The 72089-nt window shown below is 36.2% G+C and overlaps 3 protein-coding genes, 1 long non-coding RNA gene, 1 other non-coding gene and 1 pseudogene across 20 annotated transcripts; all 6 read left to right on the top strand.

The window, feature by feature from the left end:
* The first annotated feature begins 30447 nt into the window (after nt 1-30447).
* Nucleotides 30448-33130, top strand: LOC113347749. The gene is made up of 7 exons (XM_026591420.1): nt 30448-30938; nt 31056-31133; nt 31233-31375; nt 31845-31912; nt 32041-32136; nt 32584-32676; nt 32820-33130. The coding sequence occupies exons 1-7, from the start codon at nt 30492-30494 to the stop codon at nt 32903-32905; spliced, it is 1011 nt and encodes a 336-aa protein (XP_026447205.1). The 5' UTR covers nt 30448-30491; the 3' UTR covers nt 32906-33130.
* Nucleotides 33131-33836: 706 nt separating this feature from the next.
* LOC113347748 lies at nt 33837-35580 on the top strand. The gene is made up of 5 exons (XM_026591419.1): nt 33837-33996; nt 34291-34462; nt 34580-34663; nt 34750-34953; nt 35227-35580. The coding sequence occupies exons 1-5, from the start codon at nt 33928-33930 to the stop codon at nt 35319-35321; spliced, it is 624 nt and encodes a 207-aa protein (XP_026447204.1). The 5' UTR covers nt 33837-33927; the 3' UTR covers nt 35322-35580.
* A 2933-nt stretch (nt 35581-38513) lies between these two features.
* Nucleotides 38514-42499, top strand: LOC113347747. 10 transcript variants are annotated; one of them, XR_003359222.1, is made up of 10 exons: nt 38515-39008; nt 39101-39200; nt 39344-39476; nt 39718-40301; nt 40401-40572; nt 40682-40723; nt 41033-41110; nt 41363-41432; nt 41520-41737; nt 42228-42499. It is a non-coding gene; the product is annotated as an uncharacterized LOC113347747 (long non-coding RNA). The 10 variants fall into 10 exon arrangements; XR_003359219.1 differs by having other exon boundaries at nt 39344-39991; nt 40099-40301; XR_003359223.1 differs by having other exon boundaries at nt 38516-39008; nt 39104-39200; nt 39344-39365.
* Nucleotides 42500-45460: 2961 nt separating this feature from the next.
* LOC113347746 (alkylated DNA repair protein ALKBH8 homolog) lies at nt 45461-60225 on the top strand. 7 transcript variants are annotated; one of them, XR_003359216.1, is made up of 7 exons: nt 45461-45962; nt 46992-47326; nt 47552-47634; nt 51908-52025; nt 53233-53331; nt 56110-56220; nt 58285-60225. XR_003359216.1 is itself a non-coding variant. In XM_026591418.1 (3 exons), the coding sequence occupies exons 1-3, from the start codon at nt 45498-45500 to the stop codon at nt 47553-47555; spliced, it is 804 nt and encodes a 267-aa protein (XP_026447203.1). In that variant the 5' UTR covers nt 45461-45497; the 3' UTR covers nt 47556-47907. The 7 variants fall into 7 exon arrangements, 3 of the variants coding, with proteins under 3 accessions (XP_026447203.1, XP_026447202.1, XP_026447201.1); XR_003359214.1 differs by having other exon boundaries at nt 46992-47336; XR_003359215.1 differs by lacking the exon at nt 53233-53331 and having other exon boundaries at nt 46992-47336.
* Nucleotides 48599-48754, top strand: LOC113354903. Its single transcript, XR_003362099.1, has one exon. It is a non-coding gene; the product is annotated as a small nucleolar RNA snoR143 (small nucleolar RNA).
* LOC113354901 lies at nt 49473-49664 on the top strand (annotated as a pseudogene).
* Nucleotides 60226-72089: the final 11864 nt, after the last annotated feature.

Below are 72089 nucleotides of genomic sequence, written 5' to 3'. Positions count from 1 at the left end.
TTTTAATTTTTTTGAATTTTGATTTGTCAATTTTTTTGGAATTTTTCAATTTTTTCAAAAAGAAGAAGGAGTTTTGTTTTCAATTATGGCATATTATCGAAGTATCTACTTTTCACCCCCAAACCTAAACTAAACATTGTCCTCAATGTTTCAAAATATGGAAAGAATTATAAAACAATATATGAAGAGGATCATGTTGAGTAGAAAAAGGAAAGAAAATACCCGATTTCGGCGAAAGCAATATTAGAACTCCGTTATTCAAGGAAAAAAAATCCAACATATTTCAGCCGAGATCATATTGGATTAGCAAAATATATACAAAAGGAACAAAAAGGTTTTTAAGAAATTTTATCTACTGGATTATATACAAAAATTCACCATACACTAACAATCTAAAGAGTTGAGGATCAACCCAAAAGACAAAGTGTAGAGGTTTCAACAGCTTCACACAATAATAATATGGTAGGCATGCAAGTGAAGCTGTGAAACAAAATGAGCTACCCCCAAACCTGGATTTTACAGAAGATATAATTTTGAAAACAAAATCGCGCAGTTTCGGGGGTTCATCATGCAAAAGGTCTAGCTCAAAGTGAACTGTGCTAGGGACGGGCAAACATGCAATTTCCAACTGTGGTTCCTCAAATGTATTATACTTAGAAGCAAAATAGTCCAAGAGGACTTGGGAAGCACACAGTTCCAAACCTAGATTAGGCATTCTCAGAAAAATTGGTTTTACAATATTGGTACAAACCAAATCTAGGTTGGGTGGAAGGCCATCAGATTGTGACTCATGTAGGAGAATAGGCACGTCATTATCAATCAAATCAAAATCTCCTAAATCATCTACACATGTCACATCATGCTCACAATCATCAATCAAATTAGCAAGTCCACAATCAGAATCATCAACATCATCAACAGATTTGTCCTCATGCATCGGCAATTCAATGGAAACATCATATGGAATACTAGAAGAGATATCATTCATTAAGGTCTGGGCAGAGAAGCCTAATGTATTTGAACCCAAAGGTTCCATAACATCATCAGTATAGACATGTTCTTCTAATATAATATCATAATTATCATCCTCAACAAAACAAGAGTGTCCTTCCCTAAAAACTATAGTGTTTCTATTCCACTCATTTACCTCTAGATTAGGTTCATGTTCAATATGACTATCATGAGTAGGGTTAAAAACACTATTTTGATAATTAATTTCATTAGGGATAAAAATGCTGCTATGATCATTCAATGTATGCATTTCTAAACTAGCAGTGTTTTGTTTGAGGAGATTGATGTTTTCCATTATAGATTGCATACAAGGGCTCATGTGAAATTGTTCGTCCTCCCCTTGTGGTGATTGATACATGGGTGCATGGTCGTTAGGGTCTATAAATGGTTGATCGCAACCTTGAAAAGGTTGATTATGGTCCCAATAACCACCATCATAATAATCTGTAGGTTCTACAAACCTTGGAATTTCTCCAGTCCGCCTAAATTCATGGAAAATATAGCAATTCGCAATAGTGTGGTCTAAGCCATCACATGCGGGACATGCATAGATTTCAGGTTGCCTAAGAAAATTAGATGTGACAGATTCCTCATGTGATTGCATTTCTAAAGCTGCGATTCGAGCTTCTAATTGATCGATCAGAGATGATTGTGTGGGTGAGGCACTAGCAAAATGTTCATTTTCACGTTGTGGCGAATGATGCATGTGTGAATAGTCATTAGGGTTCAAGTATTGAGGCTCGGGACTTTGAAAATGTCCATAATAATTCCTATGACTATTGACATCATGGTCTATGGGAGGTTCATAACGTGAAGTATGTCCACACGCAAGTTCTCTAAGGGATTTGTTGTATTCCCCAACTGTAGACCAAGATCTAGACATGATTGGGCTCAAAAGCTAAGTAACTATATTACAAAGCCCAAAATTTGGTTTTTAATGGGTTTGGATTTTTGGGAAAAATTTGGTTTTTATGGGAATGAAAAACATTTGGTTTTTGATGGGAAACATTTGGTTTTTATGGGGATAAGCCCACTGTTTTGGTTGTGCTTTGGTGAGGCAATGGGTTTGGAGAACTGTTGTGAAACAGAGCCCAACTTTCGGCCTAGAGTTTGGGTACACGGCCCACTAACGACTTTAGTAAGCCCAGAAAATGAAGCCCAGCTGAGTTGGTAGGTTCAGTTAACCTTGTTTAGGTTGTTTGTTGGGTTTTTGAAACCCAAAATTTTGATAGGGACAATCCCACAGTTAAGCTCAAATACAAACCCAAAAGTTAACTTAAATTACAAGCCCAACAAAAAAATGGAAAAAATTATTACAAGCCCACAAATTAAAAATGGAAGCCCACAGGTTGGGTTCTCTTAATGGGTTTAGGCTTACCTTTGAAGCACAGCCCAGCTGCTCAGTTTGGTTGCAAAAGCCCAGTTGGGCTTTAGATCATCCTAAGCTTTGGCTTTTCTGAGGCCCAGTTGGGTATTTCAGTTGCAAAGCCCAGTTGGGCTTTGTTCTTTTTCAGCTGCTTGGAATCAGCCCAGTTGGGCTTTGGATCATAGCAACAGCAGGACCAGCAGGGGGTAGCAGCAGCTTGCCTTTGCACAGCAGCAACAGCTGAGGCACAGCAGCAGGATCAGGAGCAGCAGCAGGAGAAGCAGCTCAGCTCTATTTGGGCTTCACAGCAGCACATCAGCACCAGAGGTTTGTTCTCAGCCTCACAGCAAGGTCACAGCAACAACAGCAGGGGCAACAGCTTCAGCAACAGGAGCAATTCAGCAGCAACAGGCTGCAACAGCAGCACCACAAGCACCTGGCAACTCAGAGAAGAGGTTCAGTTCCCAGAATGATGCAGTTGAAGCAAAGGAGAAGAGATTATGCAAATGATGCAGATGCACTAGAGGTGGTACTAAGTTACAGCTACAGATGCAATATGCAAGATGAGTACACTAAGATGCTTATCAGAACTACACAGCAGGTATGAGCATGCAAAGAACAGCAAGAAAAACTTCAAAAACACGGCAGCCAAGTCCCCGGCAGCGGCGCCAAAAACTTGGTGTGGTTGGAAAACACAAAAACTCTTGCAAGTATACAAGGCCAAGTTTTAGTATAGAAAGTAAGCAAGGGATCATTCCACAGGACTTGGGGTGTATTGAAGTTTCCTAGACTAAAGTCTAGTAGTACAGGCAGTGAGTTAAGAGACAGACAGAATGGCAATGAGCCAAAGGCAGTGGAAAGAATAAGAAACTAAGAACAACTTAACCAAAACAGAACATGGAAAAGAAATTGTGGATGGGAAGTGTAAGGAGATGGATGAGAATTCCCTTCACCTAGCTAGTTCATCTAGGTTAAGTTTTTGTCATATGTCTAGTTAACTAACCTTACAGCCTTAGCTAACCCCTAGTATTGGCTGTCTGTTTAAGGCACAACCAATCACAGACTAACTAGGCAGTGGCTTACTAACTAATGTAGCTGATTAACTCCTTAGAGCCACCACTGACCCCTAGCATTAGTGGTTCTTACAGCACCACTAATCACAAATCAGTTGGGCTTTTAGGAATCTAACTAGCCTAAGCTATTTTGAGTTCAAAAAACCATCCTAATAGCTAACCATCATGGTTCAGGTCTTCTCTGAGGTTTAAACAGGAAATACATGATCATGTGAAGAGACATTACAAACATGCTAATTAACACAAACATAACATGACAGATGGATACAAAACATCACAGGAACAAACATCACACACAGAACACAACAGGATATTACACTAAACATGAACACAACATTAACACACAAAAATGATCATTAACAGAACTTGGTTCTGGACACACTGGCTAATCCAGGCATAACTTTTACAACAACACCACAGTCTATTTATACCCAAATCCCTAAATTATACAATTAGGGTTTATAGAAAAATACCCAAATTCAAACAGTGAAATTAACTCACCTAATCTTCAAATTGACGTCGACCCATCCTTCTTTGCCTTCTCTCAGTCCTTCTCCTGCTCCAATTCAGTCTTATAGCCTCACCTATTTTACTAATTTCCCACCTAGGGTTTCAGGGGAAAATTAGAGGGGAAATGGGTAAAATAGGTGGCTAGAGATGTATGTAGGGTATGGGGGTGTGGGTAGATACGGTTTGGTGGAGAGAGTTGTTGGCGGCGTTTGGTGGAGATGACAGGGGAGAAGGTGGTGGTGATGGTGGTTGCAGAGTATGGTGGTTGCAGAGGGTGAGGGAGAAAGAAGTCGATGGAAAGAAGGAGGGGAGTGTTTGGCGATGGGTATAGGGTTAGGTTGCTCGGGTGTGAGGCGGGCTCATCAGATTTCGATGTTAGGCGAGTGATAGGCGTTTGATCGATACATCTGAAATGCATCCAACGATAAGATGGAACATAGCCTTCAGCGACCGTCGGATGAAGAGATACAACGAAACTAACGGCGTGAGATGGAGTTAGGTGTTGTAGTGTTGGTCAGGAAATTCAGACTTTGATGCACGAAGAGGAGGCGACCGTTGGATGATGATATGGATCCAATCTGACGGCTACATGAGAAGTGGGTTATGGATTTGGGTTTTGGTTTGGGAGATAAGTTGGGCTTGGGATAATTCTGAGCCCATTTCTTCTTTAAGAACAATTTCTTCCTCTTCAAGCCCACTTCTAGCCTTTTGGTCTTGTGCACAACATTCTTCGCGGCTTCCTTGTGTAATTCCTCCCGGCTTTTCACCACTCTTCAGCTCTTTTCCGCTCCGCAAGTTATCCAGACTTTATTTATTACCTAAAAATGCAAAATTAAGTAAGAAAAATATTTATTCTTGAAAACAATGAAAATACAGAATATGGGATAAAATGTAGAATTAATGCACAAAAGATGAGTTAAATGCCAAGAAAAATATATAGAAATATGCACTTTTTAGGACTCATCAAGACCCACCACTCCACAATAAGGGTTCAACATTCCCCTTTTAGCGATACCTTTGGAATAACCCGGTTTTGGGATGGTTTTTTTGACAGTTCATTTAGAACCACTATTTTTGATTAGGGCGTATAGGTCATGATTGAAAAGAACAAAAAACAAAAGAAAATAAAAAGAAAAATTTCATTGTAAAACCATGCCCACAACGACAAATGATGAAACTACACTAAAAGAGTAATTGGATCATGCACAAAATTGCAATTTCTCTAGAGCCATCTGAAACAGTCTTATTTCAAAAATGCAGCAGTCTTGTACGCATAAACTACATCAAAGGATCAATTAGAAGCTTGGCCTGTCCGTAAAAAGAAATATCTGACAAGAAAAGCATGTCGCTTCGTACCTTTTATTTTGGCTGGGGAGAAATATAAAAGTGGGAAGAAATCAGAATAAAATAGAACGCGAACCTTTATTGAAAGGAAGACTATGTGAAAGTATAAGAGACTCTATCAGAAACTTTCTTTTAAATTTAGAAATCAAATAAAGTTTGGTAACATGATTAATATTAGAGTTTGATATAGAGAGTCAAAAATCCTAGAATAGTCGTTGATCAGATCTGCTCTCTCCGGAATGAGTAGCCCAAATCCTCATAGATCTCTTCTTTTGTTCAATCTTTTCAAGTTCCCTTGAATTTCTAGATCTAAATATTTATTCAGTAGTAATATTTAGGTTTTATTTTCTTTTTTCATTTTCTTTTTTTTGCTTGTTTCATCTTCAATCAAATGAAGAGGTTGGATGGGGAAGGAGGATGATTCTCCATGGAGGTTTTTCAACTACAATCATCACAACAACAATATCAAGATCTTCATCAACAACATCATCAACATCAGCAACACATGTTCTCAAGACTCCGATTCCAATCCAGACATATTTTAACAGTTTCAGTAGCTAGACTTTCGTTGTCATTGCTACGAAATAACAAATAAGAAAACGAGTAGGGTATAATGGTTACTTTTAAAATTGAAGACTTGAAGACTTTTTTTCTTCAGTTTTTAATCTTTTTGATTTTTCTTACACACTTGATTCTCTAAGATCCCGACAAGCAGTTTATCTTGATAGACATAAGACTTGTGTAATGATCAAACAAACTGCCTTGCTTCCTTTTTAAAAATTTATTGAATAGAGCTTGTCACCGAGATTTTTTATTTTGATGATATTTTATTGGTTTGATCTTTGACCAAAGATGTGGACAGGAAATCATTCCCCCGACGCGCAAGCCACGTAGGATGAAACTTCCTTATGTACCACTCGTGACGAAGTGACCGAGCCTTAATGCTTCAAAATTCACCAAGAAAATGCACGTCAATTTTCCTTTCCAATCATATGTTGCAAGAATGATGAATTAAATGTATTTCCTCGTCATTCCAACCTTGTTCTGCGGAAGCTGAAATGCCATAAATGTAAAAGCATTGTTCGGTGGAACTTGCAAGTTTTCCTATCTCAAGCTTGTTTTCAGTGTTAGTTGCACAAAACTATATCTTGATTTCTAGTCTACTAAAGTCAAGTCTCGGACTAGGATTAAAGTATGGTAGTTAAGTATCAGACATCACTGAATAACCCTCGAAAAAATGAATATTGAAGAAAAAACGAAGACATTTGAGAGAACTTCATCAACAAAAAGGCATGTGAAGATTGAACCATCATATATTACTCACGGTATTTTCCATTTTATCTTATGAGAGTATGTCGTATGATTTTAGTAGATTTAATATTACAAAGAAGGAATTTCAAGTCAAGCTTGTCTTAATAAATCTCTCGAAATATATTAAGTATTTTTTAAAACTGTAATGCAGCCGGTTAGAATAGAACAATTCTTGATGAAACTTCTATACCAACACCGTCAACCCGAATAACCGTAACACAGCCAGGTTATTTTATCGATATCAAACTATAAGAAAACAAGTGGACCAATTTATAGCATAAGTTTAGGTTGTCGATCAATATCGACTTAGAGGTGAAACTAATGCTGAAGTTATATTGCAATCTCAAGAGGAATGACAAAGATTAAAAAGGACAAATTTTTTATGAAACTTATTACGCAACCCTTAAGGAGTTTTTGATAACCCACATGGAAAAAATACAAATATTATTCAAGCAAGATGTTAATTGAGTTGGTTTAAATTTTCATTTTAATTTTAATTTTAATTTCATTAGTACTAATTTAATTTAAGAGTTTAGATAAATAGATTAGTTCCAACATTAATTAAATGTCATTAAGTTTACATAAACATAATTACTAAGTCCCATCACAATTCCTTTTGTATCGCTCCCTACATCATACTTCCAAGCCCTTTATATGCTCATACAGCTTGGTATCTAGCACTTTGAGATCCTTTACCTTGTTTTCCAAACCATTAATTTAATTCTTGATCTGTAGTGCCTTTGAAGTTAAATAGTCTTCTATACTATTAATAACCCTAAGGATTTTATTGTGGGACTTGACGATATGGAAGTGGTTGCATTGGAAGATAACCTTCTCTTAGCATAATGTTGACTAGTGAGTCTGTCACTTTATCCTAGGATATTGGAGTTTCCTAATTTTTTTAAAAAATTATGACTAAAGCTCATGCTCTCTTCTATTCTGTGTAACTCTTGTGCATACATACGCCTTGTTATGATATCTCTTAACTTCATTTGGTTCACTTATGCAACTAATTGTTCACGACTGGATGATGTTCATGTATACGAATTAAGACGCGATAAAAACCTTGTGAGATAATTGGAAGTATCTGAATCTCTCAAGTGAGAGTTAGAGACTCTAGTTTTCACCTAAATTATGGAAAATCATACCCAGACGACGAATATTCTTCTCTTGAAAGCGCCAATGAAGATGAAGCTCCTTATGAAGAATAAGTGATGAAATGTGGTATTATTGACGGTGGATTGTGGGACACGGTATTTTTGGTAATGCTTTACCCATTATGGAAAAATCCAACCTATAGATGTCCATAACATCTTGACTAATTATCGGCTCTACAACTGATTTGAACCACTCGTTGTATTGGTCTTCATCACAAGAGATGAATAATATCTTATACCTTTTCCAGACTCTTTCCTTGAATTCAGTGTATTCTGTTTCGAAGAGGGTGGAAAAAAATCAAGATTTTTTTGGCAGTCCAACATCACCAACTAACTGTCCAACACATCGTTTTTCATAATAATAAACACCAAGACCCCTGACTAGACTGTAAAACATAATGCGCTGGAATGAAATATCTTTGATCGTTTAAGAAACATGAGAGGTTATCCTCATATGACATCCAATAACAGTATGGTTGTTCATAAGCATGTATTGGTATCTCCACGCATGCATATTATTTACTTTTTTTATGCCAGTTATTGGCATCATATGTTACTATATTTGGAAAATATTTTTTTACGTAGTCTAAAAGTCTTGCTACACCAATGTCAAAAAAATTATACCACCAAAGTTGAAAGTAAATATCCACAATTAGTTACTTGCTAAATTTATTTTTAACTAATATATTTTTTTGTCATATTTACCTCAAGGAGGCCCCATAGACCCTTGATCCTTGACGAACCCAAGAATGTTCTATCGAGATAAATGCTTTACTCGGCTGTGATAGCGGACCCTCAATCAAAAGTAGAAGCAACCTCCATATCTCGCAACTTCTCTAGCCATCTTACTTGAGTAATAGTGTGTGAGTTGAGAAAAAAAAATGAACCAAGTAACCATAAAATAAAAACCTTGGCAATTTTCCACTTCAGGGTCATCTGTATCTGATATAAAATTGCCTTTGCCATGTAATTTTTGGACTAGAAAAGCCTTTAAATCAGAGTTAGGAATTCCACCACTTCTTAAGTTGTAATGCTTCTTTTGGGTTGTTATGGTAAAGTATAACGAAAAATTCATCTTTATATATGTCTTCTACCGACCAACTTTCTTGTTCAAGTGGAATATTATCTCCCACATCTCAAGGTATCCCAAGTAGAAAATACAAATATAATGGTATTATTCCTGTAAAAATATTAAAAAATTTAATTACATACACATCTTCGTATTGATTGCATTAAAACTATAAATCAAAATATTTTACATACCTATTTCAAAGTATGTAATGTGAAACGTGTGTGTTGTTACCACCAATGCTCCATCCATACAAACACGAATTTGGGATGATGTATCTTTGCATCAATATGGTATAAAGTAATCCAAAAAAATTTATCGACAATAGGGTTAATTAATACTAGGAGGTATCTTTTCATAAATTTTGCTAATTTTGTACCAATTATCTCTTGGTATATACTATCTCTTGGTTTTAAAATGATTAAACTTGAAGAATATTTAGTCTTGAATTCGCAGAGTCACCATAACTATGATAGCTATAATATGATTTATAATCACTCATATAATGTTCCCGAACTTAAGTTGACTTTATCATTCAATGTATGAGATTTACCTTTTGTATGAAAAAATATAATATGAACGTCGTACATTTATCGAATGGCCTTTCAGATTTAAATTCAAACTCAAACCCAGTAGATAACTTGTTGTATATTAAAGACTATTTTATTACTGTAACATAATGTAGTGGGAAACAAGGATTTGAAATCCAAACAATGTGTTGGAAAATATAAGGTGTATTAAATCTTGTAATAAATTAATAATAACAGTGAGTTAGTTGACCACATTGCTCATTTTTGGTAGAAATGTGGAATTTTATAAGAAAAACATATCATCAAAATATTAGCTTTAAACTAATAGTCGTTTAAGTTTATAGAAAAATTAACATAAATCCAATGAGATAATGTATGAATAAGATTGTACAAGGATCTTACCCCTTTAACAAAAATGTTGAAATTTAACGAAGTACAACCACTCCGGCTTGGAAAGCACAACTACAATCAATTAGATCAAAATTATTCAATGATATTAAGTGAAATATGTCCTTAATTTGAGGAGCATAATACTACATCAAGATAAAAGATGCTAACATTCAAACCTAATATCCTAGATATGATTCATATGAAAAGAAGATAAAAGATCCTAACACTCATTGAAAAGGAAAATTTTCTTATTTGTTCATCAACTACGGATATTTTATTACTTATTCACTTGTATAGGAAGTATGTATGATGATGACCAATTTTTATCTTCGTCCATACCCAAACAACCGTCCTCCTCTTCCTCTTGCTTAAAAAAAGAAACATCAACCCTCCTCCGAACAAATAAAAGAGAAATAATAATGATTCATTTTCTATTAAAAAAACGTAATCAATTAGTGTTTTCCCTTTTTATTCCTGTCATGTACTTGAGTACAATTACAAGGTTAGGTAGATAATGAGGATAAACCCTTCTTGATTCGTGAGAATCAAGCCTCTCTGGGTTCAAATGAACACATCCTGAAGAACAAAGTTCTGTTGATTAATAATCTGCTTATTTTCCATTACAGACTCATTTTGCTTAGAAAGCTAGAGAGTAGTAGAGACAGTCTAACCTAGCATCTAGTGGTTGCTATTATCATAGATGGCTAACTCTAATCCATCCTTACAATTGATAAAGGCCACCCCTCACAAGCTAAATATTATTAACAACTAACTACCCTCTATAATATCATATGGGCACTTCAATATAATACCGGGTACATGACATTTCATCCCCTTGAAAACATCCTTGTCCTCAAGGATGAGAGCAAAAAGAACCAGCATAAGGAGAGCTGTCGCTTGAAACAGTTTTAGGAGCATTATAAAACCGAAGTAAGGGTTATGCTCATTAGAAAAAGGACCAGTAGTGTTGTAGTTTGCTCCAACTCCAACATCGACCAATGTGAAGCCCTTCAAAACTTTTAACATGAAGCCTGACAATCAAATGTCCATTTCCCTTATAATCTTAACTTTTGGCTTGAGAAGCACTAATACAAACACCACTTGGAGAGCCAGTCATGGTTGCCGAGGCAGGAGCATGAATCTCTATGTCTGCATCTAGAAAATTGATCCTACAATTCCAGTTTGAGCCAAAATACAACACTGAAGTAGACCCCATTGGAGTGCCCTTGACATTTCTCTCATTCCGTAACTAGTTGGAAGTAATATGAACTTTCACCTCAAGTAATCTATCCACATCCACACATAAAGAATTTGAATTACCTTGAGCATGAGTGGAGTTTTCGGAATCCACCTGAGAATTGAAATGGTCCAACTCACATTATCAGCACTCCTAAGATCTGTAGAGTATAATTTATATTTCCATCTCGAAAGGGCCACCCATAGCTGCATATATGAAGCTTGGTATGCAGTCAAAACAGTACTCCTTGAAGCAGTATTACTAGCCATGCATCCAGTGTAGTCGGGGATAAATAGAAACACAGATTTGGTATGCCATTCACATATCCACTCACTTTTCTCATCAAATTTAGAGAAAGTGTCTTGTAGTATACAAAATGTGTAGTAAAGATCCACATAGGAATGCACGCCAGTACATGAGCAAGCTGAGCATTAGCATTTGCTGTCGAGTCCCACCTCATGAAAATTCAGGTGCGTTTCCACATTACAAATGCCATAACTAAGTCAAGTGTAAAGTGTATTCCAACAACGAACTCCAATTATGGATATCCCTTCATTGGTTGATACCCCATATACCACAGTTGAGAGAAGCAAAAACACTCATGTTGAACATGACTCAAAGTCAGAAAAATAAAAAACAATAGAATTAGGATATACCATTTCAGCTTTTTTTAGGTTAGTGAGAGCTCCATGGATGACAGGTATAATATTGGGTACATGACATTTCCCCCTTCTCCGGATCTTAAATAGGGATATACGTAGGGGTGTCAACGGGTCCGGGTCCTTCCGGGTATCACTAGACCCGGACCCGGACCCTACTTATAAAGGTCGGATCCGGGTCCTAACGGCTCCGGGTCCGGTTACTACACTTGTGGATCCAGAATCGGACCCTTTTAAATACCCGGGTACCCGCCGGTCCCGGGTACCCATTGGGTCTTAAGAAAACTATTAAAAAACCCTCAAAAACTTAATATTTGTCTTTTTTTGGCTTGGATTTAAATAACTTTTATAAAATTTATTATTATTTCTTGTTAATGTACTAAATAAAGATTAAATGTAAGAGAAAAAATTAAAACGAGTAAAATACCAAAGCTAAAACAAGCAAAAACATGAACAAAAGTATGAATAAACGGGTACCCGATACCCGCGGGTACCCAACGGGTATTACCCGTTTGGACCCGTTTAAATTCGGGTCCAATCGGGTAATTACCCGTCGGATCCTAAGTTGCTAATGGGTCCAACTTTAGGACCCGTACCCGGACCCAAATCTACCGGATCCGGTTCCGGTTCCGCGTAATGAGTACCCATTAACAGTCCTAGATATACCAGCTCCGATGTCCATGGAATTGGGGTTTCATCGTCTACGCTTCCAACTAAAATCTTAAACAAAGAGATAGAAAACCTCAAATCAGATATCAAAATAATAATAAAAATGATTGGACGTTTGACTCGTGTCGAGTTAAATGCCAGGGCAAATTCAGATTGCGAGTTCTGGATGTCAAACAATCTCTCGGTTCTCTAACTTCAAATACCATAGCACATAGATAAGGGGCCTATTGGTTGCTCAATGCAACCAGAGTTGGATCCTACTTATAAAGAAGACAATCAAATTCCCTGAGTTGGATCCCCTTTACTATAATGTATCTACTATATAAATAAAAATATATTAACTTAATCATGAAAGTGTGTCTCAGTTTAAACACAAAATAAATAAATAAATAAATAAATGTGACATTTTCTTAAAAAACACGACAAATTGTGACATAGGTAAGTTGTGTCGTGTCATTTTAGGACCATTATTTTTCAATATAAGTTGTGCCCCATAGTTTAAACCCGTTGCTTTGTTATACAAGTTGTGGCTCTTAATTTTGGACCCATTGTTTTGTTATATAAATTGTGTCCCTTCATTTTTAAACCCATTATTTTTACTTTAAAATTTGTGTCAAACAACGAATTAGGTTGTCAGTAGTTCTCGGAAGCGGCTTTGCTGAAATTGGTGTTACATTAAAGTTGTGAAAGAAGTTTCGAAATAGGTTTCAAATTGGAGTTGTAGGATTACATCTTGAAGATGAATTTTAGTTAAAGGGAAAAACTTTATTTACAATTGGTGTTGTTTTTTCATTTTCCTCCAAAACATCCTCTCTAACAACTTGATTTTCAGTTACGAAAACGTTATCTTGTTGCTTTGCAAGTGCAGAGCCACACATCAAATCTTTATTATTATTTTTCTTAATATTCAGTTCTCGCAATCAGAACATATATGATGTAAATAAATTGATGACCCGTTAGTAACGCAAAATATTGAGAAAAATTAGATACAATTGTAGTTAACAAATTTATATAACTTACATGATTATCATAATCCGGGTTTCTATTTTTTCGAATGAATCTCGGCAAGACACTTGGAAAATCCATTCACTTCTTTCCTGATGGTACCCATTCTACTTTGAATTACCAATGCGTTTATGAGGATTTCCATGACACGACTCTAAAACAAATTCTAATACTTTTGGGAAGAACTCTTCCTATCTGAAAGCAGTAACAAATGCAAGCTAGTTTTCTTTATTAATGTAATTCTTAGACAGTTTTTTTGTATAACGATATATATATATATATATATATAACAAACTCAAGATTAATAGAGAATAGAGATGGAAAATAGAAATCAAGTCGAATAGATGATTTGGGATGGTAATTTGGCTTGATCCCGTAGCGTACATTGATCTGCTGCAGCACACACCGTAGTTAAGAAAACATGACAAACCTAGGATTCTAGATCCTCTACTTTTTCTATATGAGCAACGTGGTTAATTATCAACAGTTTGATTATTGTCGTTACACGTCTCTATGGAGTACCGGATCCGAATTCTCATTAATAAATTTGAAAAAGCGGGGGTCTAACAACACCACCCAATATTTCGTTTAGCAATCTGTATGGACTAACTCCTAAATACTTTCTAAAGAATCAACTAGACAGTCAGACTCAATCTAGGTAAAAGTATCTCAAGGAGTTAATATCTCTCTTGTTTTGATTTACTCAAGCTAATAGAAATCAGTGAGTCTTTAATCAAACACAAGGAATACCTTGGATGGACCAAAGACCAATATCCAAGGATCAATCAATATCAATCAACAACCGAAGGTCGGATTTCCAATTGATTGATTCAAACGCACAACCTGCATTATTTCAATTATATAAACAAATATAATGCGGAAATAGAAATAACACAGACACCAGAAATTTTATTAATGAGGAAACCGCAAATGCAGAAAAACCCCGGGACCTAATCCAGATTGAACACACACTGTATTAAGCCGCTACAGACACTAGCCTACTCCAAGCTAACTTCAGACTGGACTGTAGTTGAACCCCAATCAATCTCCCACTGATCCAAGGTACAGTTATGCTCCTAAGCCTCTGATCCCAGCAGGATACTGCGCACTTGATTCTCTTAGCTGATCTCACCCACAACTAAGAGTTGCTACGACCCAAAATCACAGGCTTTGACAATAAACAAATCTGTCTCACACAGACAAGTCTATCAAAGGATCAATCTGTCTCCCACAGATAAACCCTAAAGGTTTTGTTCCGTCTTTTGATAATAATCAAGGTGAACATGAACCAATTGATAATCCGGCCTTATATTCCCGAAGAAAAGCCTAGAGTTATCAATCACCTCACAACAATCTTAATCGTATGGTAGCGAAACAAGATGTTGCGGAATCACAAACAATGAGACGAAGATGTTTGTGATTACTTTTTATATGTTTCCTATTGGAGATATCAATCTCAATCCAATCAATCTGATTGTACTCGTACGATAGAAGATGCAAGATCATATCACACAACTACAATAAAAGTAGTATCGGTCTGGCAATGAAGTCTTTAAGATGTTAACCTGGTTTTAGAAGATGAAAACCAAAGGTTCAATGAAATTCAAGATAATATTTCTCAACCGTTAGATCGAAAACTTAGCTTGTTACACACACTTGACAATGCACGTTTCTAGGTTTGTTAACCGTACCCAAACGTATGCACTTATTGGTTCAACACAATAGTTAACCAAAAGCTTAGCCATATGATCATTTCATATCAACCATGTTCTTCTTCACCATAACTAGTTCAAATGAACTAGTTAGAGAGTGGTTCAATTGCAAGGAAATCTTATGTACTACACAAGACACAATTGAAGCAAAGATGACTTGATTCACTTGAATCGGTTCATGAAATTTTATAGCCAGGGTTTTCAAACTGCATTCCTTAGTCTTTTTAGGTTTAAGTTCAGAAATCATCTTCAGATATATAACCTTCTCAAGTTCGCAGACTAGGTTCTCGGATTTAAATTACCAGGCAGAGTTTACAAACTCCAGCCGAAATTCTCGGGTATGAGAACTTCGCCGGTTCGCGGACTGAGTTCGCGAACTTAGCTTCACGAGAGTAGTTATTCAACTCCAGCAGAAATTCTCGGGTTTGAGAACTTCGGCAGTTCGCGGACTTGTCTCACGCCATTCTTCCGGTTCTCTTGATCAACAAAGTTCGCAAACTTTGGTTCAAGGAATAGGACTTATACATAAATGTGTTTCCACAACAATGCTTATGTCCACCATTGGTTATGTAATCTAAACTCCCATTTCAATCATTGAAACATTCTTAGAGGACGTTATACAGTTGTTACACCATTTCTCGTCAAAGCAATTTTCGACATGATTGAAACATATCATGACTTTCGTCACATGGTAAAGATAAACTTGATCGAAGCGAAAAGCTTACCAACACATATTTCGAGATATTGATAGGACATGTATACTCGGCTAGAAATACCAAATGTGTTTAATCCAAGTATATATATATATAGCATACGACTTCTTGTCTCAAAGAGTTGGAGATAGAGTAGATACACTTTTGAGTGATAGATAAGTTCAAGTCTTCACATACCTTTTTGTCGAGAATTTCCACCGGTTCCTTGAGTAGTTCTTCTACTTGTATGATGAATCGCCATGAAGTCCTTGAGCTCAACTACACTTTCTATCCTAGTCTGAGACTTAGTTATAATAGACTAGAAATCAAGACTTATAGTTTTGATCACTGACATTGACAAACATGCTTGAGATAGGAACGCATGCGAGTTCGACCGAGGAATGCTCTAACAATCTCCCCCTTTTTCAATTTTAGTGACAAAACTATCAATACATATGGAATGCAGAAAAGATAATGAAACTTTAGTAACTCCTATTCCACATGTCTAATCTTTAACATTCCTCGAAATATTCGTCACTTCCAAGTACTCCAATGATCCCAAAGGTTGTAAGTTTAGCATCACCGCTGTTCAAGATCCGTAGATATAACAATGAGAAAACATAGTCCTCGATCATTGTTATACAGTCTCATAGTATTATTACACAGCGTCAAGTTCAATTGTATCACAACTTCAAAAATAATACTATGGTGATATGTATCACTCCCCCTTAGTCAATACTTCATTTCACATGGAAACCACTCCCCCTTACATAATGATCTGAAAATCATATGTATTTGTAGTATGAACTACATATTAATTTTCCCCTTTTTTGTCAATAAAATTGGCAAAGGTACAAGAACGGGATCTAATGAAATTTCCGAGAGACATTTCATGACAAAAGGAAAATATACATACCAACTAATTTAGATGCAATCATAAATCCGAAGCTAAATACATTCATCAAGGAGTTTAAAGATACAAGATAACCCCTCTAAAATTCCACAGCCGCACACCCCTCAAGATATGACCATTAAGCACAAGTTCAAAAGAACTTTCCCCCATTTGATGCCATTACCGAAAGACAACAAGAGCAACCTTAATTTCAAAAGAAAAGAAGGATTTTATTGGACAGCAAAAACCATGAGAACGATTTTCCATATCCAAAAAACTCAATCAATTTAATCACAGGTAAACCCATGATTAATTTAATCGGAATACACAATCAAATTAAACACAAGAGGTGATCAATTCAATTGATTATGCTCAACATAAGAGAACTTATGGAGATACGAAAAAACTCAACTAGATTAATTAAAAGAGAACCCATAATTAATCTAATTGGAATACACAACCAAACTAATCACAAAAGTAATCAATTTAATTGTCATTTGTTTTGCTCGATATAAGAAAACTTACGGAGCAATAACTAAATAACCAAACAAGATGATTAATTTAGATCAATGTGCTCGACATAACATATCTAACGTAACACCAACTAAGCTAATAAATCAACTTGGTTGTATAGTGCTCAAAAAAAGATGCATTACGGAGCCTCACAGTAATACATAAAATATGGATCAGGGATGATCAATACTGCTTAATACACAAGGATTCATTCTATTTTCCACCACTATTTGCATAACGATATTAATAGACATAGTCCTTGAAAACAAAATATTTTAACCTATCTTCCATCAAATAATTGACAATATAGGCTTAACTTTTGTATTTGTCAAAAGTCCATTCACTCTTTTACCAGTACGTGAATACCGATCACAAACGACTTTACTTTTGACAAAGTATGGGACAAACATAGTTCACAGTCGTAAACACCAATATCCCATAACAAATTGCAATATATAAAATCATAAAGATTAATACTGCAAAACATCATCCTCCAAATATTTTTTAGAATTTAATACCAATAAACCTAAAAAAAGAACAAGAAAATGAAAAAAATAGCTATGTGTAGTCACAATCATTGTTATCCAAAGCACTAGTTATTCTTCCAACTAAACCAAAAAGAAGACATATTAGACAACAATGTCTTTGAGAAATTCCTTATCATTCCCGAACTTCTTGTCGTCAACAGCCATTGGAATATAAGGTTCGTGGAGGAAGGAGTCAATACCAACGAACCGTCTTGGTTGATGATGTCGAACCAGGGCCTTCTGAATTTTCAAATATCTTAAAACGCAAGCCTTTATTTCACTAATCTCCTTTCTTACTTCCTATAACTCATCAAGAACATCGGAAAACTTCTGAGAGTTAGAAGGGACAGCCCTTGGCTTTCTTGTATTCCTCCTCTTTCTTTTCAAGGAAGGAGTTACTGGAGATTTCTCTTTTTCCTTGATTGATGGATTAATAATCATATTGAAATATTTTCCATCCAAAGACATGATGCTTAGAGAACAATTATAAACAACTGGTTTTTGTGAGTGGAATTCACAATCTCATCAAGCAGTCTTAAGATATAAAGAATATCAGAGAGGAAAAAAGAATGTAGGGTTTGCAACCTTTAAACAGGTTCGTGGACGTCCAACTCTAAACCCTATAAAGAGTAGAATTGTCGATAATAACCCTTTACTTTATTTGATAGACAGGAAAAACAAACCAAATTTTTTTTTCCTAAAGCCTGAGCAGTACACAATCTTATCTCTTTTGATCAGGCACATGAGACAAGATTTACCAAAAAACACAACCAATTTGTGCTGTGGTGAACAAAAATTTGTCCACCATTTTCCTCTAGAGAGGAATCCTCAGACTTCTGTCTATCAAAGCGATTTGACCATACCTTCTTCTCTAATGGTCTTATTTTGTCTTTGGAAACTAAGTTCTTAGACGAAGATAAAATCCTACATAATCAACAGTCTTCTGAGCAAGTTTAAGCTTCCTTGCCAATCGATTTTCTCTTCGTTGATGTATGTTGGCGTGCCTAACTTGATGTTTGTACTTGTAACATCTTGATAGTTCATGACCCTTCTGAGATTAAAACGAGCACGTTAAACTTGGATAGTATTCAGACATCTCTGGTGTGAATGCAGCTAGACACATAGTAGATCCTGAAACATTACAATCAAAGTTTCCAAAGGATGGGTCAATTGATTCTTCCAGCTTGATTGGATTCTCCTCTTCACTGAAACCATCAAGGTTGATATATGTATTGCTACAATTATCAAAATCAGTGTTTTCACATAGAAGATCGACACTTGATTTCCTGTCTTCATCAGAATCATAGATCTCAGACATCTCATCAAGTGTTACAGCAAGACCCTTCGTTCCCAGTGTATTTTCTACGATTTGGGCACTCATTTGCAAAATGACCAAAGCCTTTACACTTAAAGCACTGTGGCATATCCTCGTCATCAGCCTCGTTAGCATCCCGGGTTTTAGGAAGAACGCGATTGTGAGGTTTATCTGATGACTTAGGTTTGTCTCTTGAAAACCGTTTACTTCTCTTCAATAGAAGATCCCTAAACTGTCTTGTGATCAAGGAGACTGATTTGTCAAGATCTTCATCCGAAAAATCATCCTCAGACCGATCATCCTCAAAGACATAAACACTTTTACCTTTATCAAGTAATTTAGTGTTCTTCTGTGCTTTGAAGGCAACATCCTTTCCGATTTTGGATGTTTGCTCATGATCAAATATCTTTAGCTTTCCAACCAATGTATTTCTGGAAAGATTATCAAGGTTATTTCCCTCAACGATGGCATGCTTCTTAGACTCGTATCTAGATGGCATCGATCTGAGAATTTTCATCACAATGTCCTTTTCAGGAATAGTCTTACCCAATGCAAAAGATGCATTAGCAATTTCAGAGACTCTATGATTGAACTCATCAAATGTATCTTCATCTTCCATACGAAGGTTCTCCCAATCGGAATTAAGATTTTGAAGTCTAGCTTCCTTTTCACTAGAGTTACCTTCAAATACGGTTTGTAAGATATCCCAAGCATCTTTAGACCTAGTGCAATTTGACACATGGTGCTGAAGTTTTTGGTAATGGCATGTATGATTGCATTCAAACCGTCGGAATTTTTCTTTGCAGCAAGTATCTCGGCAGGACCGTATTCACCAATATTCTTGGCAACGTTTACATCTCTAACTGCCAAAACGAGAGCATTATAGCCATTAACAACATATACCCATGATTGAAAATCACGTGCTTGAGGAAAAGCTCGCATAGCAATTTTCCACCATAATTAGTAATTAGAGCCATCGAAGAATGGTGGTATGTTAATAGAGATAGCACCTCTTTCCATAGAGTCAGATCGCTACAAACACAGACTTGTAAGGTCTTGAACATGTTTGCCTGCTCTGATACCAATTGAAAAAGCGGGGGTCTAGCAACACCACCCAATATTTCTCTTAGCAATCTGTATGGACTAACTTCGAAATACTTTCTAGAGAATCAACTAGACAGTCACACTCAATCTAGGTAAAAGTATCTCAAGGAGTTAATATCTCTCTCTTGTTTTGATTTACTCAAGCTAATATAAATCAGCGAGTCTCTAATCAAATACAGGGAATAACTTGGATGGTACCGAAGACCAATGTCCAAGGATCAATCAATATCAATCAACAACCGAAAGTCGGATTTCCAATTGATCGATTCAAATGCACAACCTGTATTATTTCAATTATATAAACAAATATAATGCGAAAATAGAAATAAAACAGACACCAGAAATTTTGTTAACGAGGAAACCGCAAATGCAAAAAACCCCCGGGACCTAGTCCAGATTTAACACACACTGTATTAAGCCGCTATAGACACTAGCCTACTCCAAGCAATCTCTAATTGATCCAAGGTACAGTTATGCTCCTACGCCTCTGATCCCAGCAGGATATTGCGCACTTGATTCCCTTAGCTGATCTCACCCACAACTAATAGTTACTACGACTCAAAATCACAGGCTTTGACAATAAACAAATCTGTCTCACACAGACAAGTTTATCAAATGATCAATCTGTCTCCCACAGATAAACCCTAAAGGTTTTGTTCCGTCTTTTGATAATAATCAAGGTGAATAGGAACCAATTGATAATCCGGTCTTATATTCCCGAAGAACAGCCTAGAGCTATCAATCACCTCACAACAATCTTAATCGTATGGTAGCGAAAAAAGATGTTGCAGAATCACAAACAATGAGGCAAAGATGTTTGTGATTACTTTTTATATCTTTCCTATCGGAGATATCAATCTTAAGCCAATCCATCTTATTGTACTCGTACGATAGAAGATGCAAGATCAAATCACACAACTACGATAAAAGTAGTATCGGTCTGGCTTCACAATCCCAATGAAGTCTTTAAGTCGTTAACCTGGTTTTAGAAGAAGAAAACCAAAGGTTAAAGGAGAATCGACTATAGAACGCAAACTAGTATCATGCGTAAGGTGTGGAGATTAGTTTTGCACAATACTAGATGTCCCCTTTATATAGTCTTTCAAATCAGGGTTTGCAATCAATGTTAGCTTAGTAACAAAGCATTCAATATTCATCGTTAGATGAAAACCTGATTTAGATTCAAGTTAATATTTCTCAACCGTTAGATCGAAAACTTAGCTTGTTACACACAGTTGACAATGCACGCTTCTAGGTTTGTTAACCGTACCCAAACGTGTGCACTTGTTGGTTCAACAATAGTTAAACCAAAAGGTTAGCCATATGATCATATCATATCAATGATGTTCTTCTTCACCATAACTAGTTCAAATGACTTCAAATGAACTAGTTAGAGAGTTGTTCAATTGCAAGGAAATCTTATGTACTACACAAGACACAATTGAAGCAAAGATGACTTGATTCACTTGAATCGGTTCATGAACTTTTATAGCCACGGTTTGCATACTGCATTCCTTAGTCTTTATATGTTTAAGTTCAGAAATCATCTTCAGATATATAAACTTCTTAAGTTCGCAGACTAGGTTCACGGACTTAAGCAACCAGACAGAGTTTACAAACTCCAACAGAAAATATCGACAAAAGATCTTCCGCCGGTTCACGGACTGGTACTAACGCAACTAGTTTGTCAACTCCCGCAGAATTTCTTGGGATGAGAAGTTCGGCAGTTCACGGACTGAGTTCGAGGACTTGGCAACAAGCCATTCTTCCGGTTTCTCTTGATCAACAAAGTTTGCAAACTTTGGTTCAAGGAATAGGATTTATACATAAATGTGTTTCCATAACAATGCTTATGTCCACCATTGGTTATGTAATCTAAAATCTCATTACAATCATTGAAACATTCTTAGAGGACGTTATAAAGTTGCTACACCATTTCTCGTCAAAGCAATTTTCAAGATGATTGAAACATATCATGACTTTCGTCACATGGTAAAGATAAACTTGATCGAAGCGAAAAGCTTACCAACACATATTTCGAGATATAGATAGGCGAGGTATACTCGGCTCGAAATACCAAATGTGTATAACTCAAGTTTATGTGTATAGCATACGACTTTTTGTCTCAAAGAGTAGGAGATAGAGTAGATAGACTTTTGAGTGATAGATAAGTTCAAATCTTCATATACCTTTTTGTCGAGAAGTTCCACCGGTTCCTTGAGTAGTTCTTCTACTTGTATGATGAATCGACATGAAGTCCTTGAGCTCAACTACACTTTCTATCCTAGTCTGAGACTTAGCTATAATAGACTAGAAATCAAGACTTATAGTTTTGATCACTAACATTGACAAACATGCTTGAGATAGCAACGCATGCGAGTTCGACCGAGCAATGCTCTAACAAAATTAGAATCCAAAAACTATCAAAAACAAAGTAGGTCTACAATTTTTTGTTCTTTGAACGACAATGCACAAATACAAATATGGGTACATTCCAATTTTGGATAAGGTTGTTTATTCTTGATCCATCCGGGTTCAGTATTCAGAAGCACTACACCCTAAGATGTATCTTGAAGGTTAACCCTGCTAGGAAACTTGGACTTAAGATGAACTTGAACTAATCATTATTTTAGGCTTTTCTGACCGGGACCTAGCTTTGGTTGACGAGGGATGACTAGACTAAGCTTATGATAGAGCCGAAAACATATTAATTAAGTACGACTGGTTGCAAATCATTTCGGTACTAGATAACTTAAACTAAGATTCTCGTAGCTGAACTGCACTGACGCAAAAGCATAAGATATTAGACATAATATCCTCGAAACAAAAATTGAGATCACTTTGTAAGGATTCTAAATCTAGTGGTGAGGAAAATCTAACATTGACATTGGAATTGGATGGTAACAAATTTAGTTGTAAAAACATGGGATGGTATCATTTTTACCTAGGATATCTTTATCTTATAATTAATATTAGAGCGTTTCTCGGTCGAACTCGTAAGTTTTTTTTATCTCAACCTTGTTGTCAATGTTATATGCACAAATATGGATTTCTAGTCAACTAAAGTCAATTCTCGGACTAGGATTAGAATATGGTAGTTGAGTATCATACATCACTAATTAACCTTCGAAGATTGAAGACAGAAGGATAAACGAAGACATTTGCGAGAACTTCATCAATAAAGAGGGATGTGAAGCTGGCACATCCTATTTACTCACGATATTTACCACCCTATGTTATGAGACTATGTTGTATAATTCCATTAGATTTATTATTGCAAAGAAGAAATTTCGAGTCAAACTTGTCTTGATAAATCTCTTGAAATACGATTCAAGTAATGGATGTTCTTAGATCCTTAACAATCTTATCTAAGACCAACTTATTGTTCATCAACTATTTTTGTTTCAAGTTGATCATTCGAAAATTTCCTGAGCAATGATATTTATGGTCCAGGGATGGGGACATTTCAAACCCTTTAATAAGAGCATTCAGAACATCTGAATTCTGCGAACATGATAGGTACGCATACCTGGTACGCGTTCCATAGTGGTCAAATTCGCTTTCGGTCAGCATACCACTATCGTGATGCACAATGGTGGTGCATACTAGCTCTTGGCCAGCCTTATACATGTGTAATGCACCATGGTGGTGCAGTATCATTTCTGGACCAACATGGCCGACACACACAACACAAGCTTAAGATAAAAGTTTCGTCTCATTCAATGACGCATCTTTGAGCATGCATCATTCTAAAAGTGCGGGTATTACAAAAGGAGTATATATTTATTAAACGAAAGATCCTTTACTTTACTTTACTTTATCCCTAAACTAAATATTGATTTTAGATATTAATAAGTGAGTTGGTTACTGAGACAAATTTAGTTATTTACTGTTTAGGGTTACAAGCCAAAAGAGTTGACAGAGGAAGTCTTCGCTGCAAGTGAAGCAAATCAATATAGTGGACTCTGTCTTGGGATTCGCATGCATAGACTATGTTGGTTGTTGATGCATGTATACTGAAAGAAGCGAGTTACATTGGAGTGGTTACTTGTTCTCAATTATACGAAGGTTGGTAGTTAATTTTAAAGCAACTTAATTATGAGAGTATTGAAAACTGGACGAGGTCCCTAGGTTTTTCTACCAGACAACGTTTCTCGTTAACAAAAAACTGTGTGTGTATGATTTACTTTACTTTCGCATTATATTGTTTATCTTTATAATTAAAGTAAATACACTTGTACGTTAATCCGCTTGGTACGATCCTATAGTTAGTTCAGTCTCGAATAAGTTACACCTTGTTGAAATAATCTTTTGGAAGTAATCGTATCTGTAAGCGTATATATGGTGTGTCTGAATAGGTTGATATCAAAAAGATTGCGTTCGGTACCCTTGTCATTTTAAAATCAAATACAATTAAAGTAGTTGTAGATACCTTCATTTTACGAAGTTCCAAAATCTTCTTTAAATATTTAGAAAATAATAGATATAATAATCTAGGAAATAGTAGATATAACAATCTTCATATTATATATAGACGGTGATGGGTACATAAACCATTGATTACAAAAATATATTTTTGATATATATTGTGATTTTATTGGGTTTTTAGGTTTAAGCTACTGGACGATTAATGAGTGCATTTTTACTTTCACCTAAATTAGATTTCGATCGGTTTGTTTTTTCTTTTTTCTTTCCTTTTGCTATCTTTTTTATTAGTCTATCCTTCTCATATTTGAATTAAGTTCAACAACTTTAGTTTATATATTTTTGCACGCGATAAAAGGATCGATCCTCAGGAATTAAAAGGAGGTAAATCTTAAAGAACATTAAGTTAAAAACAATTGAAGCATAGATATATAGAGGGAGAGAGGATGGTTATTTGATTTATGTAGAAGTTTAGAATCATCAGCTATGATTTTTGAAGAAAAATCATGCAGATTTGAAGGAGAGGGGCAACAAACAAATCCTAAGAGCAAGGACTCCTTCAAAATGAAAAAGTTGATCAAATTAGATCAAATTAGGTCCTACTATGGATAGAGGGAAACCCTCTTTCACCTCAAACTCAATCAATGTCTCTTTCAATAGGAGGAGTAGCTGAAAATCTTCACTACACGGAAGTTTGTTAGCCATATGAAAAAAACACACACAAAAAACGGTGGATTGTTAGCCGTATTAAGTTTGAAATGAAAACAGATGGGCCACGGTATGCCGTACTAGCATTTCTTATATTCACACGACAAATAATTAGCCGTTTTGTATAACTTCCAAAAATTTGCGCAAACAAACATGAAGTCACTGAAGATATTGTCTTCTAACGTACAAGCACAAAACAGCTTGCACTGACGCGATTTAGTTTTCTCACGTAAATCCAAGCATTTAATACATTATAGTGAAATGGAATTACAGTAAAACAAAGATGGAAGAATCCGAGAATTTTTTTTTTCCTTCAAAACGACTGACTGTTAGCCGTATAGACTATCATCCCCCTATCCCACGGTAGTTTTTCCACTCCTTCATCTAGACTCTCTTTCATTTTGAAAGGGATAGACTCTAAAATAATCTATCTCATAGTCCTTGCTCTAATAAAAACTCCCGCATCTCTCCTTCTTTTTGATGATCTGCACAGCGGAGGAGCTTCAAACTTAAACTAATAATGGATGGAATACTAATAATGTATGGAATGAGTATTGATGATTATTAAGTTAAAAAATTATATCACCAATCTCATAAAAAAAAAATTATTTGAGATAAAGACTGAGAAACAACGCAAACAATAACCAAAATACAAAGAAGAAAAGCACTGAAATTTGTTAGTAATTTTTCGAATTCATAAAAGTGATACAGTAGGCTTGATTATCATTTACGCAATGACGGGCCTACAACTGGGCTGAAGGGAGCTTTAGTCCGGGTAGGCTTCCCAGTTCACAAGTCAATTTTTTTTTTTTGCTCGACCAAGACTTCTAGCTCGAGTTTTAAAAGGAAATTTATCTTTTCTGGGTCCGTCTCTGCATTTACGAATCCTGTCGGAAGAGAAAACAAAAGGCTCGGATCGACCATAATATCTGGATTAAATTGACTAAAAGCAAGAAAGCCTGCAACGTTAACATATCACAATATGAATTCTGATGGTTTTAGAATGAGAGGATGTCAACGAATCCCTCCTCCGATGTTACATAAATTATACAAGCGGGTATCAAGATTAACACAAGGGCAACATTTGTATGATCTAATAGATATAATAGGTTAGGATGTGTTTGTTCAATGTGGAATGGCAGGCTTTTAGAAATTATGCAATAAAACATTTTCAAATTTTTTTTCGATGAAACATATAAAACTAAAGATTTATATTAATATAGAAAATACTCTACGATGAATGCAAACACAAAATCTACCCATCAATGTCCACAAACAAATAGTCGTATCACCAGGAATTTTTCCTGGGGACATGATTCTTTAGTTAAAAAACTTCAACCTATTGGTTGGGATAAAATAGCAAAACCAATATCCGAAGGAGCGTTAGGTATAAGGAAAAGCAGTGACCATAACAAGGCTCTTCTGATGAAAAGAATTTGGAGATTGCATGAACAACCTAACTCCATCTGTGGAAGTCTTTTCACTAAAAAATATCTTCATCATCAACCAATTCTACAAGGCATTGATACCATTCCATCTTCTTCCAGCGCTCAATGGATACAATTAACATCAATCGTTCCTACCATGCAACAACTGATATTTCATTATATTGGGAATGGGTTATCAACACCAATAGAAGCCAACTGGATTCCAAACTTTCCCAACCTGGACCCAGCACAATGTCATCATATCCGCAAGTTAGCTGATATCATTGATCCGATCTCTCATAACTGGGATCAGGAAAAATGAAACACCCTCCCCAATCTTGCATCCCAAAAAATCATAAACATCCACCTCCCCCAAGATAGACCCCAAGACAAAATTATTTGGCCGTACTCAAAATCTGGGAAATACACTACTTCTTCGGGATATAAATGTCTAAACCTTGGTCAACCTACTCAAAGCCCTCTCCCACCTACCAAATTTCTGTGGACTTTACCGTGTCCACCAAAAATTCAGCTTTTCTTGTGGAAAGCAATCAATGAAGGTCTACCTACCTTCTCTCTCCTACATCACATCCATTTGACAAACTCCGACATTTTCCCCAAATGCAACACTGATCCTGAATCAGTGACTCACCTACTAATTCACTGCCCAATTGCCACTACATCTTGGAACACATTATTCACTTAGCTTTCAAATGCACCAAAATCTAACTATAACCCCACATTTGCGTTAACACCTCAAACAACCATTTCTCAACTCCTACAACAATCAACACCAATATCTGTCATTTCATCCTTCTGTTTTCTACTCTGGACCATATGGTTGGCTAGGAATGAACTAATTTTCCGACAGAAGCAAACAACATCAGAAGAAATCTTAGGTAGGGATCAAAAACAACATCAAGAATACTTTGCGGCACAAGAATCCTTACCCCCGGTACTACCAGGAGATTCACCGACTCATAACCCCTCAAGAAGCGCCAAAAAGATTTCGACAATCTCGGTAGGATGGTCCACCCCGAACATGAACTAGATTAAGATTAACATAGATGGGGCAGTCAGAGGTCACCCGGGTTTCGCAGGTGCAGGTTTCATTTGCAGGGACTCCGACGCACGAACTATAATGGATTTCGCTCAACCTTTAGGAATTACAACCGCCTTAACTGCAGAAACTTGGGCTTTGCTTTTGGCATCGAGAACAACAACAGATAGGCAATGGCCAAAAGTGTTCTTCGAGATGGATTCAGAGAACCTTATACGCTTCATCACATCCCCTACTCACCCCCTTGGCACATTTCAGGGATGATCGAGGAAATAAAGAATAGAATACGGTAAATCCCGCAGGCTACTATCCAACACAACTACAGAGAATGAAATCAAGCAGCGGATGGTTTAGCCAATCATGCGGCAGATGGAAGTCAAATGGGTAATTTTTCAACAAAAATATGGGACCAGACAATCCCTATTTTTATTAGTCAAATTGTTTTGCAAGACTCCATGGGTACCACATACCCACGTAAAATTGTAACTTGATCTCCTATTAATAAAAGGGAGCGGTTCCGTAAACATGTTGTTTTGACAAAAGAAAAAGACAAACCATCACAGTTGTTGCATTGCATATATCTGAGGAAAAGTACTGTGATGACCTGACACTCCATATTAGCTTAAATTTCTTATACGGCTAAAAATCCAAGCCTAGTTGTATCTTTAATTAAGAAAAGCTTAATAATATCCTATATCTCCAGAATCTTTTTTTCTTGGAAAACTTACCTTTCTTCTCGAGATAAAAAGATGTTATGAAACCTGCAAATATCTGGAAGGCCATTGTATATATATTTTGATCATAAACTGGAATCCTTCTCCAATTTTCTTTAGCTTTAGATGAAAGGCATCAAAATGGATACCCGGAAATAAGACTATTCACGTCATTAATTAGGTATTGTATCCAATTTTCCTGCAGTTAAATGTAGAGATATTTTTGAGTACACCTGTTTTAAGATGGATTACGAGTAATAAGCAAACCATGACATAGTCCAGGTTAACCTTCAATAATAGGGAAAAATTAATCTTAATAGTTTATGCGTATTCACATTTTTGATATTATGTCTGTTTACTCCAAATATCACTCAATCCAACTACAAATAAGGATTGTGAAGACACTAACACTAAAACAACTAGTATATCATCACTCCAAAATGAAATTCCTTAAGACATAAAGATTGTTCTCAATATAAGAGAGAGTGGTCATCTGAGCCTTCAAACCCTTTCTCTTCACGATGTATGTTACAAGTTTTGCAGCTTGAGTACAAGGCTCCAACGGATCAACCATCATCATATACCAATGATCAAACACAGATCGGAGAAACCTGTCGTGATGCGGCAGCTCTAATCTGGGCAGAGAAACCAAATGACTCAGCGATCGTATTGTGAAACCATTTCGACGCCCATACTCTATATAATACTCTTTTGCATCTTTAAAACTTTTAAATTCCACACCTTCGTGTGGCGTTGTACTATTATTGTTTTTTTTTTGGAGTACGACAAGTGTCATTAGCATTTTCTTTTTCTTCTGTGAATTTATTTGCATCACATATATCAAAATCAGAATCTTGTGTTGGAAAATTGAATCATCCATTGCTCCTGAATTAGAGATAAATAAGAAGAAGTTAAAAATGTATAATCACCAAAAAGAAAGCAAATACTAATATTGTTGTTCAAGAGATTAAATAACCAATACACGTCTTCATGAAAATGATATGTGGTTACAGAAGAAAGGAAAATCAAATAAACACAACTTAATCCTAGTGAGAATAATATTGAAATATCGTTGATGTGTGATAGATCGATTCCAGAGCATACTAGAAGACGATGAATTGGAGAAAGATAAAGATGAACTACACTGTATTTTAACGATTTTTTCTATGAAAATTGATATGAGAATCCTTACTGCTACGGTTAGGATTTCCTAAGCTTTCCTTAATTAAAGAAACGGCTTGGCTTGGCTTTAGCCGTATAAGAAATTTTAGCTAATATGGAGTGCCACATCATTGCAGTACTGACCCTCAGATATATACAATGCAACGGTTGTGATGGTTTGTTTTTTTCTTTTGTCAAAACAGTTTGTTTACGGATCCTAAGCCTTAATAAAATATATGCTTCAAAAAAAAAAAAAAATCATAGCAATCAACTATCTTGCCATCTTGATTAATCGTTAAATGCATCCATTCATAGAGCTATTATCCATTCTTACAGAGCTATTCACTAGTTTTGTTCGTTTTGCAACCCAGGGTCACAAGCTCAATTTCTCGGTTTGTTGAGAAAATTTTATCCACCAAGCTCCTTTATTCACCAAAGAGTCTACAGCCTTCCCTCCTTTGTGCACTCATGGGTCGTCAACAGCTCTTCCTTCTTTGTGTGTTGGGAAGTTTTCAATATTTATTTTCTTTCAAACAAGTTTTCTTGCTCCTGGATCCCTTAAAGGGCCTTCTTATCTTCACTCATTTAAAAAACCTTGCACCACCTTCATCACAAAACATCAACGTAGACAACCAGATTCTTAGAAATTGATTTGTTACTGCATCTGCCTTATAAAAAGTGATATTTTTGCTTTTTCATTTTCGTTCGGAAGGTGAAAATATCCACACAAATAAGAGAGTAGCTGTTTTCTTGCACTATTAGCCGTCTCTTTGCGGTGTCCCCGTGTCCTATTATCGTGTCCATGGCTCTCATGTAGGCCCAAGCTTAAAATTCAATTTATCGAGCCCAACCAACTAATACCCGGATCAGAACCTCTCTCCCTCCACGAATTAGAGAAAGAATAGAAACAGATGGGAAATCCTTCTTCTCTGTATTTGAAACTCATGCTAGTAATCTCACTCTCACACACAATTTCCACTTCATCATCATCAATCTTCTCTAAAAACCCATTGATTTCATCATCTTCATCTCGTAAACAATGTGCAGTAGATTTAGTTTCACTACTGGGAAGTAAACAACAAGCTTCCACAATTACCAATGAAAAAGCCAGAAAGTTTCAGAATTGTTTGAAATTTCTTGTACCCTTTTCTCCAATTCAACAGAGGAGACACCTTGATCATGATGATGATCGATTCAGTTTATGGGATTCTGGAAAGAGTCAAGGAAGAAGAGTTGCAATTGAAAACGAGCTTATTTGGTCACCACCCGATTCAATCTTGGAACTAGCTCGTCTTGCAGTTGATTCTGGTGGAGATCCTGGATGTATTCATCGTGCCCTTGATCCAACAATTATCCCTGTAAGTCTTTCAATTTCTTCAAGCCGAGTTGACTCGCTCGAGTTAACTCGGATGACTCGGTTGAGCTTAATTACAGAAATTGATTACTGAAATGTATTATCTTAGAGTTGTATATAGGTACCTGATGTGGAAGGATCGAAAGAATGTCGATGTGAACTTACGCGAACTCCATATGGGAGACTCTTTGTAGCCGAGGTTTGGAATGGTGGTTTTGGTGTTTGGTTACATTTATACCCTATCTATCATGGCATTGTACTTTTGAATTTAGATAGCTACATTTGTAATTATGTGCAGGAGATAAATAAGTACTTTGCGTTTTTGTTCGAGCTTATTGCTTCTCGTGGTCCGGAGGTGGGATTTAATGCATCTTTAAACCGTTTTGATTTATTTCATGGACATCTCATTCTTGCAACCAATTCTGGAAGGCTTGGTATCTTGTGAGTATACTGATTTTGTCCGTCCTCAATGAATATAGTTATGCTAATGAATGATTAGGAGAATTCAGTTGATTGCAGTGTACATGTATTCTTTAGAATGACCATAAGTAGTAGTAGTTCTGAGGGTTGCCAATACATAGTAGTTATGAGCGTTGCCAAAAATTGAATCCAATGTTCCCTGCTTTTTACGGGTTTGTGAATGATCAATTTAGTGGAAGCTAATTGAGAGCTGGTAGTCTTTTCCCTTATACGGGTCTTTCATTTGATTTGACCTGGCTTCTGCTAGCAAACCTTTACTCAAATGACATCCAATGAGGGTTTCGAGTTTGCTCAACCTTATATTCTTGTGCGACTCTGCATGTATCAGAAATGCTTTTTTCACTGACTACGATGTTGGATTCTCTCTACTGCAAATGATAGGTATATGGAAAAAATCTGATTTTAACATGGTGCTTACTGATATTGCCAGATTTCATGCCAAAGAGTACCCAGCATTGAATAAGGTGTTTCCTTACAACATGGGCTATTGTCAAAAAGGTGAGTTAGCTAAAGAATCAGCTTACGTTCACGAATGGTGTCTTTCTTATGTATTTCATCTTGGACTTTCTAATGTTTGTGTTGCTGCTAAATTGTGCTAACCTTGTTATTTTGGTTTTCCACCTCAGGATCTAATATGGAGTACGATGAATCAATGAATTTTAGGAATATCCTTTGGCTTGCACCACTGCCAAGTACTTCCTCCAAAGATTGGTTGGCGCCTGGTAAGTCTCCGAACCGTATTCAAGTTAACCCCAAGCATATTGTTCCACACTGCCACTAGATCCATAAAGAAGTAGTTTCTTAACCCGGTTAACAGTAATTAATGAGTATTACTATTATCCAAGCTAAATTTCCCACAAGATGAGGGTGGATATTGTTGTCTATGACATACTAACTACATTCAACCCGCTCTAAGGTGACCAACGAGCATCACCCAAGCTAAAAAGTACAAACAATTTCGAAGTAATTGTTTGAGTTGCACTTATTCGTGTGTAGGGAATCACAGAAACTTGAACATTAGATGAAATTTAACCCTTTTCATGTGTGCAAAATGCAGAGGGAACGGTAGAAACTCCCCGTTCAATAAGTACTTTTGATGATATAATTTGGCTAAAGCACAGAAACCGTCCTGAATTGCAGTGTTAGTTAATCTGTTTTCCTATTTATAGGAGTGCTGGTGGTCCTTGATGCCCATCCAGGAGGAATCATTTACGAAGATCTCATTCCAGAATATGCCCATATCGTCAGAACAATCTACGAAGGTCAGCATTTGACTGTGTTATTTGTGCAATTTAGCTTGCTTTCAATCCTATTGAGATTCTAACAGGGGTATGTTGGATTAGGAAATTGATTGAATTGATTTTATTTTATTTTATCTTAATTTTGTTTGTTTTTTTATAACCAGAGGATCTGGGAGACAATGTCGTTGATGTCAACTACTTGAATGTTGGAACCAAAGTTGCTGATGATTACAGAATTTTCATTTGCTGATACGCTTGGATAGTCGATTATGTACACCCTTGTTTTACCCTATCCCTAAAGCTTCCATTGTGATAACTACGCAAGTAAAAGGTTGGTCTGAGTAGTTTTTATTGTGTGATAATTACTGTAAGATATCTATGGAACAATGGTGTTGTTTGTATATCATGGCGTCATTCTGATTTCCTCTGTTCTATGCTTCCATCATGACAATATAGTAAATTAGCAAATTCGTGCTGTGGTTGTTTAACCGAGGTACAGATTTTGGCGACCTATCAAGAGCCAATAGTTCTTTTGAACCACCTACTGGAATTTCACCAGTGCAGCAAATCTAGCCGCTTACTCTTCACTTCTCCTGGTGGGAGGAGAAGATTTACAGGGTTTTTTTTTGCTGTTGTTACTGACTTTCAGGTTGTTTGTTTAGTTCTGAATCAGTTGACTCGTCTAGTTCTGACTCATTACATCTGAAACTGACTCATTATTTCTGACTCAAAAATTTGTAATTAGTAAAGTTATAAAAACGTTTTGAATGCGGGCAGACATGCGCTCAGCTATTCATGCACAAAATGATACCTGTGCCTGACTCAAACAATTCCGAGTTAGACATCCGAAAAATGAAAAAACAAACAGTCTGACTCGACACGAGTCAGTTTGAGATTATGAATTAGACCCAAAACAAACAAGGTGTTTGTCTGAACCTGACTCGAGATTCTAAAATGATGAGTACTAGAGTTATCAAAAAGCTTTTATATCCAGTCAGATATGTATCCAAGAAAATGATACCTGGTTTAGAAAGCTCCGAGCTTGTATGAGCGGAGTCAGACCTCGAATCAGATATATCAGAATAATTAGAAAAACCAAACACTATTGACTATGACATTTGACACACAAACAAACGGTAGAGTTGTTTCTCAATCGTTCGCGTACTTTTAATCAAGTAGTCAGTGGTTATCATTTATCTCCTGAGAGTAAACATTTCTTTTTCTCCTGTGCTCTCAAATCGGTTGTTTCTTTTTTCTCGAAGGGTTGTTTCCATGGCTTCTTCTTCTTCTTTGATTACAACAGGCTTGCTATCTGTTCCTTCTCTCCATCTAAATGATCAGGTAAGTCGTGTTCTCCTAACCCATAATAATTTTTTGAGCAGCAGATTGAAAATCATAAAAAATTGATCTTGTGAAATTTTGTGCTAGGAATGAACCGATATGTGCTTTAGTTTCAGGGGTTTTTTGATATTTTCTTGATTGATTGATGATTTGGTCATACGGGGGAGTAAAATTGAAATATGAAACTGGGATGGATAATGAGATGACACAACTTTGTCTTGGATTTTGGTGATTTACATCCAAGGGTCTTAATTGAGATTTGGGTTCAAAATCTCACTTTAAAATATTTTACAGGCAAAGCATGCTAGATTTGGTGCCATGCCAATGAATACACTTTTAATTCAGAATTGCATAGCACTAGCCATAAATAGTAGAAGAAGATGTCGCCCATTGCGTGCAATTTCTAAGGTATCTGCTGGAGAGCAAGTTATCATTGAGGAATCTGGAGCTACTAAGAGTGGTAATGGTTAGTATTCACATCTAATTTGACGAGGATTCTCACATGTTCATCTTTACGTCAAATACGGTTCAATTATTGTTGAGAGATTTTAAGTGTTAACATTCTTTGTCGCTAATTTTGTAGATATTGGCATTCTTAGTATCCACCATGTTGGATTGCTATGTGAAAATCTTGAAAGGTCACTCGAGTTTTATCAGAATCTTTTAGGTATTGCCACTTTCGAAACCCTGAAGTTAGCTTATCACTTTTTGAAATCCGAGTTTTTTTTTTTTTATATTTTCACATTAATGCAGGTCTTGAGATAAATGAAGCAAGGCCTAATGACAAACTCCCCTATAAAGGTGTTTGGTTCTGGGTAGGTTCAGAAATGATTCATTTGATGGAACTTCCAAATCCTGATCCGTTAACAGGCCGTCCTGAACATGGAGGAAGAGACCGTCACACATGTATGGCCGTTCGAGATGTGTCGAAGCTCAAAGCTGTTTTTGATAAAGCAGGTTAGTTTTTCATCTTCATTGAGTAATATTTTGAGGTTTCCAGTTTCTTAAATCATACCCCCATCCCTAAGGGTTCAAAATCCGAGCGTAATGTACTTCTCTTCACCTCTAATAGTGAAAAGTAATGAATATCATTGTCCATGTTCCCCTGGTCACTCTTGACTTATAGTCTTCCTCTGGTAGGAATTATATATAATCTTAGCGTCTTTAAGTCGATATATGCTTTTCTTTTCTTTTCTTTTTTGATTTAAAGTCGCTACTTACTTTCTGCAGGTATTCCCTACACATTAAGTAAATCTGGGAGACCTGCGATCTTTGCTCGAGACCCGGATGCAAATGCCCTTGAGTTCACACAAGTTGATAACTGATTAAGGCTGAATCCTTGATGTTTATCAATAGTTAAGAGGTGGCAAATGCAAGTATTTGGGTGTGATCATATGTATCTTACGATTGCTACAAGTGGTTAATGTTTTTCGTGTGATTGTTTCCACCGATTGTAGCCACGAAGAGTATATAGAATGTCAAGTGAAATGGTAGTTCCATCACGTGTAAATATTATTATACTAACACAACCAAATTGAAGACAAACCGAAATATTATTTAAGGATGCAGCCATTCCAAATCCAATTGTGGTGTGTTTCCTCTCTTTCTCCCTCTCTCATGTATGCGGGAGGAAACAAGAAAAAGGATGGAGAGAGATTCGAGAGCTGATTGAGACAGAGGGGAAAAGAGAATTCAAAACCATCACCATTGCAGTACGATGATGGTTTTAGGGTGGTCAAAATGGTGGCGGTGGCTATGTTTTCTTTAACAGCATTAGTATTATTAACAAGCGGGGTCTCCAAGAAAGGTTTGTGTTTTGATGGTTGTATGGATAGCTGTAATGAAGCAAAATCTGTATGTTATCCCTACTGTGTAGGTGCTTGCCTTCAAGGTGATGGTCGCTTTAATTTACCAGCCTTTGCAATTAATTTCCATATTGATAACATTACTGAAGAATATCAACTTGGATAGGAAGGAGTCCCTATTACCATGCATTCACATACTTGTAACATGATTCTTCGCCCATCCGTTTAATTACGGTCTGTGCATTCCTCTTCCTCGTCGTTTCTGGGTGTATGTAAATTTATGCAATCATACACAAACCAACTTCTCATCGGATTCTTGATCAATTGCGGTCACAAAATTAACGGCTTCCTTTTCATTTTATTTATTTATTTTGTAATGCGACTACATAATCTGCTAATCATAAACTTCTCCATGAACCAAAATATACCTCGCGGTCTTAACTCGCCAAGTTATGTCTTGTTGCCCCTGATTTTCCGATGACCCAAAATCAGACAACATTGAAACCCGTTTGATGATAAAAACCAAAAATCTGACAATATAATCTGCAATTTGCCACTACAACCTTAAATTTCCTGGTATTTTTAGGGGCGATCCGAAAAGAATTAGGGACGACTAATAATACAAAATAGGATCACCCAAACCTAAAACAAAGCCACCTCTTATCTCGAATGTTTTGAAATGGCAAATATGCACTCCATAATCGGTAGTTAAGTTTTACAATCGGGAGATTCCATTTTCACATGATTGAGAACAACTCAAAATCGGTAGATAATGGAGCACCATGTCTACCGATTGTAAACTACTGAGCTAAAATATATCTATAATCGGTACAAAATGATATTTAATTGCTTCCGATTACAATATAGTCCCAAATTCAAAATTTTCAAAAACCAATGGGAATTTTGGATTTCTCTATTTTCACAATCGGTAGTTTCATGATGTTCGTTATCTACCGATTGTGGTAGCTAGCCCCAAATTCAAAATTTTCAAAAACCAATGGAACTTTGGATTTTCTATTTTCACAATCAGTAGTTTCATGATGTTTATTGTCAACCGATTGATAATCGGTAGTTTCGTGATGCTCGTTATCTACCGATTGTGATAGTAGCCCCAAATTCAAAATTTGCAAAAACCAACGGAATTTTGGATTTCTCTATTTTCATAATCGGTAGTTTCTTGATGTTTATTGCTTACTGATTGTACAATCGGTAGTTGCATGATGTTCATTATCTACCGATTATGGTAGTAGCTAGCCCCAAATTCAAATTTTTCAAAAACAAATGGAATTTTGGTTTTCTCTATTTTCACAATCGGTAGTTTCATGATGTTTATTGCCTACCGATTGTACAATAGGTAGTTTTATGATGTTCGTTATCTACCAATTGTGGTAGTAGCCCCAAATTCAAAATTTTCAAAAACCAATGGAACTTTGGATTTCTCTATTTTCACAATCGGTAGTTGCATGATGTTCATTATCTACCGATTATGGTAGTAGCTAGCCCCAAATTCAAATTTTTCAAAAACGAATGGAATTTTGGGTTTCTCCATTTTCACAATCTGTAGTTTCATGATGTTTATTTCTTACCGATTGTACAATAGGTAGTTTTATGATTTTCGTTTTCTACCAATTGTGGTAGTAGCCCCAAATTCAAAATTTTCAAAAACCAATGGAACTTTGGATTTCTCTATTTTCACAATCGGTAGTTTCATGATGTTTACTGCCTACCGATTGACAATCGGTAGTTTCGTGATGTTTATTAGCTACCGACTGTGATAGTAGCCCCAAATTTAATTTTTCAAAACAAAGCAAAGAAAAGAAGAACACAATCATAATCGGTTGATAAAATCAATACTAAACTACCGATTGTAAAAGCGCATATAGGTATTTTCTAACTATTAGGACATCCCATAACCACATCTGTGGGTTGGGAATAAAAAAGTCGCCCCTAATTCTTTTCTGGTCGCCCCTAAAAATGTTAGGTTGAATTTGCCTCATGGATCAAAAAAATAAATCATAACCCAGAATCTCTTATTACCACCCAATACTCTTTTTTCAAGGCGACCTAAAGTTTCCTCGATGCATAAAATTAGACAAAATCCTCCATGAAACCAGTGTTCCACAATTTATAAAAAGGGATACCGGTATTGCTAGAGGCTAATACCATTGCATGTAGGATAAAAAGATTCTATACAATCCCAATTCTTGGATCGATAAAATGGTATCAGTCCCTAATAGTACTGGTATCTCCCATATAAATCATGCAATGTTCACCTATTTACCTAAAATCTATTGGGTCAATATCGATGTATTGCGGCGATATTCATTGGATGATGATACCAGTGACTTGGGTTCGACACCAAATTCTTTATCAATAAAAAAGATTGAATTTATTGGATTGACCAACCATATTCCTAGTGACTCAAAATCCGGCCTAAAGTGTTCCAACACAAAAAATTTCGTCCTAAACGCTAATTCGAACACACTAATACCACATCTTCCACTAGTGGAAAATGAATTTTTTACCACTTACTGGGCTTCACAAATACTACTGTTATTAGGCTGACGCAACTATAAGTTCTGTGAGCGACAGTGGTTTTATTGAATAGAAAAACAAAAAAATAAAACTTGTTTCTTAAACAGTGGTTTTATTAGAGGGTATTTTGGTAAAATTAAAGAGTTCTAAGAACTACTGTGAGAGAAAATGGTTTCTATACCCCCAGATTTTCCCTTGCCTACTTCTCCTGAAACTTTATCTCTCTCTTTTAAATCTTATCTAGATGCGCTTTCTCTTTCCATCTTCTTCATTTTTTCCCCGAACAGAAATACTAAACCCTAACTGTGAATCCTTGTTTCATTATAATTCGTTCAACTGATATACTTCATTCATTCGAACTAAACTCTCCCAGAATTCATGATTCGATCTGTAGCTTTGCATCAATTTCTTCGATCTGTGATAGTTTCTTCTTTCTTCAATTTCTTCGATCTGTAACATTTCATTCCTTCTTCAATTTCTTCGATTGGTTGCAATCAACTATTCTTCCATTTTATCTTATAACCAAAGAAGAAATCGAACCTCCTTTCATTTCATCATCAGTAGCAAATCGAAGAAGAGTTCAACAGAAATCAGTGATGAAAATGTTAGGAATTATCAGTGGATTTATTTGTGTTATGGGTCTTTCTCAGTATTATATCTACAAATGGCAGGGTAAGAAACACAAAATAAAAAACCCCAATTTTCTTAGATTTTGTTCTTCTGACTATTATACTTATACTTTATTGATTATGTTAATTTTACAGCAGAAGCATATCGGTAATCATATGTAGGATGTGGACAAGAAGCTGGTCGAGAAATAATGCTGAGCAAACTACAATTATGATGCATGAAATAGTGAAGATGGTAACTATTAGTCACTTTGAACATTGAATTTTGTTTTTTAGCTTCTAGAACTTGTTATCTTGATTATATTTAATTTTGACAATATGGGTTGATGAGATTTCAAGTGAACTTAATGATATTGTGTTTGTTATTTATGTTTACAGAAGTCATGGTGATGATTTCCTGGTAAGTTATGTTTACAGCACTATGAACTTGTTATGCAACTTGTTCATAGTCTTCGAGAGTGATTCTTTGAGATTCTAAATCTCACCATAAATAATTGTGATTTCTAGCAAGGTAATTGCTGATAAATTCTGTTGTGTATGCGTGATTTAATATGAAACTTCTTTCCTGTGTAAGGGTGTTAATATTATATGGATCATATGCGCATCAAGGTGTTTGATTTTTATTGTATTATATGATTTAGGAGAGTCAAATGCTGCTAGCGTTCGTGCTGTATGTTTTAACCAACTGTATCAGAAAATATTAATGTCGCAAGCTTGCTCATAATTTAAACCTTTCTAATTCATGTTTTCAGGTTCTTACCCGCAATAAGTTAGAGTGCCCTGACCTTGAAACATTATCTATTAAAGATCAAACCCTAACTACTGAGAGTCAGTATCTTCCTAAAGCGATACCCACTTAATTTGAAACGCTCAGGAAACTGTACTCATGTGCACGTCTTTTTTCTGAATTCTACTTGTTTGACGTTGCATGCGTGGAAAAAATCGTTGGTTGGGCATTAAGTTATCATCTGATGCACAGTACTGATATAATTTCGAAGATTCAAAACTTGTTATATCTGGCGAAAGGTTTAATATGTTCATCTCACCTTCTTTATTTCATTGTATTAAAATTTGAGCCCAGCAGTCTGTGAAGTGTCACTCTAACCTTGTTTTTCTGGCTACGAATATTGCAGCATTAAGTATGGACTTGACCTTCTTCAGGGAATCCAAAACGAAACCAAGAGTACAAAGAAATCACTAAAGGTGAAGTTAATATGCTCTTAATAGTTCTCAATTTGTTGTTTGTTCACAGTGGTTCGACGAAGGAGAGAAATATGTCAAAGCAGTGTTCTCACTAGCTAGTAAAATAGCTCCAAGTGTTATCTTTGATGATGAGGTATGTGGATTAGTTTTTGATTTTTCTCGTTAGATGTTCCTGCAGCATCCTTTTTTTTTGAAAAGATATTATAAGCTAACTATTTTTTTTATAAAACAGTGATCCCACAGTTTCTTTTCTCAAAAATTGCTTTAAGTTGGTCTTGTTTGGATCCAAAGCAAGAGGAAAGGAATTTCACATCCCGATCAACTTTAGTTGAATTTGATGCGGAATTCGCAGGAACCAACAGAAAAATTAAGGTGTACTTAACTAAGTTTTACAATCTGAGCAGGTGAGGATTTGATGAATGATGATAGATTAAACAAATTTTACATTACTAGCTTTTAAGATTTGATGAGTGATTCTATTTTTTTCCCTGTTTAATTTTATGGGAAGCGAAGTTTTACAATCTGAGAAGATGAGGATTTGATGAAAGCATCCAGGTGAGGATTTGTTATCGTGTTTAATTTATAGGATTTTCTTATGTTACTAGATTAGGATTCTTGTGCTGGAACTTCGTGTTGTGATGGTTTTGATAAAAATGGGTATTTTGTGTTGCATTCAGTTATGCGATCTTAAGTTTACCACTTTCTGATTATTTTCTGATGGGTCGAAGTTGAAGAAGAGAAGCTCTTAATGAAGATTTCCGACCTCTCTGAGTCTCGAGTCAAATATAAATAGTTATAAAGTTTGATTTTGATGCATTTTTTGGTTACACTTTTGAAAATTTGTGTAATGGGATTGTTATGTAGGACATAAATATGGAAGAGGATGCGTTGGAATTAATGGATCATTTAGATTGACCACAAGCTCATTCCATGGGTTCAATGGTATGGTTTATGTTTCGAAATATGAATTGTGAATATATTTGTAAGTGCATGTACGTGTATGCTTAAGAGATGAATATCTGTAGATCTGGGGGTGTTGTTATATTTCAGGATCGTAGAAGCAGTGATTTGTGTATTTGGTTATTCGATTTTAATGTTTGCTGATCTATATTTCCAATTACCACCTGGTTTTGTGTATGGAATTGTAACTGAAATCTTTTGTTGGGTGTTTATCATTTTTCTCATCGTGTCTAGGCTTGAATCAAAGCACATAAACCCAGGGCTTACTTCAAGAAGTTTCAATTCAAATTCAAGCGAATGAGAGGTATATGCTCATTTGATTTTTGGTTTAATTTCGTATATCTTCGTGTGGATGTGATCTGATTGTATTGTTTCACTGTAATGAATGCAGAGGCAAAAACGAAAAATAGAGCCAGAATCCGACTAATTAACCAGCGCAAGAACAAGTACAACACCCCTAAGTACCGTTTTGTTGTTCGTTTCACCAACATAGAAATTATTGCCCTGATCATATCTGCTATGATACTGGTGATTTGGTAACTTGTGCAGCTTATGCCCACAAGTTTCCCAGATATGGTCTTGAAGTTGGTCTCACTAACTATGCCGCAGGTAAATATTGTGAGCTTACTAATGGGTTGTTGTATACTTGTATTTTTTTTTCCTCATTTAAAGAATTATAACATTTTTTTCTCTCGAATCACAGCCTGTACTGGACTTCTAATGCTCATTTAGACACATATAGGGCTAGGGAATTTGATGTTTTATATCAAATTCAGTGCATGTGAGCTAATTATATTTAGATTCCCATAGTTTCAGCTATAATTTTGTTCATGTCCCATGAACTCACTTAACGCAGGCCATGTTTTACATCAATAGTATTTCAGACACTTGTTGGAACCGTGGTAGGAAATTCTTGTACAATCTTCTCTGTTAATTTCATTCCTGGTTTTATATGCAAAGTAGCTGCAATTCATTTGTTTTTCTGTAAATTTCAATTTTAGTGCATATTTGCATGTGTAGGTGGTGAAGGTGTCAGGTAGATGCCTCGTCTCTTTTTCTTTTTGTGGTTTCTAATTGATGTATTGGTTTTTATTTGCAGCTTAAGGCTAGAGTGATGAACCTGAATTGAGCTAGTTTGTTGGTAAATGAAGGTATAAGTAGTGAAGTCTTGTTCTATGTTGCTAACTCGCATGGAAGATTTTCAAGCTTTTTGATTTGTTAAGTTTGTAAAAGAAATATAGGTTGAGCAATTTTTTACTTACCGTTGAAATTCAGATTTAGAACTTAAAAGGTATGATAGTAGAAGTTGTAAACGAACACATTTTAATACACATTAAGTGTTACAGTCGTTATAAATTTAAAATTCTAAAATTCATAATCTAGTATTGAGTTGATTCTAGCTTTAGATTCAGCTGAATCAAATCTTTTTTTTTTTTTTGTAAAATATAATCGATATAAACCACGGTGTCTATCAGTGAGTAAATTCATACTAACAAAACCAGTGGTTTTCTTAAAGAATTCAACTAGTGTGAGAAATAGTCGTTTTGGAGAAAATTAGGATATTTTTCTCCACTAGTGTTCGCATGGGATATTTTTCCAGTCGCTCATAGTTTTTGTGTGGCAGCCACCACGTCCAAATTCTGATGGGAAAAATTAGGGGTGAGCAAAACAATCATACCTTATCCGGTCCAATCCGAGTTTAGCGGATGGATATCCTGCCCGTGTCTTGGTGGATTGGATGTGGATGACTTTCTAAACCCGGATGTTTTTACGGGTTGGGTGCGGGTGGTACATCACCCATCCGTTGAAGACTCGGCTCAATTGTATTATACAAAGTTTATGCCGTATGCAACTATGTATTCTACCTCATTTATGCTTCTTTACAGTTATGTTCTTACTTGAAGCAGGTAACTACCAAAACAGACAACAAACGTTTATAAGTTGTTTTTGCATTTCCAGAACAGACTACCAAGCCTAGCTGTATGCACAACCAAATTACGAATAAGTTCAAGGAAATGACAATCAGCAAGCTATCCGCAATTTGAGCAAATGAATATTGTGTCCTAGTTCCCTAAACACAGAGATCTAGTTCAGTTAACAAACATAAATTTGAATGAATATAAAAACCTAGCGTTTTTAGGGGCCACTCAAAAGGAATTAGGGGCCATCTTTTTATTCCCATCCATTGAAGAAGGTTAAGGGATGTCTTAAAAATAAAAAATTATCTATATTGTCCTTCACCTTTATACTAAATCTAAACCTATATCCTTTATTTTCATAATCATATCATTCCACTTCTTCTTCTCTATTCCACCCATTGAAATTTTTTTCCATCATTTTAATTTTGATTGAAAACAAAGATCATCGATCAAACAAATGTTATGATTGATTGTTTAAAATTAAAACCCAAAATTCATTAACCTTAAAGTTGAAACTTAGAACATCAAAAAAAAAGGAGTTCAACAAACAAAACGAATAGATGATAGTAGTTGTGATTCAAAATTAGGATTTGATTACTTGAAATCAAAAATTTGATCCGAAAATTTTCTTGGATTTACAGTAGCAGAAACATAATCGGTAGATAACTATCTATTTTACCTACCGATTATGGTTGATGTTCTTGGATTTACACTAGCAGAAACATAATCGGTAGATAATAATCTACTTTACCTACCGATTATGGTTGATGTTCTTCGTTTCTTAAGAACATCAACCATAATCGGTAGGTAAATTGATCGATATCTACCGATTATTCTTGATTCTAAAAATTAAATTTCTCTGTACAAAAAGTTACGCACAATCGATAGATAATGAACACCATTAACTACCGATTGTGAAAGTAGAAAATTTTGAAACTTTTGTTAAGTTTTGAAAATTTGAATTTGAGGCCATGAACACAATCGGCAGATAATAAGTATCACTTATTAACACAATTCACTTCCGATTATGGTAGTACTAAAATTCGAAAATTTAGTATATTCGGAGGTTAAAGTAACACACTTTACTACCGATTATGGTAGTAAAAGTTCGAAAATTTTAAGATTTTGGCAAAATCATATTTTGGGGCCAATATACATTCGGAAGTCAAATTTACTACCGATTATGGTAGTACTAATATTCAAAAATTGAATATATTCGGAGGTTAAAGTAACACACTTTACTACCGATTATGGTAGTACCAAAATTCAAAAATTTTAAGATTTTGCAAAATCACATTTTGGGGCCAATATACATTTGGAAATCAAATTTACTACCGATTATGGTAGTGCTAAAAGTTCGAAAATTGAGTATATTCGGAGGTTAAAGTAACACACTTTACTACCGATTATGGTAGTACCAAAGTTCGAAAATTTTAGGATTTTGGAAAAATCTCATTTTGGGGCCAATATACGTTCGGAAGTTAAATTTACTACCGATTATGGTAGTGCTAAAATTCGAAAATTTAGTATATTCGGAGGTTAAAGTAACACACTTTACTACCGATTATGGTAGTACCAAAGTTCGAAAATTTTAAGATTTTGCAAAATCTCATTTTGGGGACAATATACATTCGGAAGTTAAATTTACTAACGATTATGGTAGTACTAAGATTCAAAAAATGAATATATTCGGAGGCTAAAGTAACACAATTTACTACCGATTATGGTTGTACCAAAGTTCGAAAATTTAAGGATTTTGGAAAAATATCATTTTGGGGCAAATATACATTCGGAAGTTAAAGTAACACACTTTACTACCGATTATGGTTGTACCAAAGTCGAAAATTAAAGGATTTTGGAAAAATCTCATTTTGGGACCAATATACATTCGGAAGTTAAAGTAACACACTTTACTACCGATTATGGTTGTACCAAAGTTCGAAAAAGCAAAAAAAAAAAAAAAAAAAAAAAATCCCTCAAATTTTTTTATCACCCGAATCCTGCTCAAATTACCGAATATCGAAGGGTAATTTTGTCATTACGAAATATGGGAGATAAGGGGTGAATACAATTTAGGATTGGGTGACCTTTTTTGTTTTATTGTTGGCCCCTAATTCCTTTTGAGTGGCCCCTAAAAACGCTAGATATAAAAACTTAGTACTACATAAATTTAAGAACTCTTTAATCAAAATTTTAACAGTAAATTAAATTTTTGATACTATAATTTTAAAATCCGCCAATCCATCCGCATCCACCTGGTTTATCCCGCTAATATTAAATCCGTTGGGTGATGGATTGGACGCAGGTGAATCTTTAAAACCCGTCATTTTAATGGATCGGGTGCGGGTGATACCAAATCGGCATCCACCCATCCGTTGCTCACCCTTGGAAAGAGGTGTGTGCGGCTGCCAATACAAAACTCCTCCTTTCTCATCTGGGGCGGTCTCGAAATGGAAGTACAGAACCAGGAGGAGTGTAATCGTATTCTGAGAGAAGTATTTGGGGATTCTTCATCAGAACCAGAATTAGAAGAAGATGACGATGATATCAGAACCCCTAATTCGGGATGGATCAAAATCAAAAAGATTAAGGGTTTATGGTTATTCAAAGATTTTCTCTCTTTACAACAACAAGCTTCACTGCTTTCAGCAATCAAAAGTGAGGGATGGTTTACTGAAGAAGAAGAAGAAGAAGAAGAAGAAGAAGAAGAAATCTCTTCTCAAAATCAGGCAATGAGATTTGGTGATCTTCCATCATGGGCTATTCAACTTTCTAACTCTATTTGCGAAACAATTTGTTTCAATCAGGATGGTGATGGGGATGCGGATGATGAAATGAGTGTTTTTCCGGCTAATTTGCTGTGGAGAGAGCCCCTCTTTGATCAACTCATAGCTAATGCTTACCAACCAGGTGAGGTGCGAAACAGCCTTCAGTTTTCAATAATCTTATTAGTATTCACTTATTCAGCTTAAGTTGCTGCATTTTCATAGATAAACACTGTTGAACTGATTTGATTTGACTCCGCCGCTCTGTAGATTTTATAGGGAAGTTTGTGAATCCTCTAATCTAAATCCGTTTATCTGTAACATTCAATTGGAACCTACATATGCTATTTAGAATTGCAATCTTTAATCTTTTTATTTGGCTTGGGGCTTCCTTGTAACAGAATTTTTGAGCATAGCCGAAATTTTTAGGTTATCCTATCCGCAACATGTACTGCCTTTGTAAAGCTGATGAGAATGTCCATCCTTCTCGTCGAATGTATACATTGCAGCTACTTGACATTCATGTGGTCCAGTAGTAGTCTCACCCGTAACTCTAGATGGTCTTGCTTCAACTTAGGCACTGATGGTTCTCTTGTAGGCTAGGAATGATAGTCTCAGATAGTCTGGCCTTTGCTGCTGAAGCATCTGGAATGATATGAATGGTTATTAGAGGATCTTCAGCTACAAATGCAGGCCAATTAGGATGTCAAACACTTCTGCAGACAAATTTTATTTCTTTAACTTCTGTGTGCTTTCTGTAAGGATGCTGTATTTGTAGGAGGCATTGCCATCTTGATGGTCCTTGTTCAATTTAGGTACTGATGGTTTTCTAGCGGTCTGTCCTCCTTGGGAAAATATACTGCTGCTGGAGCATCCGGAATGAAAAGTTTGGTTATAGAAGGATCTGCAGAAACAAATGTTAGCTACAGTGTATTACTATTGCAGTATATAGAGGGACTGATTCCCTCAAACACTAGTAAAGACATTCTCTTTCGTTAACTTCTGTGTGCTTTACTGTAAGGATGTTGTATTTGTAGGCATTGCCATTTTGATGTGTATTACATGTCTCCTTAATTTCCATGTACTTGTAACTATGTTTATGTCTTAGTTCAAGGTGATCGAAATTTTTGAAGAAGAAATCATTAATTTGGTTAACACTTGAGCTTTCTTCATGTGTAGGGAATAGGTGCTCATATAGACTTGATGAGGTTTGAGGACGGAATTGCCATCGTCTCTTTAGAATCTGAATGTGTGATGCACTTCACTCGACTTGAAACGGAAGTGAACGCATCCGATTGCATTGAGAAGGGAGAAGAAAATGAAGATCGTCAGCCTTTTATTACAAAGATCCCTGTTCTTTTGACACCAGGGTCTCTAATTGTTATGAGTGGAGAAGCACGATACAAATGGAAACATGAAATTAACCGAAAGCCAGGTTTTCAGTTGTGGGGAGGACAAGAGATCCGTCAACAAAAGAGAATTTCTGTTACATTGAGGAAGCTTTGCGAGACGAAGTAAGCATATGTACGTTGTTGTTCCCTGCTGGTTGTTTTGTTATCTGATGGTATGCGTCTTGTTTGTTATGTAATTTGTTTGGGGTGAGGACTAGGGCACTACAAAATCCAGTGTAACAGATGTAATCAACATTGTATTTCCATACGTGAAACTGAACTTTGCTGCCTCATTTATAACTGCCAATAAGGCTACTGCTTTGGGTCTAATAGTGTGTAATCACGCAGGTGAAAGCAATGGAATTAGAGCATGTCCTAAAACGGCACTAAATTGTGAGCAGGATGAAGCGAAGGCAGTTCTCGAATCGGTGGTATGAGCTTAAAGAAAACGAATTTAGAATTGATCCGCACTTACTTTCTGAGTTGGAAACTTGCAAGTTGACTTTATTTTCAGAATTCAGAATTTGCACTTATTTCCTAAGTTTGAAAATTCCTGGAAAATTTTGTCACAGTTCAATCTCACAGGCCATATTCATATAATATCTGGTAAATACATCATGGGCCTCTAAATACTGAGTCCTTTAACTCATCTGGAAAGTCCACTAATGTGAGAAAAAAAGGAGGGTAAAATTGTAAACTTGCACAAACCCTAGTTTTCCATAGTTTGTGTCACCAACTTAACTACATTAAGGACTTCACTAGTCCCTCACATCCAAACTCAGTATTTCTGCTGCTTCTCTCTACCTTTAGAATTTCAAAGTTTTAATACTGTGTTTATGTCAATTTATATTACTGTGTGATCTCCATTGTGAGTAGAGAGTGTTAGGGTTATACCATTTCGGTAGTTCCTCCTCTCTCTAGCCTTCAAGTGCAAGAATCTTTTTTGTTTTTCAAATTCATTTCTACTGAAAACCTTGATTTTCTTACATTTTTCTGTTTTTTTTCTTCATTTTTTTTTCTGTATGTTTGTGATTATTGACAGTGATTAGAAAGAGAGAGAGAGCTCTAGTGGGGCACCATTGAATTGATTTTCTTTGATTTCTTGATTAAGAGATGAAGATAATATGAATTAGGTGCCATCTCTTGAATCATAGCAGTATACCCTCCAGTGTAAATTGGTATTAGCAATCATTTATGTAAATCTATTATTCATATCAGGTGTCTTTTGAATATCTGTTCTTCTCTTTTATGATGGGTTTCAGATTGATTTCATTTCCCCACAGTGATTGAGTCAAAATTACACTTGATATGAGTCTTTGTATATCTATATGCTAAATTTTTTTGCTAGAATATTGCATGTGTTGGGTGTATTGAGTGTGAAGGCTATCTATATCATTCCTTTGCAGTTGTGTATACCAATGATGCAGAAATGGAAAACCAGTTGAGATTTGTGTTTCAATTGGTAGCGGCCAGACAACCGTAGGGATGTGGTATCCACAGATAACGGGTTTAATTCAGTCCCGATTTGTCTACTAACTGCATCTCAAATTTACAATATCAAACTCATTTTTGTTAACTTGTCTCTTTTCATATGGTTTTCTTTTTGTTTTTCCATTATTATAGTGTTCTGACGGGTAAGAGTTTTGGGTTATTAATTTGCTAATGGAAAACTCTAGACTTGCCAAGGGCTTGTCTCTTGCGGGACAACCTGCAGGATTAGCCCTTGGTCAGTCTAGAATCTCTGTTTGCAAAAAGCTAGGCTCACTGTCTTCCTATCCTTGGGGTCTATCCAACCTACAGTTCGGAAGATTCAACTCTGAATGCCTGAAATGTATTTCATTTTGTATTGAAAAAATGCAGCTAGCATTTTGGGTTCATATCTTCTTCACTTGGATTATTGAAAGATTTCTACTACAGTATTTTATACACGTCGGCTAAATTGCACGAGAAAGTGAAAAGTGCAAGTTTGATTTTCATTTGAATCCGCAATTTGACATGATATTAATGCAGTTGTATTTGAGGTACATAAGATATGTGATACAACTATGCTAGCTAGATAACAACAAGAGAAAAACATCTCAAAAAGCTTGATATGAGCCTTTAGTGTTTAACGTTGCTAGATAATCATTAGTGTTGTTCTTTTTGAATATCTAATCTTCTCTTTTCTGATTTCTGATTTGAATCGATTTTATTTTCCCGCGGTGGTTGAGTTTCCATTACAGTTGATATGAACCTATAGTCTTTAGTAAATTTTGTAACTATAATGATGTTGCATCTATTGGGTTTATTGAGTGCAAAGGCTATGTATTCCTTTGCACTTGTATATACCAATGATGCAGAAATTGAAAACCAGTTGAGATTTGTTTCAATTGGTAGTGGCCAGACAACCGTAGGGATGTGGTATCCACAGATAAGGGGTTTAATTCAGTCCCGATTTATCTACTAACTACATCTCACATTTTTCGATTGTATTTCATTACTATAGTTCATCTTTGTATGTGTTGGTTTAGTTTTTCTATTACCAAAATGCTAGCTTTACCTTGGGCTGTATCGCGGGATTTGTCTCGCGTGATCAAAACCTGACCCATCTAACTGGTAAACCCACCTCTGCTAGTCTATGATTGGGGGTCCCAGGACGAACCGTGGTATACATACCTCGGTTAGGTTAGCCGCGGTGTTTACATTAATATGGTATTTTGATAGATACAAGAGTTTTGGGTTAAAACCAACTACCCGCTTATCTTTGAATCTTGGGGTGAGTGGCCACTCCCTTGGGTCATTTGGGATAACCTGCGAGACTCATGCTAAGCTGACTGTCGGCTGGTTCTTATAGTGTTCCAAGTGAGATGGGTGGCACCCATGGTCCATAAGCCCAGCCCCTTGCTACCTGTATGAGGTGGGTGGCACCCATGGTCCATAAGCCCAGTCCATTAGCCGCGGTGTTTACATTATTTTGGTATTTTGATAGATACAAGAGTTTTGGGTTAAAACCAACTACCTGCTTATCTTTGAATCTTGGGGTGAGTGGCCACTTCCTTGGGTCATTTGGGATAACCTGCGAGACTCTTGCTAAGCTGACTGTCGGCTGGTTCTTATAGTGTTCCAAGTGAGATGGGTGGCACCCATGGTCCATAAGCCCAGCCCCTTGCTACCTGTATGTTACCTTATTTTATAATTGAAGCACAATTCCATCTGTATGTCATCTATAAAGCCAATAGGTCAACTTGATACCAGCTTTGTGTTGGAAGAAGACTACATGGATTATGCTTCTCCAATCTATTTAGCTCATTATGCCTTGATGTCATGTATGTAAACTCGGGTAGCCACATTCCTTCGTAGTTCGTACAGACTGCATACCATTTTTGTATCTTTTTCTTCTATTGCCACCGTTTGTTTGCTGATACACTGTTTGTAGCTGTTAGTAATGATTACTTCTTAAGTATGCAAAGTTTTTTATTAGACTTCCAAAGATTTTGATCTTGTTCGCTGTCATCTATAAAGCAAATAGGTTCTCTTGGTATCAATTTGGTGTCGGAAGATGACTAAGCAAATAATCATCATTCATGTTGTGGTCTTGGTGTAGCTCTCACATGCACCCTATATCCTTTGGTGCTTTTTTTTTAGTATTCTGGCTAGCATTGATTATTATTTCTCTCTGTTAGTGTACTATGTGTGCTTACTTTTTGGATTATGGTGTTATTCTGTCGGATTTTTCAGGGGAATGGAAATATTGATTGATATAAGCTTGTCATGGAACGGACTAAAAATAAACTGTTTTGACGAATTATTTTTGTTATTAAATGAGTTTGAAAATAATTCTAAGACGGTTTGTTTTGTTTTGTCTCTTTCCATTTATTTATGTGTAAGAGAAAAAAAAAAGGACCAAAATACTTTTATGTGAATACGCTTTCCAAGTCTCCTAGTCGGATGATAGAGATACTGATCAGGCATTGTCAAAAACTAATGATTTCACATTGGAGCCATGCCTGGTCTTTAAGTTGGTTTATCTATATTGTCTTTCTAAATACTTGTAATTCGAGATCTTATAAAACCAAATTCTTCAAAATGGGAGTAGTGCTAGACTCACCGGTTGTCCCTCGTGATCCAGGGGTTGGATTTATGTCCCAAAGACCCCCTGCTAATCCTGGGTTGGCAAGTCCCATCCTAGTATTAGCGGGTTGGTTTTTTGGGTCCATGGGTCTCATCTCTGGGTCACACCCTATGAGTAGTGCTGGGTGAGTTTTTAGGTCTTCTGATCCCATTCCTGGTAAGTCTAGCTTTTTTAGTTTGGAAAATGGAAAGTTCTTTTTTAGTTTGGAAAATGGAAAATTCGATTCTGAATGCCTGACATAGTATCTCATTTATCTTTGTGATTAGAAAGAGAGAGGGCTCTAGCAGGGGAACATAAAATTGAATCTCTTTGATTTCTTGATTAAGAGGCGAAGATAATATGAAATTAGGTGCCATCTATTGAATCATAGTAGTAAATTCCCCCAAGTGATTTTGGTACCCCCTTTAGCAATCATTTATGTGGTTCAAGAGTGTAAGGTATCATTTGAATATCTATTCTTTACTTTTATGCTGGATTTCGGATTGATTTTATGCTGTAACTATACAGATTGTACCAACTAAATTTTGTGTTGCTATGATAATATTGTATTTACTGGGTTTATTGAGTGAAGGCTATGTATGATTTCTTTGCAGTTGTGTATACCAATGATGCAGAAATTCAAAACCAGATGTGGTTAGATTTATCAATTAGTAGCGGCCAGACAACCGAAGGGATGTGGTATCTACAGATAACGGGGTTCGTTCAGTCATGGTTTGTCTACTAACTCTAGTCTTCATCTCATATTTTATCATATGAACTCTTTTTATCGACCATTAGTCTTATTTTTCTGTTATTTTATGCTTCCATTGTTATGGTGTTTTGATAGGGAGATACCACATTAGCAATGTTGATGTTGAGATTTCAAGGCTGCTAATAGGGGGTACCAGTTTATCGGGGAGGGTACCGAGTCTCATATAAGACAAAAAAGAAAGTCCTTTGTCTTATATGGAATTTGGTACCCTCCCCAGTAAACCGGTACCCCCTATTAGCAATGTTGAGGTTTTTGATTGTTAGTTTTGCTGTTGGTATGTGTGTTGCAGTGAAGAAGTTTATATCTTCTGTGGGATTTTATTAAAAGGGAATGGATAAATTGATTGGTATAAGCTTGACATGGAAATCACTAAATTAAACTGTTTGAACTTTTGGAGTAATATTCTCTTGTATTAAGAGTTTAAATTAGTTCCAAGACTGTTTATTATTGCCTTTCTCAATGTTATAGATATTCAAGTTTAGGAACAACAAAAAATCTTAAGACCATTGTGGGATGGCTCAACTAGCTGTCCTGTGTGAGACTACCCAGTGGAATTCCTCACCCAAAACCACTCTGCTAAACCTGGAGGGTCCACTGGGTTTTTCAATGGTACATTCCGTTGTATCCAATCCACGGTGGGTCTAGCGACTCTGGAAAGTGTCTTAGTGACTGGTATTTCCAAATGCTACGTCTTTCTATATTGTCTCTTGTGCTTTGACTTATAAATTGAACTAAAACATATGAATTCAAATGCTGTATGGTTGAATGACAGTTTCCTCCTACTAAAAATTAACATTTTAACGCAAAAGATCAGTATGATGTTTGGAAACAGCCGTGCTAAACTCACCGGTTTGCCCACGTGATCTAGGGCTTGGACCCATGTTTCCAAAAACCCGGACCTTGCTAATCCAAGGGAGTGAGTTCCTAGGATTAGCAGGTGGTGTGTTTTTGGGTCTGTAGGTAACACACCTTTCGGCCAAGCGGGACACTACCCATGTGAGTCTAGCATTTTGAATTCATATTTTCACTGGGGTCAGTTGATTGAGTCATAATTACACTTGATATAAGCCTACAATATATATTTTTTAACTATAATAATAGTACATTTATTCAGTTCATTGAATTTGAAGGCTGTGTATCATCCTTTGTAGTTGTGGATATTTGCAGATGTGTATAACAATGATGCAGAAATTGAAAACCAGTCGAGATTAGTTTCTAATGGTAGCGGCCAGACAACTGTAGAGATATGGCATTCACATATAACAGGTGCAACTCAGTCCCTGTTTGTCTACTAACTCCGTCTCACATTTATGATATCAAGCTCATTTTTATTCACTTTCAGTCTTTTTTGTATGTTTTGTTTTTATTTTTTTCCATTTTTATGGTGTTTTGATGGATAAAATTCATCACCCACGGTCCAAAAACCCAGACCTTGTTAGTATATTATGTGGGGTGATATCTCACAGGGAGATGGTTGTTAGGAAAGCAATTCTAACATTGGAATTGGTAATGGGTTGAAGTGGATCCTGTACTTTGGATAATGTCTGGGATAATATCTTGGTATAGATTTCATTTTTCATATTCAACAATGCTAGATTGACCGAGATTTTTTCCGGAAGAAATCCCCTATGAATGTTGTGGGACCACTAATGCCCATTACCTATCCCAATGCTAGAATGGCTTCCCAAACCACCATTGGATCTCCTTATTAGATTTTTCGCGTGACTGTGGTCAGTCTAGAATTGTTATCGTATTATGTGTGTGTGTGGCAGTACCATCTTTAATTTTGGATTATAGTGTAATGCTTTCGGTATTCCCACGAGAAATGGAAGAATTGATTGATATGATGTTTGGAAACAGCCATGCGAGACTCGCAGGTTATCCTGTCGGATCCAGTGGTTGGATTCACCAGCTCAAAATTTCGCCATTGCTAAACAAACCTAGGATGGGAAATTTCATCCTAGAATTTGCAGGGAGTGGGTTTTTTGGTCAGTGGTTCCACCAATGAGTCACTCCCCAGGATTAGTACGAGTGAGTGTTGGACTTGTGGATCTCATTTCTGGGTCAATGGGACAACTTGCGGCACCCAACCAACCAACTTTAAGTCTAGTATTTTGAATTAACGGATTAGTTTCACTGGAAAATGGAAGATTCAATTCTGAATGCCTGAGATAGTATTTTATTTTCTATGGTAAAGGTGCAGCTAGCATTTTGAATTCATGGTTCACTTGGTCATTGAAAGACTGTTACCACTATTACCTATCCCAATGCTAGAATGGCTTCCCAAACCACCATTGGATCTCCTTATTAGATTTTTCGCGTGACTGTGGTCAGTCTAGAATTGTTATCGTATTATGTGTGTGTGTGGCAGTACCATCTTTAATTTTGGATTATAGTGTAATGCTTTCGGTATTCCCACGAGAAATGGAAGAATTGATTGATATGATGTTTGGAAACAGCCATGCGAGACTCGCAGGTTATCCTGTCGGATCCAGTGGTTGGATTCACCAGCTCAAAATTTCGCCATTGCTAAACAAACCTAGGATGGGAAATTTCATCCTAGAATTTGCAGGGAGTGGGTTTTTTGGTCAGTGGTTCCACCAATGAGTCACTCCCCAGGATTAGTACGAGTGAGTGTTGGACTTGTGGATCTCATTTCTGGGTCAATGGGACAACTTGCGGCACCCAACCAACCAACTTTAAGTCTAGTATTTTGAATTAACGGATTAGTTTCACTGGAAAATGGAAGATTCAATTCTGAATGCCTGAGATAGTATTTTATTTTCTATGGTAAAGGTGCAGCTAGCATTTTGAATTCATGGTTCACTTGGTCATTGAAAGACTGTTACCACTATAACAGTATAATGAGATATGGGGATTGTTCTAATTTCTTTTCTGCGAAGTATTAGGTATCCTTTGAATGTGTTTCCAGTTTGATTTTATTTTCTCAGTGATGAGTCAAAATTACACTCGATATGAGCTTTTATTGATTTAACTATAGGGATTCTACTAATTTCTGTTACTAGAATGTTTCATGTATTGGGTTTCTTGAATATATTGTAGTTGTATGTACCAACGATGTAGAAATTGAAAATCAGTTGATTAGTTTCTATTGGTAGTGGCCAGACAACCTTAGGGATGTGGTATTCACACATAATGGCTTTAATTCAATCCGGACGTGTCTAATATCTCCATCTCACATTTTATGATGTCAGACTCATTTTTATCAGCTTTTACTCCTTTAGTCTTTTTCGTATGTTTTGTTTTGATTTTCCATCATTATGGAGTTTTGATGGGTAAGAGAGTTTTGGCCTTTTGGGTTATTAATTTGCAAAAGAGAAACTCTAGACTGTCCAGGGGCTTTCTTTTGTCAGTCTAGAATCTCTGCTTGCAAAACGCTAGACTCAACATCGGGGTGACCCAGTTGCGGGACAACTCGCTATATCCAACCCACGGTAGGTTTAGCATTGTTGTTTGGCTTATTAATTCAGCCAATCTTGCTAGATTGACCAGGGGTTGGATCTCTTGGTATTACGATATGGGTGGGACTCAAGCTCACGGTCAAAAATCCTAGCCCTCTGCTATCTGTAATTTTCGTAAATTTGCTGTTAGGATGTTGTATGTTGCAGTACTATCCTTATTTTTGGATTATGGTGTCATACTGTTTGAGTTTTCAAGGGGAATGGAAAAACATATTGATATAAGCTAGTCATGGAACCAACCTGCTTTTCTAGTCAATTCAATTAGTGCTGTCATTTATCCCCTTCTACTCATGCTAATTTTCACTGTTGTTTCTCGTATTTCTGTTAACTCCGAAGTTCATGCATGAATATATGGTTGTCTGATTAATTAGTTCATGCATGACTATATGGTTGTCTGATTAATTAGTTCTCTTGGAATCCCCTGTTTGGCATTTTCCGTGGTGTTAGTTTATGCTTTGAGTAATAGTTGTAACATGGAAGGGTTCCGTTTACACCCTTACTATTCTTGATATTTAGAAGCTTGATTTGATAACATGCTTGTTTGGTTGTTTGTACTTTGTAGTCTCAGCTTCAGGGGTGAATGGTCACTTCATTCTCCCAGCTTCCTTCCAACCTTCTACATGTCGACCCTGTCATTCAACAACAGACGTCACTCTGCTTGCATGTGTAGGAGGTATGCTTTTAGTCTCTTAAGCTTAAACAACCTGTTTTCCCCTTTGTGATCAATTGCTCACACTCATCACATGCTTGTTGGTTAGCTTGTAAGTGTGCTCATACTCTCATAATTCTAGATTAGTATTCCCTCTTGGTGATAAAATGCTTGCTGATTTGCTTTTAGGACAAGATTGTCTTCTTACTTCATTTAGCACCATGATCATACTCTCTTGGAACTGTGAGTGCATTGGTTCTAGACCAACCGAACCTCACCTGAACAAGTTGTGCTAGTACTTAAACCTGACATTGTTTCCATTTCTGAATCTAGAGGCTAGAAAGCTAAGCTAGAGGCTACTTTCTCTGCTTGTGGCTTTGTCAATTCTTCCATAGTCCCTCCTGTAGGACTTTCAGAGGGTTCGAGATTGGCTTGGAGGGACATTTTATAGGTGGAAATCATGCATCAGCCTAGGAGAATGATTTCCACAATTATTACTTGTGTCGTAGATAATGCAGAGATTGAGTTCCTCTATTACTCCTTTCATGGTCATCCCTAGAAATCTAAAAGGCTAAAGGATTGGCTATTCATTGAGTTAATGGCTAAGTGACTATTCAGAGATTGTGTCACCAATATAATTATAAAGCCTTCACTAGTCCCTCCATTCCTAACATAGTAGTTCTACGGCTTCTCTCTTCCTTGAAAATTACAGTGATCCAACCTTGTTGTTCTTTCATCCTTCTATGTGTGGTCTTCACAGTGATTAAAAGCGTGTGAGGGTTCTACCATGTAGTTTAATCTCTTAGATTTCTTGATTTTTAGAATTAAAAATTCTAAACGACCAACACTAAAAACAACCTCTCTCACATCGGTCCCCTGCTAATCTTGTGAGGGCGGGACCCCTCCAATGTGAGAGGGATTGTTTTTGGTGTTGTTTGTCTAGAATCACTCTTTGAGAATATAGGTGCCGTCTTCTGAATTTCATGTCCGAATATTTATTGGCGGAGATGATCCAAGAAACACCCAAGGACAACGAAGAGGCTATATCAACATAATTTGATATTGGGAGTTGGAGAGGAATCACTAGTTAGGGTTTCAGAAACTACTTCTTCTTTAGGATAAGAAGCAAATCTCTGATTTACATGTTTCCTCATTTAACTTCCAATTTGCTTTAGTTTGATGGATAAAAGAGTTTTGGGTTATTAGTTTGCAGAAGGAAAAATCTAGACTGACCGGGGGCATGTCTCTCTTGCGGGGCAACCCTTGGATCATCCTTTGGTTAGTTTAAAATTTCTGTTTGCAAAATGCTAGACCCATTGTCCGTGTGACCTAGTGGTGGACTCATAAGCCAAAAATCCTACCTATCCTAATTCTGGGGCAGTGGCTGTCATAGTCGTTTTTCATACACATCATCAAAAAGTGCAATTCATAATATTGAGGACAATTCCTGGACACCATTTGATGATATCTGTGGAGCATCTTCAAATTCTCGACAACCGTGGTTTAACATTGTTACTAGCTGAATTGCTCGATACCTCACTACAACAGAGTAAAGAAATAGTTAAGGAATATGTTGATCGACCCTAAAACTAATTCTGGCTTCTTCTTTCCTAAGTCCATACAAAACCAGTGTGCTGACCTTTTATGGATTGATTCAGCATGCTACTGATGACCACCAGCGACAGGTATACGGCTCTTGTCGTGAAACTCTTGTATCCATACTGAAACCAATCGCATTCTTGAATAGAACAAGGTACTTTGTTATTGCAAGTATGTCTGATCACTTAATTGTAATCTTATACAAGTTTGTAAGTGATATAGTGGATACGAAGTTGCGCATCCGTTGGAATCCATTTATGAGTCACCATCATTCCTCTCAACTTACAATTTTAGGAGTCTTAAGAGGGATTTTCAAGAATTTGCATTGTTTTCACTCCGTCTCCTCAGAGCAATTGAGGATCATCTAAGAGAGAAGGGTCTGTCGCTTCCGGTGTATGCAATCCATGTTATTTGGTTGAAATCTTTATGTTTCACTGTGATCTTTCTTGTTTGTAGAGTAACCTAGAGCGTGGTTTGCTTTGTTTGCAGGAAGCTATTTGGGATGCAGGAGGTAAGTTGAAATTCAATACAGGGTGGTCTCTCTTTCTCTTTGTTCTCAAGGAGTTGCACAAAATATCTAAACTTTATGGGGATGGAGAAGAACATCTTTCGGCGGCTTTTCGAGAGCTCCCTCTTGCAGTAAATTATCTTATTAGGCACTCAAAGAGGGCCGATCATCTATGGCTTCTCAAATGTGACAGTCCAATAAATTTCAAATCAAGAAGATATTTGGTGGGGATGATGTTCCCCAAGGTCAAGGATGAGAACGACAAGTTGCACAAACTTGTCATTGACAGGTCCCTCTTATTCTAGGAATCGTTTGAATTAAAACCCAAGTCCTTGCACAATGGCATTTTCGCGCAGTTCAAAGACGAGGTAGCTACGGGTCATGGTGTATTACGGGAGTGGCTTCTCTTGGTATGCCAAGCACTCTTTAGTCCAGAAAATTCCTTTCTTGTAGAATCTATGGTGTATTTTTCTTGCAATTAGCAGGGGAGGAAATATATTTGGAAGGCAAACAATGCGCCAGATCCAATCATGTTTTGGAGTGGCAAAAAGATTCTGGAGATGGTTGCTGACTTTGTTGATTCAGATGCTGTGGGGTTAACATTTGTCAGGGAAATCGAAGAGTTCGGACTCAGGAAAACCGTGGAGTTGTCGTCTGGAGGGAACAGCACTGTTGTCACTAGTAAGAACAGAGAACAATATGTACATCTTCTTATTCAGCATATGTTTGTAAAATCAATCTCGGCAAAGGTTGCCTATTTTGCAAGGGATTTTGTTGATATTCTTTGTAAGACAAGGCTGATTATGCTAAATTTTATGAGGCGTTTTCGAAGAACTTGAAATTGGGTATCCATGAGGACAGCCACAACAGAGCTAAGATGGCTGACTTGCTCCGCTACTACTCTACAAAGAGTGGAGATGAAATGACCAGCTTGAAGGATTATGTTACAAGGATGAAGGAGGGGCAAAAGGATATCTACTACATCACTGGTGAAAGTAAGAAAGCTGTTGAGAACTCTCCATTCTTAGAGAGACTCAAGAAGAGAGGCTATGAAGATCTCTTCATGGTTGACGTCATCGACTAGCAGTTGGGCAATTGAAGGAATACGATGGGAAGAAGCTTGTTTCTGCAACTAAGGAAGGTTTGAAACTAGATTATGAGACAGAAGAGGAGAAGAAGCTGAGAGAGGAAAAGAAGAAGTCTTTTGAGAGTCTATGCAGGAGAATACATGTAAAATGCATCAAGATTGGCAATGCCTCGTACAAATACAAATCCTTACAGAAAAACACACAAACAAAATGTCTGTAAGAGTTGAAGCATTCCTTTCATTCCAGATGCTCCAACAGGAGGACGCAGACCACTAGAGTTGAAGCATGACCATCTAGAGTTACCGGTGACACTACTACTAGACCAGATGCGTAAAGTCAACTGGACGTAAGGACATTCTCATCAGCTTTGCACAGGCAGTACATATTGCGCGGAGGATAACAAGACTTCAAATTGCTTCGCGAATAGAGTTATGGAAGATGACCAAACCAGACTGGTTTCCTACGGCGACCAGCCCCACATGGTTTCTTGTAACGGTCCGTGAGTTATAACCCCAAAGGTGTCACTATCCATCCACAAAAAAACTCATCAAAATAAAAATAACACAAAAACTCCATCAAAATAAAAGTAACACAAAAGCCCCAAAGAATTTGATGAAATCAATTTTGAAATTTGGAGTTTTTGTATCAATTTTTAAAAATTTGGGGGTTTTGTATCTATCCTGTTATAGGAGCAGGGGTTTCTATCAGAGGGGCTGAACCATGATAGTAATGTCCCTCTAGTTGGTTAGGGGATGTCATATAGGGGCTGTAAATTGTCTAGATTACCCTTTCTGCTTTAGATGGACTACTTTGCCCCTCATTTTTTAGCTGAAAAGACTGAATTGTCCTCCATATTTAAACCTAATGATGAATGGGAAGGGGTCAAAATCTTCTTCTTCCTTTTCATCTTCTCTTCTCCTACATTACAACCGTAACCACCTCCATTAAAACAAAACCGAAAACTTCATCGTCTTCGTTTAATCGGTGATTCGCAAAATTAATGATCGTTGATTGAAGTCTATATTAGAGATGACGAAGAAGAAGAAAGTTGACGAAGATTGTAACGATTCTAATCAAGCAAATCCTCCAATAGGTGAAGAACAACAATTTCAATTTCAGACCCCTCCACCGGAGAAATCAGTTGGAATGACTTACATGAGGTATGTTTTTGCGAAACCCGTTTAGGTTTATCTATTTTGTTCGTTTTAATTTCATTTTCTATCAAAAATTAGGGTTTTAGATGAAAAATAAAGTTTTAATATCCTGGGTTTTGGTTAGTTACGGTTGAAATTAGTTCTGTTACGAACCGTAACTGAAGATTTTGATGCTGTTACGGTTTGTAACAATTGAAATTTTCTCAAATACCAACCGTATGTTCTTAGGTCTGAGAATTTTTCTCAGTTACGGTTGATGTCGAAACTCTATCATGAACCGTAATTCGCTCTGCATGTTTATAATTTTGTGTACGGTGCGTATTTGTAAGTGAGTTACCAACCGTATATTGGGTAAGGTACATGATATTGTTCAACCGTAACTTACCATGTCATTTTAGGTAACTCTTTTTTACGGTACATAATTGTTATTCATTTATCAACCGTAAGTTAGTTACGGCATGTGTGGATATGTACACGTTCAACTGTAAATTATCCCGTGTCTAAAAACCATGTGTCAACTAATGTTACGGTTGATCTCGAAAAGAAACTTACCAACGGAAGTTTCTACGGTTTCTTACGATTATAAAGTTACATACCGTAACTTTGTATGGTTTGTATCGTACAACACATTTCAAACCGTAAATTATGTTGGTCACAATTTTTTTGGTTTATTTGTTTCTATTTTGTTTGTTCAACCCTTAGGAAATCATACAAATGTATTGCTTCTGTAGGAATCTTGATAGGGTGAAGAATAAGAGAGGGAATAACTTAACTCCGATTGATCATACGTCCACCCCTCGTGGTGACAAGCATTTAGGGGTAGATCATAGAGGTGTCGCCAAGAATGCGAAGAAGAAGAATCAATTTGAGATTAGGTTTAGAGAACCATTTGTAGGTAACTCTGGGGTTGAATTAGAAGGAGCTGAACCTAATGAACAAGAAATTGAAGAGGTGGGAGTTGAAAAGAACCGTGAAGAAGTTGATGATGAAGAAGAGGAAGAAAATCCTGATCAATCCAATGACGAAGAAGAGGAGGAAGAAGAAGCAAATGATGAAGAGGAGGGAGAGGAAGTAAGTGATGAAGATAAGGAAGAGGAAGCAAATGATGAAGAGGGAGAACAAAAAAAGGGAAAGAAATTGTTGTAGCTACAACTCCAGCTAAACCAGTTAAAAAAAAGAATCTGACAAAGGAACCCGCACCAAAAGGGATGCATATTCCTAAAGGAAAAGAGTTGTTGTTGCCACAGAAGAAGAATAGAAGACCTAGGGGCGAGGCACCAGATAAGTCCTCAATCTTATTTAAATTGTTTATGATTGTTTTGTAGTCTTTATCTTTTGTAGTCATGTCCCAATTGTTTAAATTGTTTTATATTTTTTCTAGGCATGGGTGTATGACCACTTTCCGAGCCTGAGACCTTCTACTGAATGGGAAGCAGATGATTATGGCCATACAAGAAAGAAGTTTAAGTTCACTGGTAGACAAAAAAGGAACAAAGAAGCGAGCCTAATTCAAGTGAGGCAGGAAATAGATGATTTCACTGTTGAAGATGTTATATTTGACCCTTATTTGAGGATTCAAAATGGAGTTGATGTTCATCAGTTCACACAGACCGCAGGCTACAACGGACCATTGTATCATGCCACAGATTATGTTATGACCAATACTCATCGAACTCTACGCCAAATTGCTCATATTCAAGAAAAGGTCGTTAAGGAAAACTTCAAATTATCCAAGGATGAATCCGAAACAAAAAAGTCCCTACTATTGTACTCAACTACCGCCCAACTCCAACAGTTGATGTTTGGAACAACCGCTAGAAACAAGCATACCAACTCGCAGTGGGAGAGGCAACGACTTGTAACATGTGATTAATAATGAACCGGAGGCCCATCCACTTATTTAAAAGATAATAGAAAAAAGGAAGGATGTCGAGGAGACTAAAGACACAAAGGGTCTATTTGGTATGACTTGGAAGAAACTATATTTCATGTCGGTACGTAACTTTGTCATCCTCATGACTTGAAATTTAGATATAATTTATATTATGCAATAATCTCTTAGGACTCCTTTTTACGTGTGAATAGAAAGAGTGAGGACACAAGTTGGCAAATAGTATGGCTTCATGTATCTGTGCTAATGGTGTGATTAAATCTCCTCAACAAAGGACCTTACAAGAGCAAATAAGGAACATGCATGATCCAACCAGGAAAGAATTGTACGAGGGGTTGGTCACGGAAGATAGAGGCTTAAAGAGGGGCAGAAAATTTATTGGAGGTGCGAGTACTAGCCATAGTCAGCCGTCATCTAGCAGCAAAGAGATGCCTTTGGAAGAGGATGTGCACGGTGTGGGTACTAGCCAAATAGGTGGTCGTGGTCGCGGTGGTCGTAGTCGCGGTGGTCGTTGTGATGGTCCTCGCACTCGTGGTGGTGGTACCACCAACAAAAGAGGTCATGGTCGTCGTGGTTAATTATGGTTGTGTGACATTTGATAGTAGGACACCTTTTTATTTCTTAGCTTTGTGTGGTTAGTTTTTAGCTTATGGATATTATCAAGAACTAATGGTTATGTGGTTAATTTTTAGCTTATGGATATTATCATGGATATTATCACGAACATGTTATGAATTGTGTGGTTATGGATTTTAACTTATGAATTACTTGGGATGAATTAAGATGTTATGAATTGTGTGGTTAGTTAATGGTTGACTGATAAAATTGAGATAACTCATCTATTACGGTTGGTATTAATTTTCATATTAAAAACCGTAACTAGTCTAGCAACAAAAATGTTCATTTTATCCTTTGTCCCGAATTTTAGTTACAAACCGTAAGTCACACTGACGATGTGTATTTATTTTGCATTATCAACCGTACTATATCCTGGAACTTTTGAGATTTCGGGAAGTCACACTGACGGTTGGTAAGGAAATAACCTAATCAACCGTAACTATGATGTAAAAATATTTTGCAGAGTTACGGTTTGTAATTGTAGCTGAATAGTGAACCGTAACTCTGGAAGTGAAGTTTCTACCGAGTTGCTGTGTGTATTCTGTCAATGCATACCAACCGTAATTCTGATGAAAAATTAATTCCACGGCTACGGTTTGTTACGATATTTTAGTTACCAACGGTAACTCCTTTATTTCCAGGATATTCATGATCTTATCCACTGATTTGTCTGATTTGAAAATATAGCCGTTGAAACCTTCAACGACTTTATTTTCAAAAAATAGATCCGTTACATAATACAAAAAACCGAATTGTTATATATATATATATGCTTATCCATCTTACTTAGAAGTTACACTTCCACATGAAACATCTCCCACTAAACTAACTTCAACTTAATTATGAATCAAGTTCCTGATTTCGCTTTGGAAGAAGATTTGTGTATTTGACGCAATTATGTTCTATGCTATCCAAAAAAAGGAGAAGAACGACGTCGAGATGGCCTTTGTGAGTACAAGTTATTTGAGAACCATTTATGAAATTTTTTGTTTCTAAACAGGTAACCTTAATAACCGCGATGGAATTATGTTGTATGTTCGATATGGAGCTATTCGGGGTAAAGTTAAAGAATTTATGGAATTAGTTCGTATTATGGGTCAAATACGATTAAGGAGCGAAACATACGCTGAAGTTTTAGAGAGCTCTATTCAAGAATGGAGAAGATGAAAAATATCGAATTTTCAATACTTACCTCATTTCAACATCCTTAAAGACTTCTATCGCACTCGTCAATCTGAATATTAGTATCCTTTTAAGTCGCATGAATGAACGAGTTGTAATGTCACTTATATTTGTATTGGTATAATGGATGTAATATTAGTTTAGTATCGAAGATGATTTAGTAATGAAGTTAGTTTATTATCGTTAATCTTATGTGGCTGAGTTTACATAACTTTCTAGTTCCATTTACGGTACGTAACATGATATTAGTTATCGATCGTAAGTAACCTGGAAGCTGAAATTATCTTTCACAGTCGGTTACGGTTTGTAACTAGAAAATCATTACCAACCGTAAACATCATGGGAGATGAAATTTTCTTTTATTGTTAGTTACGGTTTATAACTATATTATCATTAACAACCATACATTGCCCTGTAAGTTGAAAAATGTTTTTAGTTCAGGTTACAGTTTGTAACTAGAAAATCATTACCAACCGTAAACATCCTGGGAGATGAAATTTTCTTTTGTTGTTAGTTACTGTTCTTAATGGAATGAACAATATAACAATATAAATTGAACAAAATACTTTCGTTCATAACGTGAATCAAAATAGATATGATATTGTCACTTTTAATCACATCACATTTAGTCAAAATACCAAAATACAAGATATAAAATGTATTTCACCACCCTTATGAACATCTACGCATCCTTATCATCACTCATAATTACGAATTGGGTTGGCCTCGACAATAGTATAGCCTTCCATAATTATATTCTTTCCTCAAAGATTGCACCAAGTCTTGGGGAGTTCACCGTCACAATCAAATCCAATCCTCAATGGAGGTAATATGATTCCTTCTTTAAATCGGAGGACGATGTAATGATCTTCTGGCATGTGCCCAATGACAACTGTTTTTGTTGTTGACAAATCTTCGTCAAACGGTATTCTTGTTGATGAAAATGTAAAATTCATTTATCTGGAGATCAAATGAATTACGCAATTGAATGCATTAGCGAGTAATTTGCCACATATTGGCATGCGCATCCAATATTCCCTTGTCAAACATTTATTGTTGTTTAACCGCCTTTCCAATTCTGCAAAGCTCTCGTTTGACACTTCATCAGTTTCGTTTCTTTCGACTCTCATCATTCGCTTATAGAAGTCGCGGTGACCACGTAGTTTCATTAAGCATTTTTTCCTTACATAAGTAACTTGGTCACAACCCCACTATTTCGCGTCTTCAAAGGGTCCAAGTTGATCCCCAAAGACGTGGTAATCACAATTCCCATCACCATTAACATCATCCGTGGCCTTGATATAATCACGAATAAAGTCTGGGAAACAATGAAGGTAATATCCATAGAGAATGTAATAGTTCCGGATATATCGGCCATTCTCATATCTAGGTGGTGGTTTAGGAACTTATTTTATACGAAGCGTCTCCTTCTCCTTCACACCACTTGACAAAAATTTTTCAACTATCAGACTCTTTCCATTGTTCCTTCCTAATTGTTTAACACCGACTTTACCAACAAGTCTTTTTACTGAACTTTGTTGGGAGGAAACCTCGGAACCGACAACTTTGACTTCTCTATGGCTTGGTCCAGTTTCATAAGAACCTTTTCCTTTAACTCCATCATCTTTTTTTCACTTTCTTAACAACCATTTCATTTAACAACAACTTTGCTTCTTTGTGTTTGTTTGGAGCGAAATACCGGACCTTTTACTTTAACATCAATTTTGGTTGTTTCACTTTCTTGAGTAGGAAGCTCGATACATTTTTCTTGTACATTTCCACGGCTTGGTTCTCCTTTATCCGCTTGACCTCTTTTTCGTTTGTTTCTACATTGAACATTCTCTTCCATCTCATCCTCTGCTTCATATTCCTTTCTCAACCATTCATAACCCGAATGATCTCTTTTCTTTGATTCTTCTGCCAACTCCCTTGCTTTTTGATTTCTTACGTACCTCTTTTTTTTCGTAGGAGGCCTCCCCTTTATCTTCCCCTTTGGTGGTTCCTTGATATAACACCTATTTTGTGGATATACAAAACCTCTCAAGTTACTCAACCATATTTGCCTTTGGCCCTGGCTTAGTGTAGAATATTTTTCGTCTAGTGCTTTTCCAATGTCGGTATCGGCAAATGTTCCTCCAAAATCTTGATCAACTATTGTTTCATGGAACGATAATTGTTGCCAAAAGGGATCAACATCTTGAATCGGGATCACTTTTTCTTCATATGTGGATATAACATACCGACATGGGAGTCCCAAACTTGCCATGTTTGGAAAAACACACTCTTCTTCATAATTCCCCAATTCAAAATGTTGTACTTCATACATTATCTTATCAATTGCGAGGTGCAAAACTTGAGAAGTAATTCCCCTTAGCCACGGATTGTCTAACCATTTGATGTGTTTTTTACTTCGGCTTTTCTCAAAAGACTCCGTAACTCTATCATGATCTCAGCGGAAATACGCATCCATGGCTTCGAATACCGTAATTAACCCACAATTAGAACTATAAAGTTTCTTCTTCAACCGGTTGTGAGATGACTCCGCCGTACTTGTAGCTTGGTTGTCAAAGTGCCTATATTGGTTAGTTAACGCCGCTACAAAATTCTCTTTGTGTGGATCCAACCAATTATCCAACAAATACTTCACAACAGTTGGATAACCTCTTTTCCAATGAGCCACCAACATACGAGATCTATCCTCATATTCATCCACGGTGATAGAATGTGTCAAGGCTCTCCACTCCGTTTTCAAACTCTCCCATTTTAGTTCCGCCAACTTGTCATCCTTCTTAAATTTCTATATGGATTCCTTTTGTTGATCTATCGGTAGTTTCTTTATTCTATCCATTTCATTTTTTTTTGTTGGACGGACAATGCACATGCACTTATTTTCAATACTATTCCACAAGTGGAACGTGCAAAGAAGGTTATGAGCGTCCGGAAAAACCTTCTTTATTTCATTCAACAAAGCTTGTTCCTTATCGGTAATAATCACCTTTGGAGTGCATCCCTCTATGTAAAATAGATTCACTTGGTTTAGTGCCTACATATAGCTCTCTTCGAGCTCATTTTTCAAGAAGCAAAAACCAACACTAAAAGGAGCATTTGTAGAAGTTTGCCCGACAATGTTCAACAACGGAATCTCAAACTTGTTGGTGTTGTATGTGCAATCCATTAGAAGCACTTTATGAGAGCACCGTGCCAACTTTATAAGCTCAGGATGAGTCAACAAAAGATGTTTTATTTGTTTCTTGTCATCTTCATCGTGGAAAACCGAGTAATTATACTTCTCCACCAAATGCCTTAATTGTTGCATTTCATTCCTTCGTTCCCATTTCTTATTCTTCAATTTTGTTCTTGCGTTGTAAATGTTAGGCAAAATAGAAGCATTTTGTGGGTTTCTGTGCTTTAAGTGAGCGAGGATATCAATGGGCCGCGCGCGGGCTTCATATAATTTTGTGTCATTGAATCTATGATCATCTCTTGTTCTTCAGTATGGCATCCAGCATAAAGGTGTGTTAGCAAACTCCCCGTTATAGGGTGGTTATGACTATCCCATATAACTTTCTCCAAAAACCAATATTTGGCCGCGTTCTTTCTAAATTGAAGCTTGAATGGACATCGGGTCTTCTTGGTGAAAGTAGCATTCCTCCTCTTCGTCTTTGCTTCGTACAAGGTATCCTTTTTGGAATGACTTTTATGATTTACACTACACTCGCAGACCATTTGAAAGTAGTTCTCATTAGTGTAACTATTACAAACTATGATACACATAATCAACTTGCCTCGTTCTCTAGCCCACTCATTTGCATCATCTTTATCCTTCTATGTCTACAAAATAGGTCCAAAAACAAAATGGTAGAAAACAAATTAAGAAATATGAAATTTCTAGTAATGTTTTCAAATATTAAAGACGTATGTATTCATTATTAACCTACCAAGTCGGTTAAATAGTGAGAGGTAGAATCTTCGGTGAGAACTTCATTTGCTAAAGGTTGTTCATCCATTAGGGGAGGTACATCCACGACCTGGACAAAGATATATCCACATTAGTGTAAACGAGATAACAAAACGACAACATATATCCACTTACGGTTGGTAATGAAAGTGTCAACACAAACCGTAATAAGGATACGGTTCCAAACTATAATCTACAACCAACCGTAGGTAGACTACGGTTGGTAACTTAAGCTTCGAGATGAAACGTACCAATCATTTGAAAACACACAACGTAAATTACGGTTCATAACTGAAATAAAAAAAGGACCGTACAAAGGGTTACGGTTGATATCGAATTACACTTTACCAACCGTAACAAGTGAAGTAAATATAGTCATGCACATGATATGTTACGGTTGGTAATTGGTGAAAGTCATTACCAACCGTATATTTTCTACGGTTCGTATCGAATATTTATTTACAAACCATAACTGATTATTCGTTTGGTCTTCCCCAAATTAAACCAAATACGGTTTAAAGTTCTTCAATTACGAACTGTAAGTGGTATGTACGGTTGGAAATCAAACAACTTACGAACCGTAAGTCACTATGAAAATGTAATTTTTTTTTATACTTTTACGTACTTTATATAATTTTGAGAAGAAAAAATCTAATTGGAACTAAGTTAGAGGTATACCTGGTCATTTTCAGCAACGGGTTCTTCGCTTTCTTGGTTTAATTGATTGAGATTGAACATCACTTTGGGTTATAAACTCTCTACCATCTAACAAATACTCCATCTCCATATCTCCATAAATAGATACATCAAATTTGTTTTCTCTATCATATAAAGATTTACCCATCTCAAATTTGTCACTGGAACCACTCATTTTGGTTGAGTGAACCAACATCTAGGGTTTCACAAATATCACAAAAAATTTTCTTTTTGTTCTCCTCTATACTTTACTTTTTTGTTTAACTCTAAAATATGATTTTGATTTGTTTTAGAGTAAATATAAGTGAAATTTGATTATCAAAATCAAACTTGATTATCAACACTAAACTAGATTATCGCCACTAAACTATGTAAGGGTTAACTAGTTATTACAAAAAAAAATTTGATAAGGGGCTTTTGAAATTACCATCTAATGACCCTTTTTGTCCTATTATATCATCCCCTCTAATAGAAACCCTTCCCCTATAACAGGTTACTTTTGTATCAGTTTTGTTTAAGATGGAGTTAAATGGATCCCAACATTTGAATGGGGTTTTTGTATCACAAGTTTGGTCACCTTGCGTTTTTATGACTAGTTATGTTATTTGTAATCCTCTATGTGTCTTTTGAGCATATCTAGACGTTTTTCCTCGGACATGACCACCACAGTTTCCTTGTCTTTGTCACCCTACAGAATAAGGCACTACATCAGCTGAAATCTTGCAGAGGCAAAACACAAAAGTAAAACAACAATATATATACATAGATGAAAGTCATCAATGCTTGAAACAACTTAGAAGCTTATACCATATACATAATGTTAAGGAAGGACGAAAACGTTGAATATGGATAGGAGGAAGGCTCCCCGTCAATGATCTCCACACCACGTCTTTTCTGAGAATTTAGACCAAAGAGAAGTCAGAGGTGCCACTAGATTTCTATAATCCATAAGGCTTCTCTTAAATATAACCCATGCTTTTATTAATTATAGCCTAAAAAGTTTAAGTTAAAATGAAAAATCAAAATTACCAAACGAGTTTTTTTAACTAATAATCCTACTTCTTCCCCAACATTTAAATATGAACCCTAATTTTTTCTTCTTTTTGATCCAAACTAAATTATATTTCAACTTCTTTCTAATATTTCTGTAATTATTCTTACAAATCACCCTATCATAAACCTTAATTTTTGCTTTTCCTAAAAAAAAAAGAAAAAAAACCCCAACTTTTCACCTTTTCTATAAAACGATGTTATTCTTCCAAATCATGATTGTCAATTGAGGTTATATATTCTAACTATTCCTTTAAAACTTTCCACGGCAATATTATCAATCTAAAAAACGAAATGAAATCAATTAGGGTTTTGATTCTGTTTCTAAAATAAATTTTCTAAAACTCCATAAGCATTATTATTCTATAAAGAAATTCTAAGATGATTTTCTTTTTTCTCAATCATGACTACATTAAACTGAGTATTTTAAGTTCATCAATTATATATGCCACAAATATTACATAAATCTAATAATGAAAATTACATGATTAACTTTATTTTTATTTTTTTTGATTTACGGATTTGATAATTTATTTTGGGCTATATATATAAATTATGTATAATTTTATGGGTTATGTTAATAATCCTAAGGACCCGTTTGGTTGAATTAATTACTTATTTTATGTGTGCTATTGTTAATAAAAGTGTGGACCATCCATAACTTTAGCAATCTAAGTTCAGATTAGAAAATAACCATTTCGAGTGAATCCTTATTGACAGGAACAACATTGTTGCATGGTTTGAGGAAACGAGGAGCCTCAGCTTGACACAACACAGGCATGATAAAACCATCACTCATACAAATTCTCTCCTCAAATGTGCATCTAGCAATCCTCTCTCGGTTTACCCCTTGCCCAATACTGATAACATTAGAAAAACACAAAAAGACTAATGCTGATACATTCCATTCTTTCTAGTATCATAAAAGAAAATGGATGGCAACCTGTGGTTCTATAATCTATATACAGGACAGGATTTTTTTTTCAAACTTATCACAAACCTCATTGACCTTCTCCCAAATTCCACTGCGAGTCCGAATAGGTGCACCTTTAAATTCAGCAACATCAACATCTGAATCAAACTGGATAAGAGCAGTCCTCTCATTAAGGATTTTATGAGGTTTTCCTTCCCTATTGCTTTCCTTCACGGTTAATTGAATTTTAGGGGCTTCAGTTGAAGTTAGTTGGGGGTATCACTGATTTTATAGCAGTAGGGAAATGAATAAGGTGATTGATTTGATTAAGAAGTTCCATTATAAAGGTAACTTTTGTAGCTCTCTTTTCAAACTTATAATTTAAGATCATGATGGACACTTTTTGTGGAGATAAATGTTAGAAATTGTGCTTGATTTATGATGGAGATATTTTCTGAGATAAAGATCGTGTAAGCAACTTCTTTCAGACCAGAATCTCACCTAATGGAACTTGACTTTCAATACCTTTTCAAGATAACTTTCTGATATGTAAAAGCTATACAATGATGATCCTTGCATCACCATAATGATTATGTTTGTTTGACTTTTAAAATATAATCCTTAGATTGGATTTGTTAGGATTTTTACATTTTCCTAATTAATGTATCATGGAAACATGATGTCTGTAAATTGTTTCAATGATTGCCTTGAACTCGTATTGGTCTGGATTATTGATGATAACCGAACTATGGTTGTTGGATACAGGGACATCTTAATCACTCTGGGTGATTGGGCATTCTTTAGCAAAAAATTTCATGCAACCCAGTATTATCTCAATGTGGGGTGGTAAACCAAGGTACCATTTATTCCTTGATTTGTGTAGTTTGCTTCTTAGATTTGAAAAATAATGTATAACTAAGACTATCTTGGTTTCATGCAAGTGTTTGTACTTTGAGTGAACAGTTTTAAGTTATGTAAACTTGATTTAACCTTTTGGGAAATGAGGTAGTGAACTACGCATCACAAATCAACTTGATTTCGATCAAGCATCGTTAGCTATGTCCAGGCAAAATAGAAGGCGTACTCTTTTGATAAGTCAATTATGTTTGATGCAAAATATTTGTATCACTAACATTAATTACATTTATATATCAAATTTATGAAGAAATGGATCTATAAGTGTGTTTTATTGATGTCAGAAGACAGCCTCCCAATTACTATCTTTTGTTCTCAAAG

Source organism: Papaver somniferum, chromosome 2 (assembly GCF_003573695.1).
Source record: "Papaver somniferum cultivar HN1 chromosome 2, ASM357369v1, whole genome shotgun sequence".
Lineage (NCBI taxonomy): Eukaryota > Viridiplantae > Streptophyta > Magnoliopsida > Ranunculales > Papaveraceae > Papaver > Papaver somniferum.
The sequence above is the reverse complement of the archived record's forward strand: the minus strand, read 5'-3'. Positions and strand labels throughout refer to the sequence as shown.

Coding starts and splice junctions, on each gene's coding strand:
- LOC113347746 (XM_026591418.1), top strand. CDS start 45,498: ATGGAAGTACAGAACCAGGAGGAGTGTAATCGTATTCTGAGAGAAGTA. Junction 45,963..46,991: donor ATGCTTACCAACCAGGTGAG/GTGCGAAACAGC, acceptor CTTCATGTGTAG/GGAATAGGTGCTCATATAGA.
- LOC113347749 (XM_026591420.1), top strand. CDS start 30,492: ATGGGAAATCCTTCTTCTCTGTATTTGAAACTCATGCTAGTAATCTCA. Junction 30,939..31,055: donor TTGATCCAACAATTATCCCT/GTAAGTCTTTCA, acceptor AGTTGTATATAG/GTACCTGATGTGGAAGGATC. Junction 32,677..32,819: donor CGTCAGAACAATCTACGAAG/GTCAGCATTTGA, acceptor TTTTATAACCAG/AGGATCTGGGAGACAATGTC.
- LOC113347748 (XM_026591419.1), top strand. CDS start 33,928: ATGGCTTCTTCTTCTTCTTTGATTACAACAGGCTTGCTATCTGTTCCT. Junction 34,463..34,579: donor AGCTACTAAGAGTGGTAATG/GTTAGTATTCAC, acceptor CTAATTTTGTAG/ATATTGGCATTCTTAGTATC. Junction 34,664..34,749: donor GTTTTATCAGAATCTTTTAG/GTATTGCCACTT, acceptor ACATTAATGCAG/GTCTTGAGATAAATGAAGCA.